Source organism: Nelumbo nucifera, chromosome 1 (assembly GCF_055504915.1).
Source record: "Nelumbo nucifera cultivar China Antique chromosome 1, China Antique-T2T, whole genome shotgun sequence".
NCBI lineage: Eukaryota > Viridiplantae > Streptophyta > Magnoliopsida > Proteales > Nelumbonaceae > Nelumbo > Nelumbo nucifera.
Window position 1 is genome coordinate 73,093,446 of NC_142649.1, and position 72,089 is coordinate 73,165,534.

General features: G+C 37.2%; 3 protein-coding genes, 2 long non-coding RNA genes and 1 pseudogene across 7 annotated transcripts in view; 2 read left to right on the forward strand and 4 right to left on the reverse strand.

Annotated features, from left to right (window-relative positions):
- LOC148803422 (uncharacterized) overlaps positions 1 to 2,668 on the forward strand; it is a 3,378-nt gene extending 710 nt beyond the window's left edge. The window contains exon 2 of the long non-coding RNA XR_016081448.1: positions 2,494 to 2,668. This is a non-coding gene — a long non-coding RNA (uncharacterized LOC148803422). The remainder of the gene's footprint in view (positions 1 to 2,493) is intronic.
- Positions 2,669 to 6,767: 4,099 nt separating this feature from the next.
- Positions 6,768 to 10,429, reverse strand: LOC104604872 (CRIB domain-containing protein RIC10-like). Its single transcript, XM_010269442.3, has 5 exons — positions 9,990 to 10,429; positions 9,555 to 9,628; positions 9,353 to 9,459; positions 9,109 to 9,217; positions 6,768 to 7,386 (listed from the first exon to the last, which is right to left on the reverse strand). The coding sequence occupies exons 2-5, from the start codon at positions 9,598 to 9,600 to the stop codon at positions 7,166 to 7,168; spliced, it is 483 nt and encodes a 160-aa protein (XP_010267744.1). The 5' UTR covers positions 9,601 to 9,628; positions 9,990 to 10,429; the 3' UTR covers positions 6,768 to 7,165.
- Positions 10,430 to 24,079: 13,650 nt separating this feature from the next.
- Positions 24,080 to 26,106, reverse strand: LOC104604874 (pectinesterase-like; annotated as a pseudogene). The gene is made up of 2 exons (XR_016081169.1): positions 25,135 to 26,106; positions 24,080 to 24,912 (listed from the first exon to the last, which is right to left on the reverse strand). The product of XR_016081169.1 is annotated as a pectinesterase-like (transcript).
- A 5,921-nt stretch (positions 26,107 to 32,027) lies between these two features.
- On the forward strand, positions 32,028 to 37,733 carry LOC104604876 (uncharacterized). Of its 2 annotated transcripts, XR_016076210.1 has the most exons (4): positions 32,030 to 32,647; positions 32,748 to 33,281; positions 35,426 to 35,495; positions 36,596 to 37,733. It is a non-coding gene; the product is annotated as an uncharacterized LOC104604876 (long non-coding RNA). The 2 variants fall into 2 exon arrangements; XR_016076208.1 differs by having other exon boundaries at positions 32,028 to 33,281.
- Positions 37,734 to 40,881: 3,148 nt separating this feature from the next.
- PMEPCRA (methylesterase PCR A) lies at positions 40,882 to 43,254 on the reverse strand. Its single transcript, XM_010269443.3, has 2 exons — positions 41,937 to 43,254; positions 40,882 to 41,794 (listed from the first exon to the last, which is right to left on the reverse strand). Exons 1-2 carry the CDS (start codon positions 42,904 to 42,906, stop codon positions 41,103 to 41,105), a joined length of 1,662 nt encoding a protein of 553 aa, XP_010267745.1. The 5' UTR covers positions 42,907 to 43,254; the 3' UTR covers positions 40,882 to 41,102.
- A 12,002-nt stretch (positions 43,255 to 55,256) lies between these two features.
- Positions 55,257 to 55,975, reverse strand: LOC104604878 (nuclear transport factor 2B-like). The gene is made up of 2 exons (XM_010269444.3): positions 55,572 to 55,975; positions 55,257 to 55,476 (listed from the first exon to the last, which is right to left on the reverse strand). Exons 1-2 carry the CDS (start codon positions 55,881 to 55,883, stop codon positions 55,402 to 55,404), a joined length of 387 nt encoding a protein of 128 aa, XP_010267746.1. The 5' UTR covers positions 55,884 to 55,975; the 3' UTR covers positions 55,257 to 55,401.
- Between the last annotated feature and the right edge of the window lie 16,114 nt (positions 55,976 to 72,089).

Sequence of the window (72,089 nt, forward strand, 5' to 3'; positions counted from 1 at the left end):
CAAGACATACTATGTTTTCTTAGTTGATGTCTAGCATAAGAATTATGTTGTATTGTTGCTTTATCCCTGTTGAATGGATGTAGTAAGATTGATTTGTTTGACTGATTTAGCTTTACAATTTAATTTGGATGATTCTCAGTTCAAAGTAAAAAAAAAAAGAGAAGGAAAGTAGAGAATGATGGTTGGAAATAGGTAGCGAAATAGTGGTGATTTTTCCGTTTGCATAATTAGAGTGAAAAGAGGTGATAAGCCATGGAGGATGAATTAATTCAAACATAAGAAAAAAAGATAAGAGTAAAAAGATAAAAGAAATAATAATAAGATAGAATAATAAATAAATTTGGCAAGAGGAGGTGAAATGGAAAGGCTGATTCTACATATTGTGTTATGTTTAGGTGATAAGTGATTATAATAAGTCATTAAATGAAACAACAATAAAAATATTAATTAAAATAAAAAAATTAAATTAGAAAGAAAATAAAACAAATAAATGGCCAATCCAATAAATCAAATAAAATTAAATAGGATCCCATAAAAAATAACAAAAAAATATCGGATAAAATGAACACATGAGGCGTCTAGAAGCACCTCCCATTTTTTAATCAACATAGTACGTCTTTGTCAAGCACTTATCTCCAACCACCACCACCCAAGTAGAAAACTTCACTTTAGAGGGGGGTCGAACCACCCCGAACTAGAAAACTGAGAAAATAATTCAGATTTGGACCAATGCCAACATTGGTGATCTGTGGCAAAGGGATTTAACCTTTTTCCAGCATCCCTACCACCTGCTGGACCTCCCAATCATTAAAGTCCCTCCGGAAGGAGGGAGTCCAGATAAGAGAGTCACCTGACACACTCAACTACCTTGACATCCTTATCATTTGCCAAGAGAGAAATAAATCTGGATACAAATCATTCAAAGGATACTCTGAGCACCAGTTGTCATGCCAAAAATTCAGCCTTGGGAGCACCATTCCCAACCTTACACTTAATTCCTTTCATAAAAAGAGGATAAGCCTTATAGATCCCCTTCCACACCCACACCTAGGGTAGATTCAGCTGCATCCCACCCATTTGGGTGAATACCATATTTCTGTGCCATAACTTGCCACCAAAGCTCGTTGGGCTCCTTTAAGAACCTCTATAACCATTTACCGAGAAGGGCTAGATTGAAGGGTTTTAGTTTTCTGATTCCTAAATCATTGTCTTTGATAGGCTTGCAAATCTCGTCCCAATTGACTATGTGGATCTTTTTAGAGTCTTTCCAACCCACTCAAAGGAAATCTCTCATAATTCTCTCCAACCTTTGAGCTATCTTTGAGGGGATTGGAAACAAAGACATAATAAACAGGGATACTGGCCAACACACTTCTTAGAAGAGTTAGCTTACCCCATTTAGACAAAGCTAGCTTTTCTGTACATCCATATCATTTGATATTCAAAATCTTGCTACAAGTTCGGTTCATTTATATTAATAAAATCCCTTTTCTGTGCATTTGATTTCATTTATATTAATAAAAATTGTTGTTTTTAACAAAAGGAATAACTGCAAATCCAATGACTCCATTTCAATGGAGGGTGCAACTTATTGGAATTGATCGAATAGGGAACTCATCAAATGTGTCTCATAACCAAATTCTGGTATCAACTTAATCTAGTTTTGGCATGTCAGAATGCAAATTCAACAGAAAAGTAGATAAACCGATCAAATCATCACTCCCAGACATTCAAACTTATTCTGAGAATAGGAACCAGATCACTCCATTGGGGCCTATCCTTGATTAGTATTAGTGATTAGTGCGTAAAGGTTTGGAAAAGGTCCTTGAGTTATTTTCTAGGCACAATCGTAGTAAAAGGGTGGCACAATCGGAACCCCATGTCCATTCCTACTGGAATGACATTCCCCCATTTGAGGGTCGGGAATGACCATTTCCTGCCCCTCCCTTGTCCCTTGGGAACTAAATTCCATTCCTGCTAATTCTAATTCCCATTCCTGTCTGAGTCATGGGAATAGACCATTCTGATTCCAATTCCGATTATGGCTGTGACAAACCAAACAAACCCATATGTACAACTAAATTTAATTTTCATTTTGCTTAAATTAATAATGTGGAATATATCTGCTTATATATTAATAATCTTGCCTCTTATTGTCATTTTCACTCTCTTCATAGCCCAGGAGGGCTAGGGAAAGATAAAAGCATGGCATGTGTATCCAGTGTCGTTGTGGAAAGCATTAATGTGCAAAATGCTTTATATGGAGTTAGGATACTCAAATTTTGAAAACTACACATTTGTATTTGTACTGTTTCCATGTGTACTGTACAAATTTATATAAATATAAGATTTTGCATTCTACATATCTATATTTGTACTCTTAAAATGAGCCTTGAGTACAAAACCTGGATGCCACTCTAATTTGATTAAGAATTGTATTTGATATCTCATTTACTTTACATTATCTAACAATTTATATGTTATGATTTGCAGGTTAAACCATTATGTTAAGTGGATTTGCATTGGAAAGATGTGTTACATTATTCAGGAAGATTTTTTTAAATGCCTTATACTTTTTTCTATGTTAATTGGATATTGTATTTAAGCAATTTGTTTCGGAAATTATAATAATTAATAATTAATTTAATTAAAAGTTTTTTATTTTTAAGTTGCATTTTTTATTTAAATTGATTTTTATGTATTATATGCCATGAGATCTGTATTAAACAGGTACCAAAAAAATGTTGAAATCGAATTGATATAAATAATAAAAAATAAAAAAACAAAGTCAGCGGTCATACAACCGTTGCCTTAGACATAAAAAAGACCTAAGACGGCGGTCCAGACTACCACCTAAAAATGGAAGCAACATTTTGATGGACCTAAGGCAGCGGTCCAAAGAGATCTAAGCTAGCGGTCTGGACCACCACCTAAAAACGGAAGCAACATTTTGACTGACCTAAGGTGGCGGTCTAAAGAGATCTAAGCTGGCGGTCTAGACTGCCACCTAAAAATGGAAACAACATTTTGATGGACCAAAGGCGGTGGTCCAAAAAGACCACCACCTTGATTAACTCCGAGCTGATGATTTTGTCTAAGCTGACGGTCTTGACCTAAGCTGGCAATGGTTTAAGGGGCGGACTCATGACCACCGCCTTACCTCTGAGGTAGTGGTCTAAAGGGCTAAGCCGGCAGTCCTACGACCGCCGACTTTGATCGCTTTTCTTGTAGTGTAGTATGATATATATTATGGTGTTCAAATGTATCAATTTAACAAATAAGTAGATTTATTGTCAAATTACAGTTTAAATATATACTTGTCAATTAAAATCGGATTTTTTCGAATCGAACCCCATAGTCTCAATTACAGGCCTTATAAGGTATGATCCGGAGCTGATTGAACAGCTACTTACATGCAGCACAATTTGAAACTACTGAATAGCTTTAATTCCACCTTCTTTGTTATAGGGACCAAAACTTGTCTGCTCATATTTTTTATTATATTGCATGTATCCTACTCCCACCTCAGTGGAGGTCATGCCCTATTCTCTATTATAAATGAATAAAGCTGCTTCTTTTTAGAAAAAAGAAGGGTGTGGTTTGGAACTGGTTGTGCCGGTTGACTTATTGTTTAGGTGTATTTTAGCAATATTAATAGATCTCTTAACATGACTGCTCAAAATCTTGTACAGCTTGTTAAAATTGAGTCTTCGTCTTTTTGGTTTGATATCATATGAGTCCGGATTTCCTACCTACTACAAGTCTGCTCACACTTTAACCACATAACATCGTAATCACACATGGGGAAGGTTGCATATGTATTTTGATAATCTGAAGTGATGTTTCTAATTTACACATATAAAAAAATTAGGATAGTTAATTAAATCATGAAAAAAACTCTGCTGCCAGAAAGACATGATATGGAAGGGATTTGACTAATCAACCCCTTCCCCCTTGAATAGTGATAAAGGACCCATGTGATGTAGATGCTTTGTTGTAAGATATTGAGTTAGGAGTCTTATGCCATTCCGTATTAACTCAAATTAAATCCATCGTAATCATTATTTTTGTGATATTTATTGTTTGATAAAGTTGTATTTAATTTCATTAAATTTTTATTTTTAATAATATTTTGTTGAGGTTGATTATACCGATCTTTTAAAAATCAACCCAAAACCGGAAACCGTTTTGGTCGCCGGTTCTCATGTTAGTGGTTTAACCGTTCAATTTGAATAGACAATTCATTGCAATTTAAAAAATAAAAATAAAATAAAAATGGCCAAAAACCATTTTTTGGGTCGAATAGATTGATGGTTCAATTGTCTAAATCAGTGGGTCATTGACCAAGTCAGCATTTTTGGCAAAGGTGAAATGGAATTGGTTGTTTGGATGATTTTTGGGCTAAACGGTTTGACCGTCCAAGTCAATGATGGTTCAAAAACCATGGATTATACAATATTATGTATTGTATAAAATCTATTTATACAGTACATAATATAAAATATTATATTTAATATATATATTATAGGTGCCATATTATAATATTTATATATATATCCAATATAAAATATTATATCATAAACATTATCTATTGGGAGGTTAGTGTTAGGCTCGGGGAAGGCTAGACAAATCATGGTTTCTGAACCGTCGTTGACCCAATTGGTCGAACCATTCGGCTTAGAAACAATCCAGGCAACCAGTTCCGTTTCACCCTTGAACCATTCCTTTGTCAAAAATCGTTGACTTGGTTAGCAATCATTGACTTGGAAATCAAACCGTCAACCCATTCAACCCGGACAATGGATTTTAGCTGTTTTTTTTATTTTGATTTTTCAAATTGCAATTAGTCATTGTTTTATATCAAATGGTTGAACAACTGACCTAGAAACTGACGACCATAATGGTTTTGGTCTAGGTCGGTTTTTAAAATATTGGGATAAATACCACCCCACCCTATTCTTGGTTACCAAAGTTGGGCTTCCCTGAAACCCACCCTAAACCCGATCGACGGTTAAAAACAACTACTCTAATCGGGGCAGGGCAAGTTGGATCTCTAGTAGGGGTGGGTTAGATTACCATCTTTACTTGGGTTTTCAAATGCACTATAGAAAAATACAATTGAAAATCTGAAGGTATGGTTGGTATGGAATTGAAGGGTTGGGTCAGGTTTGAAAACTATATGTCATTATGTTGGGTTTGAGTAAAAGCATTAGAGGGTCGGGTTGGGGTGAAGGCAAACTCATACTGAACCCGGCTTGTTGTGTTTATTTTTTATTATTTTAAAGTTGAATTTAAATCAATTTTAATGTATTTAGTAAATTGTTATTAATGTGTAATTTAAGTTATGATATCATGCTAAGTTTATTACTGTTTAAAATTTTTAATAATGTTAAAATTTGTTATTATAAATTATATAATATTATTATAATTAATTTTACAATTATTACTATTAAAATTGAAAATTAGTAATTTATTTTGATTTTTCTGTTATGTTAATCATCTTTAAATGGAAATTAAATGAATAATTTTATGAATTACTAAACATTAGTTAACTAATTAATTAATTTTGCAAACTATTATTATTAATTGAGTTTAACATACAACTATACATGTAATGTCAACAAATGAGGCCCATATTGTATGTTATAACCATAAATAATTCAAGTTCTCTCCATCTTTTCCCTAAGATTCTCTTTTATTGATTCAAATGAATAGAAAGTAATTAAGAGAATTTTAGGAGAAAACGTGGGGTCAATTAGAGAGAGAGAAAGAGAAATTTTAGGAAGATTTAAAAGAGGCTTTAGATGAGAGAGATATTTAAAGAAGATTTATAGGTTATTGGAAAGTGGGGACTAATACGATCAAAAAGAGCCTTGCTGATGTATTTCAATGAAAGGGTAGGGAGGGGGTAATGGTTACAAGTTCTTCATTTGTAGGTATTTGAAAAGTGGGTCTAATAGGAGCAAGAAGAGCCTTGCTGAATACTGATTTGTTTCAATTAAGGAGAGAGTAGGAATGGGGCTTGGAAATAGGAGAGGCTATATGACGTGGACCACCTTTCTTTATACATATAGTATAGATACCATTTGATTGGTTACTATCATTGATTTAAACATGTCAATCTCCATTACAAGCAATGATCCAGAATCTCATTCTTGCAAATTTGTCTTATATATAAACAAGGCAGCTTTGCAGTTTTGTCCGCGAGTACAAAGAAAGGTTTGTAAAAAAATAGAGGGGTATCGAGTGACTATCTCAAGTCTCAACCACTGAACAACTACCATTGTCAAAATTGAACTGGATCGGATGGTCGGACTGGAAAAACCTGAAACAGGTCACTTGATTGATTTTGTTTTACTCCAAACTTGTTATTTGGTCAAAAATTGTTGATTTGGTCAATGAACCAATAGCCTAGGCAGATGAACCGTTCAACCCAAGAACAGTTTTGACTGTTTTTTGTTTTTTTTTTTTAATTTTTTTTATTAGAGCAAACCATTCATTCAAACCGGATGGTCAGACTATTTGACCTAAAAACCAGTCTCAAAACGATTCCCTATCTGATCCGATTTTAAAAACCTTGACTTGTAACTTTTGAAAAAACAAAACTCATTACTTACTTAAACTAATGACATCAGTTTATTTTATTGTTCCATCCTTGTTTTTTCATATCTATTTATTTATTTATTTATTTCTGGAAGTTTGTCTCAAAAAGGATACAAAGTCAACATAATTTGTTAATGCTAGCCATTCTATAAAATAAATCCGAATTCCAAACATAAACAAGTCATTTGAGTTCAACTATATTCCAATTTAGGAAGTACAGGCCGATATAAGATTTGGAGAACAGCTAAACATCAATGCTGAATGCAGAATGCTGAATGCTGAATACTTGTCCTTCTTCCCGATACCCCCCATGTTCACCAATAATAAATTATTATTTTCATTGTATTAAAGCTAACCTTACGAGGAAAAGAAGCAAAAAGCACTTCCTCTTTGCTTTGCACAGGAAACATTATCCAACCCACCTGTCTTTCTTTGTGGCCTTGAGAGTGAAAATCCCAAGCACAAAAAAAAAAAAGGGGGAACCCATCACCCTCTTAAGCTTCTTTGCACATAGAAAGGCCTCCAATACACACATACACCTAAAGCATAACGAGATGGATGTTCATGATGATTTTGATGGCGCAGGAGAAGGTGCTGTCTCCACTTCCGGTAATGAAGATTTTGATGATTTTGCTCTGGAGGACTTCCCCGACTTGGGAGAAGTTGCCGACGATGACTTCACCTTTTTCTTTTTAGGTTTCTTGGGAGCTTTTGGGATGTCTGAAGGTGCGGTGTCGTTCAACGCCTCTGAGGCTGCTTGGGATTGCATCGTTTGCTCAAAATCTGTCATTTCATTGTAACAAACAAATCATTAAATCGACTTAAACGCTACCTATAAATGAGATCGGCTTCCATACCCACACCGTTCCAACCGCCTTTTACGACCTTATATAAATAAAGCATATGAGCAAGAAGATATTCTCAATACAACGTTATAAAAGCTGTTTGAATGGACTTTGCCCTGACCAAAGCCAAATTCCCTATTATACATGTGCCCGTTTGGAGAGACTTTTACACAGGCTTCTGGCATTGTATGAATAGGAGTGCAAATTGGGCAGGCTGGGCCAGATTTATTATCAATTCATGCCCAATCCTAAGATTTAGGCGTAAGACTCTAACCCAGATCAAGCCTGAGGTCAATAATTTGATGCATTTGAGTTGGGCTCAGGTTCAGGCCAGGCTTAGGTTGGTCAATAAATTTACTCTAAAATTATATATGTATCTATGTGTATAATTGGGCCAAGTTAAGATTGGGTTTGGGTTACCTAAAAGATAGGCCTGAGCCCAACCCAAAAAATAAAAAAGCCCAAACCCGAACCCAGCCCAAGGATAAAAAATCTAAACCTAACCTGTGTAAAATTTCAGTTGGATTGGTGGAGGGTCCGCCCAAATTATACCCCTATGTATGAACCAGACAATAGAAGAAGTCATAAAACCCTGTTTGATGAAAATCAAAAACTAAAAATAGGCTTATACAAATCCAAAAATCAACTTTCCACGCAGCTCAATCACCGTAAAAGCCCTCTCAAACAGAATCTATACTCGTTTAGAACCCTGCGGATCTGTTTTTCAATTATAGAGGCCCAATTAGGCCTGTATTAACAAATGGGCCTAATATCATCAAGTGGGTAAGGCGTAGGTCCAATGGGGCTGGGCCAATACTAATTTGGATAAGGAAGATGAGTGGTTATGCCTCAAGAGTCAAGACTGTTGAGGTCTGGTATGATAGAGAAAACACAGACATACAAAACATGTAAATAGACAGGCAGCGAAGGAGATTCCAAACACGAAATATCATCATCACCATATGAAGCTTATCATTGAACTGGACCACCAAATTATTAATGGAATGACCGAACGACCACAGGAAGGGAATGATGGGATCAACTTTAGATTCATCAGCACTGCGGAATATGGATCCCAATGGTGTTTTTATTGTCCAGAAGTCACCGTGTGATTCTGAATCGACGGTCACTGGATCTCCCTATCTTCGGATGGACCAATAGTGGGCCCGCCCGACCCGGTAAGGGAACTATCGTCCAGGTCCAGGAAGCCCGTGATCAAACAGAATCATTCCCTTCTAGAAGGGTGAATTAATTCTGCTCTGCAGCTCCATTCTCCTTTATTAAGAAGGATAGGGTGTCAATTTGCCAATCCAAAGATTCCCCTATTTTTGTAAGTCTCAAACAAACTCAATAGGTGGTGGGTAGCAAAAAAGCGTGTCCCGTGAGACAACAACCCAAACGGTCCCTACCTCTTCACAGTTCACACTGTGGAAGGCTGGAAGTAAAGCATCTTGTGCATTTTCTAATTGACTAAACTAACCCTCAAAAGGAGGAGACCGGATATGCTCCTCACACCTGGCGCTTCACAGGCACCCTACACGCACATCCTATAATTGTACTTATTAGTTATTATTCACGGGAGATATTCCCAATGCACGATGGATGTGTAGAATAAGGTGACATCTGGCCTGATGAGAGGGAAACATGAAATGAAACCTACCTTGAGAAGACCAAGGTGAAACAGCACTAGGATTGGAATCCCTTTGTTCATGAGCAATGTTGTTTACGGACGCTGATGAGTAATCCTGTGAAGTCTTGAATTCGTTCATCTACAATGCCAGAAACAGAGAAGAAATGTCAAATAAAATTGAGAGAGAGAGAGTGGATCCATCATCTATCATCTACCAAGCTTTGTGTGTGTGTGATATGTAAGAAAGAAGCAAGAAATTAAAGATGTTACGTACCCAACTGGGTGCAGCAGAATTCTGGTCATCCCACCCAATGTGAGCCACATGCTTAACATCTGTTGGGTGCCCAATCTCCATCTCGCGTTCCTTCACTTCCTTGACACCTGCAGAGACAAACCAGCCCATTTCTCATCTTTTGCTCATAGTAGATGAAAATGTATGAAAAGAGAAGAGAAATGGATCAACAGAGAGGAATTACCAAAGATTTGGGAAATGAACTTGAACCCTTTATAGATCCCCTTCATCTTTGTTATAGACCAAATCCCACAGACCCTTCAAGATTTGAATCAACGAAGAAAAGAGGAAAAAAAAAAAAAAACACAAACAATACAGAGACAGACCTGGTTATATGGATTTGAATTCGTGAAAAATTTCCATATAGCTCAAGAAAATTAAGCAAAGGTGTTGAGCATTAACTAGAGTGCAGCAGGAGAAGCCAGGCGATTGGTATGTATTAAATCCATGATCTCGGAAAACATAAACAGGTTAATAATAATAATAATAATAGGGTGCATTGCCGTTGATGAAAAAAAAAAAAAAACAAATAAACAAATTACGTGTCGATGACACTCTTGGGTTTAGGATCTCCGTGGCATTTAATACGATTCAGAAGAAGAAAGAACATTAATGTTACCTTTCGACGAAGAAAAGTTGATTAGTTTGTTTGGTATCGTAAGGTTTGAGATTCAGATGTTAGCTCCTCTGCCTCTTCCTCCTCCTCTCGTCAACAAACTCCATTGTCATTCATCTTTGATACTTTGTGGTTGAAGCCCGAAGGAGACAATTAACATGTGAAATTAAACCTGGGTCGTCTGTTTGGCGGGTCTAGATTTAGAGCATTAGAGAGCAGAGACCCAGGCCAAACACACACAGGCAGAGAGGGAAAATAGAGTTTGGGGCCTGGTATAGATCAGAAATTAAAGCTAAAACTAAAAGGCTTCATGCATTAATGGGGGCGTAAGGAGGTTGGGAAGAGAAGCAGAAGGAAGAGGTCTGGGAGGATATCGTGAAACCTCCCAAACAGAGGATAAGAGAAGTCAAGGATTTTAAAGGAGATAGAGAGAGAGAGAGAGAAGGGGTACAACAAGAAGACGGGCCAATTAAAAAATGTCATCTCCCTGTTTCGTTGGGGATACGTTTGTGGTGTTGCCGTTAAACCGAGTAAATCGCGCTACCTCTCTCTCTCGTTGCACACACACACTGATACAGACAATAATATTATAAATATATATAGATATAAATAGAGAAAGTTGTTTGAATGCGAGGCCTTGCCCTGTTCTGACTGAAGGGCAATTTGGTTAGAAAAAATATAACTGGGTTTGTTTGTCATTGACACTAAATGACAGATATATCCTCTCAATGTCCAAGCCAAGGAGGTATCTCCGTCTCTCCTTTGAAAAGGAAAAATAGAAACCTCGTAAATTGAAGAAACTTGGCAGACAAATGTGGAATCATGATTTTGTTGGTATGATGATGTTAACCGTGGACATGAAATCCTCTCGTCTCCTGAGGACTCGCGAACCCAAATATGGAATCATGATGATGAGATGTCGATGTGTTTGCTCGGCTCGGCTCGGTTTGCACCAAGAGCTAACCCGAGTCCCAATTCATAAAACTGGTTCGAGGTCGGGTTTATTGATTTTTCACCCAACCTGAGTCGTGACTCGTGACTCGTGACTCGTGACTCATCTCTCTGCAGGGTGAATGGGTGATGGCACGAGAGAAGTGGGTCGGCCGGTCGGGGACTGGAGCAGATGAGAAATTCCAAAGACAGTGAGAATCTCGAGAAACGAGGGATTTTGATTTTTGAGAGGAATTGAATTCCAAAGCCATCAGGCGTCAGCGCTTTGAACTTGAGATGTTTGATTACAGTTCAGGGCTGGTCTGGGTAGATCATGTAATGTAATGAATAGACATTCATAGTTATTGATTGCTTACAAGTTACGAGCGTTCCCTTTGATTCGTATTTTTATAATGTTCTTCAGGTTCACTGTGCATCAGAAAATTATATACCGGGCCATCTTCTCCCAATTAAAGCCGTTAGATTGGTGGATTTAGACTATCATTTGATGCTTTTTTTTTTTTAAAGCAAAATAATAATAATTAAACAGAGCGGACATGAGACCTATTACGTTCTAGAGGATGGATGATCTATGAACATTTTAAGTTTTCAATCGACAAAACAACAGAGATTCAGGATTCCTTTAAATCACTAATCATTCATTCTACCCAGATGCTTAAATAATTTTAAATCTTAGACATAGGTTTATTCCTCTGTGTGCCTCTGGTTTTCCATTTATGAATGATGAATCCACCTCATGTTCTCTGTTTTAGCTTCAAGCAATATATAATATAATTCTACAAAATACAAATGCTGGTGTTATCTTGTATTTATATTATTATATATGATGAATGGCGTTGTTTCTTCCTTGGCAAATCGATCCCACCAACTTCCAACAAAGTTTCTAGCAGCTTATGCAACTTGTTCTTCGGAAACATTAAATTATGTGAAGCCGTGGTTGATGGTTGGTGGGCAGTGGCAGATGAGAGATGACTTGACGGTGGTTGTTGCCTAGCTTAAGCCTAACACAATCCCCTTTTTTACTTCGCTACTGATGTGAACCTCAACATATCTTAGTGTCACCGTTTCCTGATCCGGAAATTTGAAAAACCAAAAAAAAAAAAGAAAAAATAGATTGACTGGTTACGTTGGACAGGGTGTGCATTATTCTGCATTCTATAGGGATCTCCCTGTGTGACATTAATCCATACAAATTCCATGCAAACGGAGAGAGGCTGTCGGACACAGCACAGCTTCACCAAGACGCAACCCTTTGAGTTTCCGGGCTTACTATGGGAAAAATATCGAAATTTAGGTGATTTGTTGCATAGTTGGAAGACAGGTTTTGGATCGTGCAAGCTGTTTGATTAAGCACAACAGTTATATATATATATATATTTATATATATAATAAAAATGGATTTTAAATAATGAAGATGACCCTACGTGGGTTGACACCATTATCATATACAATGCCTGCAATAATAAAGAAATTGGAGCTAGTTAAGGCGTGATATTGAAACTGACAGAGTAGTAGAGATATAAATATAGAAACTGCCACGGAGAGGGGGGAGATCAAGTCAATCATGTGATTCTATACCAATTATTATCTTGAATAAGCTTTTGGATGCAATAGCTGTGATGCAAGTTTTCAGGTTTTGTGTTTTTGGGCTTAAAAGAGTTTTTGTCTTTAGATTATTACTTTTTTTAAAAAAAAAAATTCTTATCAAAGTATTGGTATCAAGTATCATATTGGATAAGTCAAATATGAATGCAAATACGTTTTGGAAATGCATTGGTATGAATGAAAGATATAGAAACACTTGGAGACGTTAGGGAAATGCATATAAATCATATAAGGTAGATAAAATAAATTATTTATAATTTTTAAGTTTTTATTAATTTTTTTTTTTGGAAATTAAATCTTAAATTATTCATTTAAGGTTTTTATAATTATAACTTTCTATATTCCATTAATTTTGTTGGGAAAATTTATTTATTTAGTACTTTTTGTATAATAGCTCTATTTTTTCAAACGATAATTATGTTTTCATTATTAACATATAATTATGTGTAAAATAAAATATATAAATCATTTAAGATAGATGAAATATATTATTTTTATAAATTTTAGTTTTTATTATTTTTTTTGGAAAATTAAATCAAAAGTTATTTATTTAGTTTTTATAATTATATATTTTAATTTTTTATTAAAGATGATAAACAATCCAAAAGCAGTAAATATATAGTTTTGTCAAACTAGGCATAGATAGCTTTCATATTTGTGTGTATCAGATCATATCCACCGATACAATGTGATATGGCCCGATACAGAGGCATATCATGCCAATATACACGAATTGTGGGATACGTACCCAGTCATAGCGTAATATATCCCGTATCCATAACCATGAATACAGATACGATATGCCCCGTATCAGAGTATCACATCAATACCTTAAACCTTATCAAAGGCTAAAAAGAATTTTGGTTCATTTTTTGTATCCAGCAGCCTAAATCATAAAAGAGAAAACTTATCCAAACAAAGCCTTAATTTTCTCCCATGAAGGCAAGAAGTGTACCCACAATTACTCTTATATTGGTTTCTTGGTACATCTTGTAATTTAATTTTAGTAGTTTCATTTTGTAAAATCATAATATATCTACACACATCGCAAAGAAAGCTTTTCCTATAAACTGTTGGCCTGTTGATGATTTTAATTCTAAGATTTCATGTATGGGCATGATAAAATAGATACTTTAGACTGAACGTTTTGTTTATTTTGGATGTAGAATATATAAACTAACATTTATAATTAAGAAGAATGATATCAATATGTGGTATTTCATTTTATTCGATCTGTTCCTAAAAAGCTTAGGCACTTAGGATTTTATATGCCCTGCTATAAAAAACAAAAACATCAATATGTGATGTGTGTGTTTTGTTTCCAAAACTGAAATACAAAAATGTGTTATTGAATTTTTGGCTTAAAGAACATATTTTCATTTGATTGTTTAATATAATGTTCCATAAATTATATATATATATATATATATATATATATATATATATATAATTTTCACAGAAAATTTGTTTTTGTTTTAAAAATCACTATTTTGATGGTTTCAAAAATATGTATGGTTTTTTTAAAACAAAACCAACTTATTTTTGACTTTTGAAAAAATGCATAGTGTTCATGAAAGTGTTTTTGTTTTCTTTATTATGTGGCAATTTAAAAAAAAAAAACAAAAACATTCATGATTTGTAGAACATCCCCTGATATGGCCTGTGCAATATTTTCCTAACCAATAACTAGTAAGTAGCAACAAAGGTGAAAGCTAAAGTTGTCATTAGAATAAATAAGAAAAATTTATTGTTTAGATAAATAAGGAAGGTAAAGAGGACAAAATTGTAATTTTCTAGATATTATTATTTAATGGGAAATTGTCAAAAACTCACCATGAGTTTTCAACATTTCTCTTAAATTCACCACAACTTTTTAAAACATCTAAAACTCACCATGTCACTAACTTGGCGTTAAAGAGACTAACGGCTGTTAATATATTACCATTTTAACCATCATAGAAAAATATAAAATATATACATGTATAAAATACATACATATATTTTAATATTTAGAGATGAAAAAAGGAAAAGTTCAAAAAATATTTTTAAATATATAAACACAGAAATTACAAAAAATATAAAAAATTAGAGAAATTGCACACAAAAAAATTATTTTCAAATTATAGAAACTATAGAAATTGAAAAACAAAATCAGAAAATGAAAATTGTAGAAAAAACACAAAAAATTATAGAAAAAACACATAAATTGCAAATAAAAAACAAAAAATAAAGGAAATTTTATACATGGTAGAAAATAGAAAAATGTAAAAAACAGAAATTATAACAAAACAATAAAAATATAAAAAAAAAAGAAAATTGAAAAACGAAAAAGACCCTTTTCCTCTAACTCATCATTCAAGGGTGATTTGGTCATAAAAATTATTATTTATGCTGACATGGACACCTCTGTTAAGAAACATTAACAGTGCACACTAACGGAAGGTGAGTTTTAAAAAATAAAAACTTATTGACATGGTGAGTTTTAGACGTTTTGAAAAGTTGTGGTGAGTTTAAGAGAAATGCTGAAAACTCATGGTGAGTTCTAGACAATTTCCATTATTTAATAATGTCGCAACCACCACCATCATCGTCATCATGAATTTTATGGGATTGTGGTATATATACAAGTCCTAACCCATAAACCCTATTATGAGTTAAACCTTCTACGTCGATTATCCCAACCCAAACCCATCATCTATTCCCATCCACGAGGAGTTCAAATTTCCGCCCCACAAGGGGCCACCCCACAACGTCCCACAGCACATTTCCACCATATATTGGGAACATTTCCCGATGATAGTACCATTCCCGATGATATCACCATCGGGAGATGTTCCCATTGTGGGGCAGCCCCTTGTTGGGCGGAGATGTGAACTCATCCACGAGCTGATTCTGATCACAATCATGCATTATGCCTCAACCAGAAAATGTGACGAGAAAACAGAAAAAGGGAGTGAGAGAGGTAGTAGAATATTTTGTTATTAGACTTGACCCTCAGTAAAAGGAATACCAGTGTACAGTGTACTTCAAACCAAAATCCTTGTATCAAAATCAGCACAGTTGGTGAGTTTCTCGGCTTCGGCTGCAGGGTCATCGATGAATCTGGATCTCCTGTCCAAAAGAACTCTATCGACATCTACTCACATAACATCTAGTTCACACATGGAGAACATCTCATCTTCATAAATAGTATTATACATTGGGAGATATTTCCAATACATAGGGGTAATGTATCCTAGGTAGACGTGGGTAGAGTCCTTGTGAACAGGAGATCCGGAGTCGTCAGTGATGACTGATGACATGATAACCGGCCATGCATATCGCGCTTGGTTGTATCAGTTCCGAGTCCGGCCGGGGCCACGCTTCAAGTACTATCCCCATGTTATAATGCCTTTTAGTTGAAACCCTTTTGGTTTACAAGAGAGAACCAGGCTGCCACCTGCCGGCCGGACCACTGCGCTTCTCAAGGTTGGACTAGATGACAACAGCTCTACAGTAGTAGTTGTATTATGGATGGGTAACATGGTATGTTGAGAACCTGAGAGGTCGGAATTTGCTTGGAGTACTACTCCAGAGAATGGCATGGTCATCTGACTTTGTACATTAATGGGTTTTCTGGCCATCATCAGTTGAAATGAAAGATGCTTGTGATGATGAAGCTGAGCAGTCTTTACTCTCTAGCGGTATAGCAGTGGGAAGTTCTGTGTACAGATGGTGTTTTGGCTCGTATATATTAATTAATGCGGCCATGGTGAACGGTGGTTTTTGACGACTTCTGAAGATCTGACTGAACTGAATGATTCTGACTGGCAAAGCCACTACTCAACGCTCTTGTGGTCCCTTTCTCTCTCTCGATCCGTTCAGAGAGCTTTAGAAAATAGAAATAGAAGGTAGTACACTTTGAAAAGTTCGAGGTTGCATGAAACGCTCAACTTTACATTCTGGGTCCCTACGATTGTTGGTTTTGAAGCAACTAACGCAACAGTTACACCTAATCAGGCAATTAAAACATTGGATTATTTCTTGACTATGTTATGCGTGAAAGTGAATGATATTGTGAATGTGAATGTGCAGAGGATATAAAGGTTAACGGAGTTCGAAGACTTATCGACTGAGGTGTATCTGTAACACTGTCCTTAACCAGAATTTTGCCTCCTTTGGATAATGTCGATTGTACTATAGAAATTTTGCATTCTACTCTAAGATTCAACAACCTTACTAACTATGCACTCGTAATATTGAGTATTAACACGAAATATTGTAGCAATTTCTTAACTCGGAAAATGAATATAGTATACAGAGAATGAGTGAAAATGCTAAGAGCAAAACGTCCAGGGTATAAATAGATTTTCTAATGCAAGAGAAAGAAGTGACACTTTTTTGAGAGACGCCATTAAAGATTGCAACGAAGAGATGCTAAGTCAAGACCAGAAGATTTGATTAGAAAGAAGAAAATGAACAATCACTTGTTCGAATTCGAAATTAAAACAAGTTTAAAATGAAGGCGCAACTATTCGAATAAAAAAAAAACCAGTCACCTCGGCATAAAGGCACCTCGACACCTAAGCCAGTTCGGGGCCTAGGAACTGAAGTTACACATAATCAACTCCAAAAGCTTCCCAGCGGACTCCGAAACTCATGAGATCACGCCGCGTAACGGCATGCCTTATCCTCTCTCCGCTCGGATCGGGCGGTAACGATAGACTTCATTGACTGATACGTTACTCCCGGACTAAAGCATAAATGAATCTCATCTACTCAGGCCAAAGATCCCGGAACCGTTTCATGAGACCCACGACAACTCAGCTATATAAGAGCAACAACCCCTCCAGGGCCCAGGTATGCACGATTACTTACATTCAAGCTCTCTAGCACTCAAATTTTAGCTCACAACCACAACTAGAATACTGACTTAAGCATTGGAGCGACCTCACTGGGTCACCCACCCCGGTCTCTCTGATCCCTGTTTTACAGTTTGATCTAGTTTGCCACATGAGAACGTCCAAGCAACCTTCCAGCTAGGAGCTTCCAGATCGCGCATCATCAATTAGTGCCGTCTATGGGAAACAATTGAAAGGTCATCCCAGTCCTAGTTACCATTTCACTCTCAATCTCAGCCTCAATGGAATCATCCAGCCACAACGGAAAGAGCGACATGAACATCGCTGGGGGTAAGAGCGGCAAACAGTCACTCCCCAGGGTCCCTCGATGACAATCGACTAGTTCACCATTTTCTTGATTGTCTCCGGGGTCCCATCATGTCGCAAACTACCCAATAGGTGAGTGTCTTGCTCCCCCAAGTGAGCGCCACATTCTCGGAGCCCTTCGTGATTCCCCCTGGGGTCGGGCACTCTCGGTTCAACGACCTCGTCCAGAGCGTTTGAACGATGCAAATTCAAATGTACCAGATCCATCAGTTCCAGCAATACTACTTCTATCAACAATATCAGCAACAGTTTCCACCACTGCAACCAAACCAGTTGGCAAATCATCATCAAGGGCAGACCTAGAACCAAAATTAGCACCAGGCTCACCAAAATGTTTGCCAGTCTTCCCCGCGGTGAAAGAACCTCGCAGGTATCGATCCCTCCCACGGGGTGGACCCTGCCACAGGGTACAATAGGCGACCGGCGTACTCCCCCTGCTTCCCAAAGAAAGAGCTCGAGGGATAGGCCCAAACCCATCCAGCCCGAGAGGCGCAGTCAGCAAGTCCCACATCCAGGTAATGTAGATCGTTAGCTCGGGGTCCAAGGTGTGGGCATGAGAGGAGACCCCTCAGTTCCCCGCGATATCCAGCACTGAACAGGCGGCGAGGAGAACCCCTGAACCACCTTGCCCTACCATTCGGAGTAAGATCGAAGTGCCCTACAATACTGAAGCTGGCAGCCCAAATGCTGCACCACCAAAGAAATAGCAGCGGCAACATCGCAAGACTCGCCATTCATCAGCAAGGAACAGTCCACCCACGAAGCCCAACCATCTAGCAGATCGGTCGAGAAAGAGAGGAGGTGTTCTCGGTGGCCACAAGAACAATGCCCGCTCTGTTGCACCGGCGATCCCCCCTATCTCCTGAGCTCCTGGCGGCCCCGATGCTGAAAGTTTTCAAGGTACCACTACTAGACAAGTATGGATGGGTCCTTTGATCCTAACGATCATGTAGACACATTCCAGTCCCAGATGCATCTCGCTAGGCCGATGAGGCTTGTATGTGCGTGGCTTTCTCCACCACATTCAAAGGAGTAGTTCGGACTGGTATAGAAACCTTGCACCAGGCTCGATCAGAAGTTGGGCGTAGTTCGCAAATATGTTTACAGCCCACTTCATCACTAGTAAGAAGTGCCCGAAGTCATAGGAGAGCCTTCTGAATGTGGTGCAGAGGGAAAGAGAGTCAATTCGAAGCTACATCAAACGCTTCAACAAGACATGCCTGCAGATACCAGACCATGACCCAGCAGTACGTATCACCGTAGTGTGAAAAGGAATCACTCATAAAGAGTTTAAGTGGCACATCATGGCCAACGAACCGAAGAACATCACCGAGTTCCTCAAGTTGGCCGATCAATTTATTAGTACAAAAGAAGAGATAAACTAGAAAACCGACAACCGAGGAGAGAAGAGGAAGAGAGAAGAAGAAGGAACGAGCAACAAGAAAAGGAAAAAGAGCAAGTCCCCTAAGTGAAGAAGTAAGTCCCCGAGCTCGAGGAGCAAGTCCCCCTTGCGAAGTTACAGGTCGAGTCGGTGTTCCAAGACCCCGCCAATGGAGAGAACCAACTATACTCCCCTTAACGCAAAGCGAGGAGAGATCCTAATGGCCATCAAAGACTCCTCTATCGTCAGATGGCCACCTAGGGCCCCAGGCTATGGGGAGACCCAACGACCAGGAACCTGAACATCTATTGTCACTTTCATCGGGACCATGGTCATAGCACAAAAAATTGTAGAAAGCTCCATGATGAGATCGAAGAGCTAATCCATCATGGATACTTGAAGAAGTACATCTTGCATGAGGTAAAAGGACAAGGGGACCGAGAGGGAGATCAAAAGAAAGATGCCCCTGAAAGCAGCAGACAACGAGCAGCCACCTCGCCTGCTACTAGAAGAAAGACTGATCCGTGAGGTGATTAATATGATCACTAGAGGATCTATTGTAGGAGGGTGCACAGTAGTAGCTGGAAAAATGTCAGTCCGAGAATTGGAGCATGAAACAGAGAACCCACCCAAGTGACCTCAGATCGAAGAGCCCATCTATTTTTCCAAGGATGATGCTCATGGGATTCAGTATCCTCATGATGACGCCCTGGTCGTAAAGATGATCATCAATGACTTCGAAGTGAAGCGGATCTTGGTGGATTCAGGCAGTTCGGCCGATATCCTCTTCAAAGGAACCTTTGATAAGTTGCAACTATAGCAGAGCGATCTAAAACTAGCAGATGCCCCACTAGTAAGGTTCAATGGAGAGGAAGTCAGGCCTATAGGTCATGTCACAGTACCAGTGGAGGCGTGCGCGTGGCCGGATATTGTCCGGTTCGAGCACACATTCTTGGTGGTCACGACTCCATCCCCTACAACACAACCATAGGTCACCCTATTACGCATGTTTTATGTGCGATAGTGTCAACTTACTATCTAGCAATGAAGTTCCCAACAGATTACAGAGTAGGGGTGATATGAGGCGATCAGCTCGAATCCTGGAAGTGCTATGTAGCTGCCCTCAAGGGAAAGGCCATACTAGCAGAAGATGTCAAACTAGAGCGACCAACAGACTACATTGAGGAGCGAGCTGCCCCGTTGGAAGAGACAGTCCACATACCGGTGTCTGAGACCGAATCGACCAAGACTCTCCAGATCAGTGCATTGATAAACGAATCACTCCAAACATAGCTAGTATGTTTTTTACTTAACAATTTAAATGTTTTCGCGATCCGCGGAAGAAATGCCCGGAATTGACCCTAGTATAATAAATCATAAACTTAATGTGGACCCTCTATTCAGACCAGTTAGACAAAGAAAACCCAACCTTGCCCCGGAGCGGTGGAGGGTAGTCGATGAAGAGGTCGGGAAGCTCTTCACCGCAGAGTTCATCAAGGAGGTCCATTACCCGAGCGGTGGGGTACATTCGGCAAACATCAAACAGTTGGTTTGTCATAGCATTCAGAAGTGCATGCCAACAAATCATATCAGTGAGGTCCAGGTTTGAGTTAATGTGGATTTTGCAGGTTCATATAGGTCCTCTGGTGGAGAGTCATCAAGTACGTAGGCAACACCATGGATGTCTAATAGAGAGTAAACTTTGTGTTGCCAATGTACAAAATGAGTTCCATCAAAAGGTACAATTTTTGAGACATTAGGAATTACAACTCTAATAGCATCCATTGTAAAATTAGAGCAAACACAGACAGGAAAGGAAGAACTAATTCTACTTAAGATGTTGTGGGTGAAAGTGGATGCTACTGTGAATGTGCAAAAGATATAAAGGTAAATGGGGTTTGAAGAGTTATCGGCTAAAGTGTGTCTATAACACTGCCCTTAAGTAGAATTTTGCCTCTGGATAATGTCCAATGCAGTATAAGAAACTCAACGTTCTGCTCCAGGATTCAATAGCCATCAAGGCACTCAGTAACCGTGCACTCAGAATACTGAGTAACTCGAACTACAACAATCTCTCAACTCGGAAAATGAATGCAGTATGCAAAGAATGAGTGAAAATGCTAAAAGTAAAACGTGTAGGGTATAAATAGATTTTCTAATGTAAGAGAAAGAAGTGGCGACTCTTTTGAGAGATGACAATAAAAGTTGTGACAAAGATATGCTAAGTCAAGACCGACAGTTTTTATTAGAAAGAAGAAAATGAATAGTCACTTGTTCGATTTCAAAATTAAAACAAGTTTAAAACGAAGCCAGAACTGTTCAAATTAAAAGAAAACCAATAAAAAAAGTAGGCAAGTAATCCACACCCACGACCCAACCCGGCTTGGCGCATGTGTGAAATAGAATCCCCAACCATTCCAAGCCATGAGACCATATCAATAGTACCCCATTTGGGTCCCCATAAGGGAAAGGCCATCTCGTAGTAATAAGCTTAACACTTGAAATTTTCCAATGTGGGATTCAAACAAACTAGGGTTGTGTTTGGTTCTGTGGGCATTTATTGAAAAAACGCCACCACATCAGCGCCACACAGGCGTTGGCGTTTATTGCAGATGAAGCAAAATGAAACAATTGTTTGGTTTCACCGTTTATCAAATAAATGGTAGAAAACTGAAACACTTTGATTTTTGTACATGAGACATTTGAGGAAACATCAAATTCTTGTTTCCCCCAACACCCCAGCGTTTTTTGAAACCAAATGCTAATGTGGCGCACTTTAATGGGTATTAATTTGATTTGAAGAGTAAAAACGTTTAAAGTGAAGCCCGACCAAACAATAAAAATATGAAACGTTTAAAGTAAAAAGCATTTAAAGTGAAAAGGTATAAATAAACATTTAAAGTGAAAAAATACAAATAAATGACCTATCCATAAACGTCTACGCAACCAAACACATATTAGGAGATCAAAAAATTAGGCTCAACAGTGGAGGGAAAACAAAATTTTGAAATTTTTGACAAATGTCAAAACTTATGTGAACAGGGTACGTGCAAATAAAGACAAAGGACAACAGATTAAAATTACAAAACTAACCCTACTAATCTTTTGAATGACACTTAAAAATCATATTACAACAGACTACTGTTGCTGGATGGTTGAATTAATATTGGGGTCCGTCCGGATCTCCTGTACTCGCATTTCAATCCTCTTCGACCAGAAGTACATTGCCTGAGGCGGCCCTGACGAGAGCTCAAGTCAAGTGCCCAGTTTCATGAGCTTCAGTTGAGCCATATAAAGCAATGGCGGAGTCTATCTATAAATACAGTATATCTCAGCTCTAAAAGAGGTCACCAAGGGACCATGCACCGCATATATGTTAACAGTTCATCCATTTCCAACTTGGCGATTTCCTCCTGCTGGAAATGAGAGGATTTTCTACAGAAGTCAACATTTCTGCTTCAGAAGGATCCCTTGCACCAGCTATATATATATATATATATATATATATATATATAAATTGAGTTCTACAAACTTCCTTGTTTCTTAAGAAGAAAGAAAACCTACATTTAATTGTCTTAAAAACAGTGGTTACTGGTTAGGTTCCGCTGTCTTGTTCATAGAGCTGGTGAAACGTAACGTTAGTTTGATGGTTAGAGGATGATAGTGGGACTTACCCATATCTTGTTATATATCTTTCCATCTTTCTGTTGTTTAGTGAGGCTATGTTTGGTTTGAAGGAAAAGGTAAGATAATCTTTACAAGCCTTGTATAAGTTTTCCTATCTTTACCTTTCTTTCTCTACTTTTTTTCTTCAAACCAAACATAGCCTTATAAGACTGTAGTCTGTAATTAACAATTATAATTTCTAACATTGCTAGAAACCATGCCATGCCAGCTGAAGCCAGATGCCACACCGACATGGGGGGTAATGGTTATTCCTTGTGGTGGTTGTAATTAGGTCAAATCATTGTTGGCTTGAAATAATTAACTGGACCCCTCATAACAAGGTGGGGCACATAAGCCCAACAATGGGCCTTGTTGAATGACCTTATGTTGGGCTGCCACTTGGGCCGAGTTAGCCCAAACCCGACCTGAAAAAGTAGGGTTAGGTAAGGGTTGAGGGGTTAAGCTTTAGGGTTGGGTCAGGTTGAAGTTCAGGTTAGGGTTAGGAGTACGAACATAATTCACCAGGTTTAGGGCCCATACTTCAGAACCAGGAGCTAAGTATTTTCCCAATACTCCAGGGTTGTGGATGCTCTGTCCAGATAAGATAAACCGATATGAGTCCACTCATTGTGCAATTATGGGCCAACAATAGCGGGCTTACAGCTGAAAACTGATGGAGCTGTCTAAATTTGGATAGCGTACTACACATTGTTGAAAACTTGAAATGGTAAGTTTACAAACACATTCTCTTACCTTGTAAATTCGTTCTTCGCCGGTTGGCATAATACAAAGAAAGCAGAGACGCACACACATACACAAGGCTGAGGAGATAATCTTAAGATACCATCTGATCCATTGACAACTTTTGGGTGGCTGTTGTCTTCTGACTAGTAAGATCTTGGACTATATCCAATTATCCAATCAAAAAAGTGACCAATGGTAGACTGGGTAAGGCCACTTATGATTCATGCTTTTCGATTTCCATTACTAATGGGCTTGAGATATAAAACACATGAAGATAAATATAAGCCCATGAACATAAATAAATGATGGGCTCCCTTAGAAGGGAAAATAAAAGTAAATCTCCAAATCAATTCCAGATTAAGGAATGTGGCTGATCTAAAAGCATCTTTCAGCTCCATTCCTAGGCCTCTAAATGTAATTGCTTGTGGGGATGCGCTACCTCCGTTCTGTGTAGCCCCTTTTGGGTTCTTAAAAAAAAAAAAAGAAAAAATTGAGGGAGAATTGGTTTAATTAAAATAAAAGGTGAAAATAATGTTTCAAACCATTGATTAAGTTAAAAATGAGGGATTTTTAACCTGGGCCATAAACCATTTATTAATAAATCTTATTACAGAACCAGGCCCTAATGTTCATAAAACAGTAAAAACATGACGACCATTCTTATGTTTCTTGTTTAGACTTTAGAGCCCCTCGTTGTAAGCCACACCCGTGGACTTCAACCACGCCCCTCCCTGAATCAACTCTGTGACAGTGAACTTTTTGGCTTGAGCCGAGTCCGTAATGACATGATAACCCGGCCATGTCACTCGCCGGCTTGTATCAGCGCCCGGCCCCCGATTTGAGTACTCCCCATAATACAACGTCTTTAACGCAAAATCGCCATTCCATTCCGACCAGCCCTTCGGATCTATGTGGTCTCCGATGTTAGACTGCATGACAACAGTACTGGAGTATTCCTTCCATGGACGACCCAGATACGACGGAAACGAGCTCTTAACGGGTGCAAGGTCAGAGCTTGCTGTAATGTCGCAATTCTGGATGGAAGTTCCTGTATTTTGGTTGGGGTCGATCCGATCCTGTGCTGTCACCATGTTCTTTTGGGCAGTCATGGGTTTTCGAGCAATCAGTTTGCACTTCTGGAACACCACGGCTGCATTACCAAAGATGAAATCAACAGTGCCGGTGATGTAACAGTCTCTGTAGAATTGGCGGAGGGAATGCGCATAGAGGGTGTTCTGGTATGCGTCGATGCGGCAACGGTTTATGACGGACTGATCTGCTCCAACTCTCAGCGCCACCGCCTGATGCTTCTGCGGACCTGCTGTATTTTGGAAACAGATGTCTTGAGCTATGAATCCATCGCCCACGGCAGCTGCAATTGGAAGATATAGATCACATTACATGTTCATTATATGAATCTTCAGTAATGATGTACATGTACCAATGGACTGTGCAAACAAATCTGCCGACGCTCAAGTGAATCCCTGCTGCCATCACTTATGCTCGTGAGTGGCAGAGGCAGTCTGCTATACAGTGTTCCTGTAATTTGTACAGTAATAACATAATTTATGTATAGAAAGTGAAGTGCTATTACCAACAGTTGCAGAATTGAACGTGGTCAACCCATCGTCAACGTTGAGGCTGCCTGTAATGATGGTTGAATTCATGCCATCACCAGCAAGCATCACGTTCTTCTTCCTTTTCCCTATCTCCACATTTTCCTTGTACGTTCCTTTCTTCACATAAATAACATACCGGCTCTTTCCGTCGTCCGGCGCCGATGCCACAGCCTCCTGCACCGTCCTGAAGTTCCCACTACCGTCTTTCGCAACTACTACATCGGGTTGGATCTCTGTGGAAGAAGAAGCCTTGAGTAGCTTTCTGTCCTTCTTCTTCACCCAAGATGGAAACGTCCCGTTCAAGAGTCGGAGCGCATCGACCTTGGACGGGGAAATTGCCATCAACAGGGCCAATGACGTCCTTGCCCTGGCTATCAGATCTTTGAGAATGCCGTCCATGGCTGATAGGGCCGACCCGTTGAGTCCGTCGTGGCAGGTCACATGGTTGGTGAGCGCACTACTGAGCCATGCATTAGCATTGGCCATGGAAGGGTTGGTGCGAGTAAGTACAGTCGGAGTGGAGTCCATTAAACGATCGATGGATAGGTCCATCAGCGCCCATCAGCGCTACGCAATCGGCCAATGCCGCTTGCTGTGGTGGGTCGTTGGTCCGAGCGTAGACGCTACGGGCCACCTCAATGGCATGGCTTGTGACCGACGCAAATTCTTTCAGGAACATCTGGAGAATATCCACATCACTGGGCCTTTTAGCTCCATCGTCCACTGCTTCGTCGGAGACCAAGGAGAGGCGTGAGTGTGTGTGGACAGGGAAAGAGTAATGAGAGGGGCGGTAGAGAGATGCTAGAACGGTAGAGGAGACGAGTATGGTAACTAGACAAACAACAATGGAGAGGCTCTTACAAGAGGTTTTCCTCTTGGGACTGGGAGTATGGAGGATAGGTTGGTGGTCCTTTGCCATCAGACAAGTAGTGAAGTATAGTTAGGCGTTCTTGGTCTGGTTCATCAGCTCCTCTTCTTTCTTAATTAAATAGGGAGGAGAGGACGCAGGCCCCAGCATTCTTCAACTATGGATGGGCCCAAAATACCATTTGTCCAAATTATGTAGAACATAGTTGCATAGACCCATCACGGGATGGTTGGTAAGTCATAAGTTGAATGGTCCAAACGTCAGACCCACTTTTATATCCAATTCAAACAAAAAGAATTAATATGAAAAAAAAATTGTTTTTTCGAATACTCATAACATTATAACAATCTTTGAAAGTTGATGGATGGATTTGCCTTATGGCTTAATAGCAAATCGGGATAGCCCACGCAACCCCGTAACTCATATTTAGGGCTCCTTTTATGTCTATATGAATATTTATCAATTCCTTAAAATATATGCTGACCTGGAACAAGGTCATAACAGGCTTATAACCATGGTTTTTAAAACCAACCCGGAGACGGAACCGGTCAGGGATCCGGTTATCAGATCGAACGGTTCTATCGTTTGAATTGAATGCTCGGCCTGTTTTGATAAAAAAATAAAAAATGGTTAAAATCGTTCGAACGGTTAATCGTCCGATTCAGTGGTTTGCGGACCAAAATCAATGGTTTTGGGGGGAAATCCGGTTTTTGGGAAAAATGGAAACGGTCACCTAACCAGTTCCCAGTTTTTCCAGTCCGACCATCTGGTCCGGTCTAGTTTTAAAAACCATGATTATAACTAAGCTATTAAACAAACATCCATGCTTCTCTTAAGGCTGTATTTGGTTTGAAGGAGAAAGTAGTGAAAGGAAGAAAAAGATAAGACACCTTTATAAATCTTGTATGAATTCCTTGCCTTTCCCTTCCTTTTCCTAATTTTTTCCTTCAAATCAAACATAACCTAAGCCCACGTTTGATTTGAAGGAAAATGTAGGAAAAGGAAAAGAAATATAGAAAAACCAATACAAGATTTATAAAGGTTTCCCTACCTTTTCTTTCCTTTCCCTACGTTATCCTTCAAACCAAATATAGCCTAAGGGAAAAAGAAAAGAATATTCTGGCTTGTAGTTATATTGAAATTGTAGTGAAACGAAATGATTCTCTCAAACGATGGAAGAAAAAAATGAAGAAAATTGATATACCCAAGCTAGAGAAATAGTGACAGATTCTTAAGAGAAAAGGCATAAAATAATATATATTTTCTGTGCTACCCGTGCTTTAGGTCTTAGTACAGTACAGGGTATGGCTGTATGGTCAGCGAGTAGTTTGAAGCATTCAAGTTGCAATAAGGTTGCAAACAGACCTGGCGGGGTCGGGCTCCTGTCGGGTTTTGCCTTTTACCAACAGAAAATGTGCAGGCCTGAGTTTGAGTTCGAAGTCGGATTTGTACATAAAATATTTTATTTTCAGTATATTTTTATAAATTAATATTATATTAATTTAATAATTTAACAAATAAATATAATATATATATATTATATTTATTTTATATAACACAAGTTGATGTAACCGTTTTTGGTCACGTACCATTTTTTGTGATGTATAAATTTTTTGGCTAAGTACTTCGTTGTTTGACCCGGTGGTGACGTGCCTTGGTGATGAGCTACTTGGTGGCGAACTCCCTGGGGGAGAACTACTTGGTGACGAACTGCCTGGTGGCGAACTGCTTGGTGGCGAACTGCCTGATGGCGAACTACCCGGTGGCGAGCTGCCTAGTGGCGAACTGCCTAGTGGTGAACTCCCTGGTGGCGAACTGCCTGATGGCAAACTGCCTGGTGGCGAACTACCTGATGGCGAACTGCTTGGTAGTGCTCCCTGGTGGCGAACTGCTTGGTGGCGAACTGCCTGGTGGCGAATTGCCTGGGGGCAAACTGCCTGGTGGCGAACTGCCTGATGGCGAACTGCCTGGTAGTGCTCCCTGGTGGCGAACTGCCTGGTAGTGCTCCCTGGTGGCGAACTGCCTGGTGGCGAGCTACCTGGTGGAGAACTGCCTGGGGGCGAACTGCCTAGGGGCGAACTGCCTGGTGGCGAACTACCTGGTGGCGAACTGCCTGGTGGCGAGCTACCTGGTGGCGAACTGCTTGGGGGCAAACTGCCTGGTGGCGAACTGCCTGATGGCGAACTGCCTGGTGGTGAACTCCCTAGTGGCGAACTGCCTGATGGCGAACTCGTCACTTGACTTGCTCCTAGGCGGTCTGCAACTCAGAGGATGGTGGAGCTCCCTGGTGCAGCGCAACCCGACTACCCTCCGCGTGAGGTGATTTTCTCTCCTTTGTAGACGGCGGGAGCTGAGGGACCTACGAGAACTGAATCAGAGGACCCGGGGGTATTTTCCCGGCGGGGACTCTCCGATGCCTAAGTTAGCATTTTGATTACAGAGGGTTTGGAGAGAAATGAGAGAGCTAGAGAGCGGGGGTTACCATCATTTTTTCTCCCCTCTGGCTTTGGGGGTCGGAGTCCTTATATAGTGGTGCCCTCGCGGGTTAGGTGGGTGAAAAGCCTTCAAATGGTAAGACGTCATATCCCGTCAGAACCAGGGTACAGTGATGAACTCCTCGAGGTTGTCAGGCTGGCGCTTGTGCCAGGCGGCCAGGTCGGCGCCTGGGCCAGGTTGTCAGGTCGGCGCCTATGTCAGTCGGCGGGTCGGTGTCCGGGCCAGGTTGCCAGGCCGGCGCCTGTGTCCGGGCCAGGTTGTCAGGTCGGCGCCTGTGTCAGTCGGCGGGTCGGTGTCCGGGCCAGGTTGCCAGGCCGGCGCCTGTGTCCGGGTCAGGTTGTCAAGTCGGCGCCTGTGTCCGGGTTAGGTTGTCAGGTCGGCGCCTGTGTCCGGGCCAGATTGCCAGGTCGGCGCCTGTGTCCGGGCTAGGTTGCCAGGTCGGCGCCTGTGTCCGAGTCAGGTTGTCAGGTCGGCGCCTGTGTCCGGGCCAGATTGCCAGGTCGGCGCCTGTGTCCGGGCCAGGTTGCCAAGTCGGCGCCTATGGCAGGCTGATCCGGCCAGGTCGCGCGCAGGTCGCGCCAGGCCGCGCGGAAGCCGCGCGCAGGTCACGCCAGGCCGCGCGGAAGCCGCGCGCAGGTCACGCCAGGCCAGCCAGAACGGTGCTCGGGGGGGATACCAACTTGGTAAGTTGTTGCCTGGGTGCTTGCCTAGTTGTTACGAGGTACCACGTGTCGCAATTTCACTGGAGGGCCAAATCTGCCCTCATCACAAGTATTTCTTTATTATATATAATAGAATCGGGTCGGGCTTATTTGAGAAAGCCAAACCAAAGCCCACAGGCCCGAAATCTCGTCCAAATCCGAAAAATAACAGACAGAGCCGGGCTGGGTCAAGCTGTCAGTCTACCCGGCCCATGAATATGTCTAATTGCAAACAGTATTCACTTTGAACCCAAATATGATCTGGTTAAGGTTGATCCAAATCCTATTATGGATCCACCCCTATCCATTCTGATGTCAACCGATACAATAATATTCAAATTTATCTGATTACATTTACATAAAATTAAATATTATTTTTTATTAATGTATTTAAAATTTAAATTCAATTAAAATCTGAATATTAATAAATTAAATTTGGATGTAAATATTCAATTCCATGCAAACATTACAATAGGGGTTGAAACTTAGGTGGGCTCTCGTTGATCTTTTGTCAAAATTTGAATGGACCTGAGCCCAAAGAAGTATAAAATGCTAATTTCGTTACCAATCTCTTGTCCTAGTGTGCCTGTCCTAGTATTTGTTGATGCTGTTGGCAGGGCCCTTCCTAATCTTCGATAAAAAAACAAAAATAAATAAATTTGTTGTTATGGCACCACTTTGAATTAGATGAAATAACTTCTTGATGGGGCCACACAGTAGTACATCTAAGGTCATGATTTTCTGTTTTAACACTGCTAGGAATAATATCATAGCAAAAGTAAACTCATAGTACACCAATAGATCATTGCAAACTTGGGGGGTCCATGCTGCAGCAAGGCAGTGGTAGTAAAGTAGTAACTAAATGCAGATGGTGAGTTGAGGCTGTTTTACAAATATGGTCAAGACTATGGGATTTGGGGACACTAGACTCGTGAACAAGATTGGAACCTCTGTAACTTGCACTGATTTTATTGCATTTAATTGGCCAATGAACAAAGTTTTTCTTTGCAGTTGGAAAATCTACATCAAAATCTATAAAAGTTCTGCAATAAATTCACCTTGAGAGATCATATTACTTGCTTAGTGAGTGGTTTGATTGCCACTTGTTAGTAAATGTCACTAGTCTGGTTCGGACCCTAGTGGCTAAGGATGAGGTCTCGATTAGGGTTCAAAAATATGAACCCAACTTGGTGCCCATTTGGGAGGGCTTTCTGAAGGTTGGCCTCATATGAAAAGCCAGGAAGTTGTGTGTGAGAGAATTGAGATGGATTTATATATCGTTATGGCTGTGTTTGGAAACGATGCAAATAAGTGTGAATGTAAATATGTAGAGTGTAAAATGGTGCATATAAATTGTAAAATTGAGTTAGTTTTATACCAATAAATTTATCTTCTTACCAAACAGATTTTTAGCTGTAATGGATGTAAACAAAAATTTCAATAAAGCATATACTTTTTTTTTTATCAAAAGCCCATTTGAATGTAAATTTACTTCTTTTTTATTGATGTACTTTTACATCTTATTATCAATGTAAATATGTATTAGTCTATCATTTATCAATACATAAATATAATGTTACCCAACATAGACAAAAGTGAACCAGAGTACAAATTTACTCTGAACCAAGATTTACACTCAATTCGTATCGTTTCCAAACACATATTATAAACCGTAGTTCATAGCCTGATTGTGGTTACTCACCGCAAAATGCAAATAAGAAACCATTTACTGACCATGGCACGCTTTCGAGGGCCATGGTGCACCACATGTATGCTCTTACATAAAGCTTGCACAATATTCCAAATGGGCTCTTAACTTTGGTTGGACTTGACCACTAGGGTTGAGGCTTTGATCAATCCAACCCCACACTAATCCAATATATCTTCATATTTGTATGGATTATTTATTAAAACACCCCCTTTCATGGATTTAGTGAAATGGTAAATTCCTGATTAGTATCCTTGGTAGTATCGGAATTCCCAAAACTGTCAATTTAGTCGTTACAGTTATTTATATAAGCACATGATTATGCATTCAGGAGCTACACATCTCTATTATGAATTGAGAGATGTGTGGCTGTAATTCACCGGGTAGAGAGTGGGTAGGAAATAGGGGTGTTTACGGTTCGGTTAACTGAATCATGGCATTCTTTTGTAAATCAAATTGGTGGTATCGGTTTTTCCAATTCTCCAAACTGAAATTGAATCGGTACCATCGGTTCACCAGTTTTGGTTTTTGACCAGTTCGGTTCTTCGGTTTTTCAGCTTTTTATATTTATAATATACATTATACAAATATATGTATAATATTATATAATAAATAATAAATGATATATAAAATATTTTAAAAATTTTAAAATTATATAATATATATAATATATTTATAAATAGATAGAAAATATGTAACATATATTAAAAATATATAAAATATATATATCGGTTGGTTCAGTTAACCATCGGTTTTTTGGATGTTAATCGAAAATCGAACCGATCCTTTGGTTTTTCAAAAATCCCAAACCGAAAGCAAACCGCCACATTTTGTGGTTCAATTTTTTCGATTCGGTTTTTTGGTTTTTTTATGGACACCCCTAGAAGGAAAAGTGAGTAGAAAATCTGGGGTGGATGATGATGTCACATGCCATTTATAATATTTCAAAATTCCAAAATTACCCATTTAATAACACATTTCAAATTTCAAAATTCCAAATTCCAAAAAATCCCAACAGTAATCAACAGTCCCAAATCAATAGCCAGAAAACCCTTGCTTTGCAAGCTCATGAAGGGCAGAGGGGGCGGACAATGGACAATGGACAATGAACAAAAAACAGGGCAAGAGACTGGACCTCAAAGCTATAAAAAGAAGAAAACAGGGCAAAAGACAATGCAAGCAAGAATCGGGCAGTACAGGATAGAGACCACTTAAGTACTAAACGTTAACGGTGGACGGTACAGGATACACATCTACCCTCTGTGAGGTGTGAGCGTGGACTCTCTAACTAAACACCAAAGTCCGCGCTTCCTAGAAGCTGCTTTCGGATCAAGCAATTTCGGCACCTCCGGTGCTTTTCAATTCCAATCAGATTTGGGTCTCTCCCTTCCACTCTCTCTCCATTCGAACCAGAACACTAGCGGTTTACGCGCGGAATCTTTTAGCGGTGGGAAATCGCCAGTTGCAGAGCTCGACTAAAGAGAAAGAAATCCATGGCTGCTTCACCTGCAAACAAAGGCAATGGATGTTAAAACCTTAATCTCCGCCTATTCGAGTGAAGCCTGGACAAGACTTCTCAGTTTCCTTCCTTCTTTCAATTCGAATTCACTCGCAAATGTTTTAAATTTCTACACACGAACATCCCGTTCAAGATATCGGAGATGGAGATCGGGCTTTCCTCTTCCATTGCCATCAAAGTGACTAAAATTGTCTCTGTAAGTTCTTGATCTTCTTACCTGTGGTGCATTCTCTTTTCTTTCTCGTCATTTGGTACTTCTTATTACCTGTTTTTCTGTCTTTACTTTTTTGGTCAAGAATGTGGAAGAGAACAACCTCTCCAGTCAATTGAATTGTCATAACGGAAGAGAAGAGAACAAGCCTATCAAAAAAAAAGACGAGAACAAGGTCTTTTGAGGTCATTTGTTGTATTGCTCAATTGCCATCTTTATGAAATCATGTTAGAAGAGTCGGTAGATCAGTTCTTAGATGAATGTCGGAAAGGCATTTCTAATGTTTATGGTTTCTGGTTTTGGTTCGCTTTTCTTTCGACTACTACAAGCTAGGGTTGATCCTCCTATCAAAGTTATCTGGTTCTACTCCGTGGTTAGCTTTCGCGGTGGTAATCTAGACGGACTAGACCCTCTAAGTCGGGTTTTAATGGCGAAGGACCTGTTTTTGCTGCTTACCACTTGTTCGGCTTCGTGTAATGGTTTGAACTTTGAACAGTGTTGCCGTACTCGCTCCAGTACTGTTTGAGCTGCACCAAATAAATCAATATTGGTCCAGTAAATAGTTCTGCAAGTGGGTTAACATGAACTTCAATTAGGATTTCACATGAACTTCAACAAGGTATTGTAAAGAAAATTAGATGACGTTCTGCAAGTGGGTTCACATGAACTTCAATTAGGATTTCACATGAACTTCAAGAAGGTTTTGTAAAGAAAATTAGATGACGTCTAAAAGGCATTTATGTCATTTCACATGCCATTAATTTCGTTGTGACAACCCCTGAACTGTAGGGTATTAATGAGGAATTTTCCTTTACTAAGAAAATTCCACTTTAGTACTTTGAGCTTTTAGGGGTAGTGTTAAGTTAGTACTTAGTATCCAAATTTTCAAACATGTTAATGCAATACTTAAACTTTCAAAAAGTGTTAAGTTGGTCCTTGCCTTAAAGGACCTTCAGTCATTTGTTGAATATGTCAAGAAGGCATTGTTCATTGTCTTCTATCTTGAGACTGAACCCATTGAGGTGTTTGAGATTCTAAACTAATGACGTCATTGTCTTCTACCTTTAGATTTGAAACACATTCTCGTCTAGTTATTTCTTTGCTTTTAGTTATTGTTTCCTTCTATCATATTTCATGTTTTTTCTCTCTTTTTCTTTGAAGATAACTGATTCAATCTCAATGTAGAAGATAATGAATAATGTCTTCCTTTGAAGGATAGTTTTGACATTTTTAACAGATAACTAACGGTCAATTAATGACAAGAACCAACTTGACACTTTTTGAAAATTTAGGTAATGTAGTGACACATTTGAAAGTTTAAGTACTGATTTGACACTACTCCCAAAGTTCAGGGTACTAAAATTGAATTAGCCAATTTGCTTTGCCCAGTTCAAATCAATCAGCTTGGTCTGAGTCCATGCAACTAGAATTGACCCTTACCTGAATTTGGATAGGCCTGGCATGCTTGCCTTGACCTGGTTCGGATTGATCGGCTTGGTCCCAAACCTGTGCACAGTCCGATATGGACCAGTTTGAGTCAATCCAAACTGATCCAAATCCAAATAGTTCAACTACTCTTGATGTGATTAGCTTGAAGACAAATCCAATTAGATAGTTCAAAGTTGGTTTGACCGATTTGGTTTGGTCAAACCCAAACATAGTCAAATGGCTTCAAGTGATTAATTGTTTTTTATTCTCTTGTAAAAATAATATGTATGTAATGTGATTATTTGAACCTTCGCCACTTGTGTAAATAACAACCACTGTTAGTCTATTATCACCAAGCTATGACTAACTTGTTTGTCAAAATGAAGTTAGTTTTTAGTTTTAAGTACATAAATATAAAATTAATGGGTTAGGTGGGTTGGATTGGGTCAAGGCGGGTTTGGGTTGAACCCAATCTATTTAATTTTATATAATTGGGTCATTAATAGGTTGGCAGATTAGATGGATTGGGTTGAAGCCCAACCCCAACCCAATCCACCTAATTGCCACTACTAACTAAAACCTATCCTATAATTTGCATTTTACTAAAATACCCCTATAATTTGCAATTGATTTACTTAATTGACCTTCCATTAAGTGACAATGGAATATGACAGTTTTGACCCTAATGTTTATTTGAATAAATTCAATAAAAAAAAATGAAAATATCATTTTTGTTCTTAATAAGACACGGACAACCACTCTATCTAGTTTTATTTGGTCAATTTTGGTTTTTGTAAGGAGAATTATTAGGGGTAATTTTGAAATAAAGAATTATGGGCCAATGTCCTTAAACATTTTCCACTCAGTTTAGGTGATTATGTTAGTATTTTCAAATGTCAAAACAAGCACTTCTTAGTAAAAGGTCCATTTAGTTAAAAGGTTGCAAACAACAGGGGTGTTTTAATAAAATAAAAACTACATAGTAAATTTAAATAAATCCATGAAAGTATAAAGGTATTTTAGTAAATGGTCCTATTTGAATAAGACAAGACCCGTGTGATGGACAGGCTATAAGTTTAAGGTATTGTTCGATTTCACTTAAAAGAATTATTTATACAAATAAGTGGTGGACCACAAGATAAGTGGAAAATAATCACTCATTCATGTTTGACTAATATGTTAGGTATAAGTGCTTATTCCAAAAATAAACAACATTTGGGCTACTTATTTAAGTGCTTATTTCTACTTTTTGGGACTAGTATGTCCCTAAAAATTTGAAATTCTCTTATTGCCCCTACAAAAGAGAAAACCCTCTTGTCTTCTCCATTCATGTAGGGATGAAATTGCAGTAGTGGGTTCAACATTGGAGGCGGCTGGCGACTACGAAAACAGCAAAGAACGATCAGTATGTGAATTGTTTTCATTTTTTTTTTTTGTTTCTCTTGCATCTACATTCTGATTTTGGACTGTATTTTGGTGCTTTTTAATGTATGAACTAGATCTAGGCATTTTTTGCGCAAATCTGGTTTTTTAACGGCAAATTGGTCGAAAACTCACCAGCAACGAGGGGTATGATGTTCCTAATTGAAATACTTGGGTCTTTTTAGCATTATTATTATTATTATTATTATTATTATTATTATTATTATTATTATTATTATTATTATTATTATTATTATTATTATTATAAAAAGTATAGATACATCCGATGCAGAATTCTGAATTTCAGCCCCCCCCCTACTATTAGCCCTCTCCCACCTATAAACCACATCCTGCCCATGAATTTGGTATCAATTCATGGTCAGGATGCATTCCCCCTGTACTATAAGGCTATAAAATTCTGATATGGGCTGATTGGTCATTCTCCCTTATTATTATTGCATAGTCTAGTGAAAAAAACCATAATGCGATTTTTTTTTGGATTTTTTAGGGATGTTATTCCAATAATAATGCATTATTAGATGTTTGTTTGGGTGTTGTTGCACAATATAACGATCTATATGCATAATATGAATTTTTTGTTGGATTATCTGGAATATTACTCCAATAATATGCAATTACTTATTTTCCTTTGTTATTTTTTTGCATATTCCAAATTTTATTTTGATTTTTTGGAATATTAATTTGAATTATTTGTGATACGTTAGTTTTTTTTTTTCTTGCATAATGTATTAAGTAGTATGCATTAGCCGAATACTCGTGATATTCTTCCATTTTTTTATTGCATAATGCATTGACTATCATATTTTTTATTTTTGAAATAATATGCAATTTCTGATTTTTTTATTTCTACTTATCGCATAAAATAATTAATAAAGTGTCTGTATTAACAATCATGACTATTATGATTATTATATTATCATCATTATTATTGTTATTATTATTATTATTATCATTGTTATTTATTAATATTGTTATTGTTCTTGCTATTATTATTATTAACATTGTTAGTAGTATCATTATTATTGTGTTTATGATTGAGATATGCAAATTTAAAATTTGTAGGTTATGGTTAGTAGTCAAGGAAAAATGGAGGAAGCTCCCAAGGTACGTGGACTCCTGAACTACACAAAGTTTGGGTCGATTTGTCTTTACAACAAGTCATGGCCGGTCATAGGACCAATACTACCATGGATAGACAAGGATGGTCAATCGTGATTTAGGAGTTCACCAAGATAACAGGGAAAAAATACTATTCCCAAAAACGATGAATCATTGAGATGTGGTAAAGAATGAATGGAAAATATTCCATAAATTGTTTGCCCATACCGGTTCGGGTTGGGACCCAATACACGAAACGTTCACTGTTGGGATCTTGGGGATGATTTCTAAGAAGATTATCTAAAGGCATGTTGTATTTTGGCACTTTTATGAAATAAAAAAGTAGGTAAATTATTTTTAGGTAGAACCTTACATAATTATGTCCTTGTGTCATAGACATATCTTGATGCAATACAATTTAGGCACAAGGGTCTTCCCATGAGGTAGACTTGGACATCATATTTGATGGCACGATTGCCCATGGTGACAATAGTTGGGCACCAAATGATGATGTACTACCGGAGGTAATGCTTTTGAATGATGAATTTCTTGATGAGTGACACACACACACACCAATATGGATACCTACAAAACAATGCAAGATGTCTAGAACCAGAGCCAATTAGTACTCACCCAAGTACGAACATTCCTTAGGACATGAGCGAGAGTAGCATCTCTTCTAGGAAAAAGAAGACCACGGGGGCTGCATAGATTTGTAAGAGCTTAAAGAGAATTGATGTTGCATTTGAGATAACTACTGTTCAAGGCTGCCAGAGATATGAGAAAAATCCGGGGCTAGTCTCTATGGAACAGTGCATGAAGTTGCTTAATGAAATCCTCGGAATGAATGAGGGGAATCCATTGCACTTGTTTGCCACTCTCCAATTCCTGAAGGGTGATTTCAATGATTTATTTATTGCAGTTTGGACCCCGATCATGCATTTGAAGATTATTAGAAAGTTGTACAAGCGTTCTGAGAGAGAGTGATAGTTTCACCCATTATTTTGCTTGATTGAGATAGAATGTTGAACTTTTGTTGCTTTATTTATTATTATGCTTTGTGAACCAGATTTTTTTCTTATATAAAACATATCTTGAAGCAGATTATCAATTCTGATGATTATGTCTTCAAATAATCTGTCGTTTGGTGGGAGTGATGTATCCAAATTAACCAATGTATACTGGGCATCCACATATATATGAGATGCAATTTCATATATATTTTGCTAGTTAGTGGATGCTTTATGTTGGACATAAAGCTTCAATTATTTTCTTCATATTTTATTAACTATGTGGTGATTATAATGAAAAACAAAGATTTGGAAGTACTTTTATAATAGTGCTTTATAAGAGTAGTTTTGTGAAAGTTGTTTTTTTTTTTAAGTAGTTCAGCTTAGGATGTATTGGTTTATGAAATTTCTTATTGGAGTTGCTTTAAAATACTAAAAATCAATTGTTTCAATTATATCCTTGTATAAAGTACTTTTTGAAAGCTATTTCGTAGAAGTTCTTTTTAAAAAGGTACTTCTATGAACTTGCCTTTTTGGGAAAGTATCTTATGAAATTGCTTTTTTTGGAAGTACTTTTTAAAAGTACTTTTGGAAAATTACTTTTTGGACATATTATATATTATTTTGTAATAGTATTTCTTATTTATTTATGTTTTTTTCATTATTTATTATTATATAATTATTTTAATACTAATATATATATTTTTTAATTTATCATCATCATCATTATTATTGTTATGATTGTAATTGTGCTAGGTAGGCCAACTTGGCATTCCACGTGCATTACATGTGGACCCATGTGTGTCTCAAAGTAGTAATGTGGTAAATTCCTTGGAAATAAATAATATATTATTCAAAAACAATATTGATATGGACTTGTGAAGTAGAAGCTGAAAATGTCATTTCTACAAAATTAAGTACGTAACGGAGAAATAGCTCGCCAAACATCCTCAGGCCAATAAGTATTAGTGGTTTGGGAAAAGGGTTACCAAACAACAATAAGTACTTATTTCTCAAACCATTTACTCACCAACATAGCCCAAACAACCTCACGTTTGATTTTTTTTTTAATTTAAAAACATAAATTTCTAAATTGAAAAGCAATATGAAGAGGAGAAAGAATAAATTGACTTGGATTATTGCATTTAAAGTTTATTGAATAGATGTATCATAATTTCTTTCTCTCTCCTTTGTGGGCCTACACAATAAGGGTAGCCCTTCCCCATACCTATATGCCCACCAATCCTAGAGGTGAGAGTGCAAATACAAATATGTACGGTGTACAATGGAATGTGCACTTTTGCCCAAACTAAGGCTAAGTTTAGAAGGATTACAAATACAAAAATTAGAGTGCAAAGCGTTGTACTTTGTATTATTTTTGTATATACAATACAAATATATACAAATTGGAAGGAGTACAAATGCAAATTGTACAGTACAAATACATACAAAATAGAAGGCTTTGCACTCTACATATTTGTATTTGTACTCCTTCCAATAAGGTCCCGTTTGGTAAGTCTTTTTGAGAAGATCTTCTCGTAGGTCTAACAGTCAATAGACGCATTGAGCTTTTGACCTAAGATCTGGGCAGCCCGAAAACCGTTTGGTAGACATGCATCTTTCCATGCATCGTTTCGAGTCTTTCCGCATGAGATTAAAACCCGGAAGACGCGGAAAGCTTCATTTGGAGCTTCTCGAAATCAGCCCAAAATGGGCTTTCCGCGTCTTTTCGATGCCCCATCTTTTGGTGGCGAGCTCTTCCGCGTGCCAAATGGGAATAGGCCGATTTTTTGTCTTCTCGACTTGTAAGCAGCCGAAAGACCCCACAAAAAGACGTGCCAAACGGGGAGTTAGCCTAAGGATCATTTTAGGAGTACAAACTCAAATATGGGGTTTTGCACCGAAACATATTTGTATTTGGGCCTAAAAGATTAAAGCATCATAACTCTGCCCCTATAGTTAAAATAATGTTATAAGTTAATTAACCTTGATCCACCAATCTCAAGTCTAAGAAAAAAAATCCTTCAGCAACAAGCAACTTAGAGTTGGGCCAACTCAAACCAATGTTTTAAAAACTGACCCAGAGCCCAACCCACTTTTGCCTCCGGGTTGGGTCATTGGTTCGATTGTCTGGGTCGAATGGTTTAGATCGTGTTGTGTTAGCATTCTATATATTTAAATGTATATATAGAATGTGTGTGTTGGTGTGGGTGTGTGCGTATAAATGCATATTTTATCAATAAATACTGTATAATTATGTTTTACATATAATATATGTATCATTTTATATTTAATTTATGTTTTTAATTCAATTTTTAATATTTTATTTATAAAAAAATATTAAAAATTGCGATTTGAGGTCAAAAAGGGGTTTTCGCAAAAATAGTGGACTGACGATTAAATCGCCCGAGTTAAACGGTTTTTGACTAAACAACAAGTTTCAAGAGAACCAAACATGGAATCATGGCTAAGTAATTGTTCGAATGGTTCAATGAGTTGGGTCAACAACGGGTTGAAAACATTGACCCAAATCCAACCCAAGCCTAAGCTGAAGTCATCACACTTAGGGGAGCTCAAGGTTCAGTTAATCGTGAAATATATATGAAAAATATATAGATAATATAAAATATATATGAAATATATATTATTATATATAAATATATGTATACCGGCCGATTTGGTTAACCACCAACTTTTTATATTGGTTAATCGAAACTGAATTGATACCTTCAATTTTTTGAAAATACCAAACATTTTTGTTCCATTAATCAGAACTTTTGATTTGGTATCATCGATTCAGTTTTTTTTTTCAGTTTTTCAGTGTTTAGGGGTATGACCAAGGTTTTTAAAACCAAACCGATCAGGGGTCCGGTTCTTGGGTTAAATGGTCCAACCATTCAAACCGAATGGATAGCCTGTTTTGACAAAAAAAAAATATTAAAAATGGCCAAACCTTTGAACATTTTAAACTGTTCAACCTAGTTTGCTGACCAAATCAACGATTCTTAGCAAAATAATGGTTATGGGATAAGATGAAACTGATCACCTGACTGGTTCCCGATTTTTCTGATCCGACCATCCGGCCGATCCGGTTTTGAAAACCATGGGTATGACAACTCAGGTCGTACCCAAATCGGCGGAGGCTATCCCAACTTGCTCCCCTACGGAGGCCATCCAATCCTGTCTTACATCACCAAATTTAATCCCAACAAATATGATGTTTATTCACACATTATAGACTTTTGAATTATTTATATATTTTTTTCAAATTTAAAATATACATTACCCACATAACATACACCAACATCCTAACTACAGAGAGAGAGAGAGAGAGAGAGGGGGGGGGAGCATAGACTAATGGGAATTATCATACTATCAGCCAATTATCAATTTATTAAGCCGAAAAGAACAAGGGCAAGTACATATGTGGGCCGTTCATATTAGCATTATCTCAAAAGGACTCAGAGCCCCTCGGTGTAATCCACGCCGGTAGACTTGAGCCAAGCCCCTCCTTGTATCAGCTCTGCCACAGTGAACTTTAGGGCTTCTGCAGAGTTAGTGATAACATGGTAACCGGGCCATGTCACTCGCTTGCTTATGCCCGCACCCGGCCCACTATTTAAGTACTCCCCGTAGTACAATGTCTTCAATGCGAACTCACCGCTCCATATGGACCACCCTGCGGGTGCAATGTGATCTCCGATGTAAGATTGCATTACCACTGTTCTAGAGTACTCCTTCCATGGACGGCCGAGGTACGACGGGAACGAGTTTTTCACCGGTGCCAGGTCTGAACTTGCTATTATGTCACACTTCTGGATCGATATCCCCGTGTTCTGGTTCGGGTCGACTCGCCCTTGGGCTGTTACCATGTTCTTTTGGCTGGCCATGGGTTTTCTCGCCACCAGTTTGCAGTTCTGAAACACCACAGCCGCATCACCAAAGATAAAATCCACGGTTCCTGTGATGTAGCTATCTCGGTAGAACTGCCGGAGGGAGTGTACGTAAAGGGTGTCTTGGTATGCGTCTATACGGCATCGGTTTATCACCGACTGATCTGCCCCCACTCGTAGCGCAACCGCTTGATGCTTCTCTGGACCCGCCGTGTTCTGAAACCACATGTCCTGTGCAATGAATCCATCTCCCACAGCAGCTGCGTAGCAAGATCTTGAGTTAAAAACTTGTGAAATTTGTGTTTTATGTTTTAACAGCGAGTACCCAAGGTTGGGCCTGTGCCCTTTCTCCATTTGGATCGATTAAGGACCAGTTGTGCTGTGAAGTATTTAGATGCTTACCAACAGTGGCAGATTTGAAGGTGGTTGATCCATCTACGACGTTGAGGCTGCCGGTAATGATGGTCGAATCCATGCCATCGCCGACGAGCATCACGTTCATCTTCTTCTTCCCCACCTCCACATTCTCTTTGTACGTTCCTTTCTTCACGTAGATCACGTACCGGCTCTTCCCTTTATCCGGCGCCGAATTGACCGCCTCCTGCACCGTCTGGTAATTCCCACTACCGTCTTTGGCGACGACAACATTGGCTTTAATGTTCCTAGGCAAAGATTGTAAAAGCTTTCTGTCATTCTTCGTGACCCAAGACGGAAATTTCCCGTCTAGTGGCCTGAGAGCATCTTCCTTGGACGAGGAAATTGCCGTCAGCATGGCCAAGGAAGTTTTAGCCCTGGCTATCAAACCTTGGAGCTTGTCTTCCATCGCTGCTCTGGCCGATCCATTGAGCCCGTCCAGGCATGTCACATGGTTAGTGAGTATGCTACTGAGCCATGAATGAGCGTCGGCCGGTGATCGGGAAGTCCGAGTTCCTAGAACCGCCACGGTATCCGTTAAACGATCGATTGACAGGTCCATCAGCTCCACACAATCAACTAACGCCGCTTGTTCTGTTCGGTCGTTAATCCGAGAGTTCACACTGTGGGCAACCTTCAGGGCCTCCTTTACGAGCAATGCAGATTTTTCCAGGAAGCTCCGGAGGAGATCAACGTCGTTCAATTGCTTCGCTCCTTTGGCGGCAACGGCTTCGTAGACCATGGATAGGCATGATTCCCGGTCGTGAGCGGGATGGCATAAACGAGCCTGGACGGAGTCAGAGAGATTAGATGGGCCGGTAGTGTTGATCAGATGGGGAGCTACTATAACAGTGAGGGAGACGATGGCAGCCAAAGAAAGAAAAATGTAAAGGATTTTGCAAGAGGAGGAAGTCCTCTTGGGAGCGCCTAGCAGTGGTTGATGACCGGCTTCCATCATACTGAGTATATGTCTCTGCACTTGTGAGTTCAATAAGTTTCCTCTCTTCTTAAATAGGTAGAAGGGTAGCAAGGATTAGAAGTTTCAATCAGGCATAAGTGCAACCATGTGGAGGATGATACTCAGCCTAAGTGAAAACAAGGCAAGAATTAAAAAAAATCAGAGAAAAAGGGAAAGAGGGATAGATTTCAAAGTAGCAGAAAGTGAGCCATGTGGCCCATGTCAAGCTGGAAGAGGAAAATGGGCTCGCTCTCCAACGTGGTGTTTCTTGACCCTATGGGACACTGGTGTTACGTACTCTTCCATCTGGAATTTGGGTTCATGAAAATAATAGTGTTCGACTGCTGAGGTTGTGGGGCCAAGTGTCTTTTCCAAAGTCGAAGTTATTCTGAACTCTTGATTTGGTAAAGTAAAATGGATAGGAATTGAGTTGCACCCTTTTGAAAATGGAAGATATCTACACAGTTTTGATGGTCAATCAGTGAATAATTGAATGATAAATAAAGGAGACAATAAGATAGACTAGGCCATTATTAGCCTCTATAAGATTTACTGTGTGATGAATTATAAAATGCTCCATAAATAGGGTGTAAATCAAATTTGGATTTAGACTCAAAGATCGAAAATGTAAATCAAACTAGGCTGGATCAATTTACGCTCGGATTAGACCCGCCTGTTGTAGTGTTGTACCCCAAATTCCACATCCATAAATTTTACATTATCCAGACTCACTCCAATAAACGTAAAGGATAGTCAGTGGGTAGTCGTTCCAAAACCACGTGCCCCACAGCATGTAGTGTGAGTGTGGCTCAAATTAAAATATCTAGGCTGCCGGACTATTTAGTCATTTTGTCAGTGGAGAAAGAAGAAAAAGATAAATTCAAATTGCTTAGTGGGTCAGAAGATGTCGTGTCCTTTGTTCTGAATTCTTGCAAGGAGAAAGGGTAGGGGGCAACTCACCTTTTTAAATGTTATAGATTTGCAGTTCTGCAGTGGGTCTATCCCTATTTCTCTCAAGTTTTTAAATCAACTTTTCAATAATAACTTACTACATGACAGATGACATTATGAATAAATGGCCAAGAAGATGCTATTTTGAAAAGTTGAATTCCATTTTGGCTAAATTTATTAAATTATTCTTATAGTTTATTTAATTGATTAATTTTATAGAAAGATGAAAAAGATTATTTTACTTCTTTTTTTTTCAAATTTTTAAAATTAAATAGAAGAAAAGAAAGAGGGAGTATGTATCCATGATGCAACCATCGCTAGTGGATGGTGGAACAGGGGAGGGCCGAGGTAGGGAGACAGGAACGCGATTCTGATCTATGTTGAAACATGGCCTCTTCTTATACATGGTTTGACCGTTCGACTCGAACTGTCGGTCCGTTCTAGCAAAAAAAATTTAAATAATTGTAAATCGGTCAAAATGGTTCGAACGGTTCAAACAGTTAATCGGCCGGTTCAGCGATTTGCTTACCAAAATCAACGGTTTTGAGGGAAAAAGCGGTTTTGGAGGAAAACAGAATCGACCAAGTGATCGGTTCCCGGTTTTAGGCTTGCAGTGCTTCAGGTTTATAGGTATTGTGTAGACTAGCAGAGAATCTTTATGCTTCATGCCATCGTCATGCGCCTAGGAAAAAAAGAGTTTGCATCTCCGCCACACCGCCTGTCGCCCCACAAATGCCCCACACAACGTGTGACTGCCACATGTTCACTTGTGCTCGGTGGGGTGTTCTCATGTGCAGGGTTAATGGAACGACCGTTAGCTTGTTCCGTTAGTCCCAAAATGAGCCTAAACTTCTTTCCTCCTATACAACATTTTAAAAAATGATTCGGAAATTGAACTGTTTTGACCACTGGTTTCTGTGTTAATGGTTTGACTATCCGGTTCGAACGAATGGCCCGTTCTGACAAATAAGTTAAAAAAAATAAAATCTAATTAAAAATAAAAAATGGTCAGAAATCATTGAACGGGTCGACAATTCGACCAAAGGGGAGTGAAACAAGGGTTAAACAATTTGAGGCAAGGTTTTCGAATCACCGTTGACCCAAACGGTCAAACCGTTCAGCCTGAGAACCGTTCAGGCAACCAGTTCCATTAACCTGGGCCGTCGAACCATCAACCTGGAAAATGGTGGCCAAAATGGTTCCATTTCCAAGTCATTTTTTTAAACGTTGGTTTGAGGTTGAGGGGGCGGGAAAATGGGAGAAAGGAGGTTTGGGCTCGTTTTGGGGCTAACAGGACAAATGGATGAGTCGTTTTGACAAATAAATTAAAAAAATAAAAAATGGTCAAAACCATTGAACAAGTTGATAGTTCGATGACCCGGGTCAACAGGACCAGTTGCCTGGACGGTTCCTAGGCCGAATGGTCTGACCGTTCGGGTCAACAGCGGTTCGAAAACCTTGCCTCAAATTGTGTTTAACCCCTGTTCTACTCTCTTCCGCTCAAGCTCAGATCCAACTCCATTTTCGGCAACGGCGATCGCTCCGGCCAGTTCACCGTTACCAGGTGCGCCCGGGTCAACAGTTCCGTTTTACCCCAAATCCGGTATTTGGCCAAAAATCGTTGAAAAAGTCAACAATCTGTTGACCCAAGCGGTCAAACCGTCGACCCGTTCAACAATTTTTGACCTTTTTATTTTTAATTATTTTTTATTTTTTTTAATTTCTTTGTCAGAATGGGCCATCCATTTGAATTAAATGGTTGAACCGTTGACCAAAAACCGATGGCCAAAACGGTTTCATTTCCAAGTTGTTTTCTTAAAACATTATATGGGAAAAAGGAAGTTTGAACTCGTTTTGGGACTGGTGGGACGAGCTAACGGCCGTCCCATTAGCCCTGCACATGGGAACTCTCCACCACGTGCGACTAGACATGTGGCAGGCGCACGTTGTATGGGGACTGGGGCGTTTGTAGGGCAACAGGAGGTGGGGCAAAGACTTGAACTCGGAAAAAAGCACCCCAAGGACTGATTTAACGTGCACCGGTAAGAAACATTGCGGCATGGTTCAAAGTATCAATACGATACACCTCGTATCGGGCGTATCGTATCGTATCATTTGAAAATGATACGATCCAAAACTTCTGTTCCCAAGGGTTTCGGACCCCAAATTTTTTTTAATAATAAAAAACAGGTTATAAGCTTTTCAAAAAACAAAACTTTGAAAAAAAAACAAAAAAAATAAAGTTTCGGCCGTTTCTAAGTGCCGATACAATACGGCCAAAACTCGTATCATATCGATACTTTGAACCTGGCTGCGGTGCTTCATATTGGAAACACTTGAAGGTTTAGAAGTTTAGATGATGAGGTTTGACACCATTTGGGTCCCTGTGCCGAAATGTTTAGATGGAGAGTTATCAACCTTTTAAAGTCGACAACTGGCAAGTGCTCTGAGATATGTTAAGAGACATACTTGTATATATAGAGGGAAAAAAGCAAGTTATTTTCAGGGTTCAACTATGATATGGAAAAGATATGATATCTGAAAAACTTTTGCCCAATGAACCGGAATCATAAACATGGTAGCCAATCAGGTGTTATTTATCAAAATTTATGCGGGTTTTGATTGGTCAAAACTCTTTTCCATACCATATCTTTTCTGCATCATAGATTTTCCCTTTTTTCAGAGGAAAACCGACGCCTAGGTATACAAAATCAGATGCCAAGTACCAAAACAAGAAGGAAATGAAAAATCAGATCTAAAAAGAATGAAATCCTCTCTTACATCAAACATAGCCTCTCTGCTATAGTTTAAAACTATGCCCCTCTCTCTGCTTCTACTTTCCGGTTTGGGGTGACGTTTCCTACTTTCAATCTCTACGTTGGTGAGACTCTCTACAATAGTCTAAAACCATGCCCCATTTTCTCTCTACTTCGACTTTTCAGTTTGGGGTTACTGTTCGGGTGATAGTGTTGATCGAACTGTAGGCTAATTTTTGAAATCGAACCAGAGTTATTGGTTTTTGGAAAATCAGAAACTAAATCGAATCCGATCGGTTAATTGGTTGACAGTTGGTTTGATTTGTCAGTTTTTATTATTTATAAAATTTATTATAGGAAAATATATAAATATATATAGAAGTATATATAATATTATATTTTAAATAATAAATAATATATTATATATTATTAATATATATATAATGTATATTTATTAATTGGTAATGTATAGAAAATATAAAATATAAAATATATATAAATATACATAAAATATAATATATATATCGGTTGATTCGATTAACTGCTAATTTTCTATTTTCGTTAACTGAAACCGAACTGGTACCTTCGGGTTTTTAACATATTGAACCAAAATCGAACCGACCGGTTTGATTAACCAAATTTTTTGTTTGGTTTCGATCGATTTTTTCAATCGATTCGGTTTTTCGGTTTTTTTGCTCACCCCTACGGGTGATGGTTGAGCTGGCCAAGGATGCCACATGGCAACCTCCGCGGCTGCCCCTCCTCACAGGCCATGTTGACGCCACGCATAACGGAAGATCATAACTAAGAAGGAGTGTCCTGCACGGACAATGAAGCAAAATCCATCAGGGAAAAGGAAACCTCCTGAAAACCTCGATAGACGCCCTCATCTCGACAACCCTAGAAGCCCTATCCATTTGGGACATGGACACCCAACTATAAATAGGTATCCCCGCTCGAGGTAAAAGACTTTTGGGAACTACACTCTTTTGAATACCTCTTTTCACTATCTCTTCAGCCTGGACCAACACTATTTCAACCTTCTCACTCGACCATATCTTTCTCTACCTTATTGACTTGAGCGTCGGAGTACCTACTCGGGGAACAACTCCTTGGGCCGTTGACTTTTCCCCTGGTTGCAGATCTTGGTGCTTGGCTTCGTCCTTCCACTTCGACTTCGTTTAGTTGGTAGGACTATCTGATTGTGTCCTCGATTTGGAACAACTCAGATTGGACAGCATCATGTTAAGTCTCCTATTTTCGATCACTGCATGACGTCGATTAGGCTCTCTATTATATTTTAAAACCATGTCCCACTCTCTCTTTACTTCGACTTTTCAATTTGGGGTCACATTTCATATTTTTTATCTCTACTGGACATCAGTGAGGCTCTCTGCTATAGTCTAAAACCATGACCCTCTCTCTCTCTGCTTCAACTTTTTGGTTTGGGGTTATGTTTCCCTTATCTCGCTAAAGACAATGAAGAAACCAAAGGGATTTGGATCGATAGAGTTATGGTTTCGCGAGAAGTCAAGGGAATTGAAGGTTTCATTGAGGACCACCTGAGTTATGGTTTTGTGTTGTAACCCCATCGCCAACCACTTGTGTGAGGTTCTTCAAGAACTAGGGGTGCAAGTTGGGCGGGTTGGGCCGGGTTTATGGTCAACCCAGGCCCGACCCTAAAATTTGGGCTTAAGGCCAGAGCCCTAGGTCAAGCCCAACTTTCCCAACCCGAGCCTAGCCCGCCCTATAATTTGATGCACTTGGGTCGGGCTCGGGATGGTCAATGAATCCACTCTAAAATTATACATATATAAATGTATTTATGTAAATATATATATACATATATTTATGTATATATGTAAATATATATGAAAAATATCCATACAAATATGTATGTATATATATATATGTATGCAACGTTTACATATATACACATATGTATAAATGTATATAATTGGGTTGGGCTCGAGTTAGGTTCAGGCCACCTAAGGGCTAGGCCCGAGCCCGACCTAAAAAATAGAAAAGCCCAATTTCTTGGGCTCGAGCCTAGTCCGAGGACCGAAAATCCAAGCTGAGCCCATGTAAAATTCTGGGTTGGGTCGGTTCGGGCTCAGGCTGGGCCCACCCACTATAAAGAACAAGGTGGATTATTGTCAAATCCACGACTACGATATCTTTTACAACAATTTGTTGCTCCACCCCAACCCCAAGATGTTGTCGTTCTAGGATCTTTGCTCGTGAGGGAGACAGATGGAGATGGAGTGGAGTTAGATGAGAGGGTATTTTAGGAATATTTTGAAAAAATATCAATCACATGATGTCTCATGTGACAAAAAATTAATGGTAAGGGATATTTTAGACAACTATCAAAAAATTTAAGGTACTCTAAGACAACATGTACACAATAAGAGTAGAATTAGTCAATTAACTAAACCATAAGGGTAGTTTAAGAAATTTGCCCTTCCATTTATTGGCAAAATAATATGCACCCTTCATATACTTCAACAAAATTCAGTGTTTTTAAAATCACCCACAACCAAAACCTATTTGACCACCAAATTTTGGGTACAATGGTTTAACCATCCAATCCAAATAGATTGGCCCCTTGCAATTAAAAAAAAAATTAAATAAAAATGGCTTAAAAATGAAACTATTGTTTGGATCAAATTGGTCAATGATTTGATTACTTGGGTCAAGGGATTGTTGATCAAGGTGGTGTTTGGTATGGCTTCTATTTATTTGATAAATGGTGTCATGTCATTGTCAAATCAGAATTTATCCCATCATGTTGATTCATATGCATAGATATTGATAAATTTTAGTCTTGATTTTCGTGTGTACCAACCTTTGGGGGAAGTTTTGTTTTAACGCTTCCCGGTTAAACATATATTTATTGTTCCACTGATGTAACGTCTAATTGTCAGTAAATCACAAAAAAACATCTAATAAATGGAAGTTATACCAAACACATAACAAATCAATAATTTTTGGCAAAAGAATGATTTAAAGGAATGAAATGAAATCGATTGCCTAGCTGATTTTCGAGTCCAATGGTCTGACTATTTGAGTCAATGACTGTTCGAAAATCATGTACAAATAAACAAATAATATACATTTCAACTAGAGACGAATATGTATTTAATATATTTTCTTCCAAAAATACTAGAAAAATTGATCTTTTAATATAGCTAATACATGTAGAATCTATTAATAAATGCATACGTGATATAGTAAAAATAGATATGCTACTCTGTTCTGCATTGGAGTTAAAAGTTGGCGTACGTGAACTATGCTTTTTCCCTTCATGGTATTGAATTTTCTGTGGTTGAATTGAACAACTTTTTCAATATTTTGATTAAATTTTAACGGAAAATAAAAGCTTTAAATAATTTGAACTATGATATGAAAAAGATATGATATCTGAAAAACTTCTGCCCGGTCAACTGGAATCACAAACGTGGTAGCCAATCAGGTGTTATTTATCAAAATTTATGGATGGGTTTTGATTGGTCAAAACTCTTCCCATACTATATCTTTTCTGCATCATAGATTTTCCCTAATAAAAATGTAATTTTGAAACACAATGAATGAATTCCTTTTTCTATTTTTTAGGATAAAAGACTTAAACCTCCAATGATAAATACCAAAACTTCTTTTCACTTTTTGAATTGGACTAAGGCCTCTTCTCATATGCCCTTGCTATATTTTTAAATTTTTAAAATAGTGGAATCCAAACAGTAGTGATTGTTGACTCATTTGTGAAAATAAAAAATGAAGTGGTTGACTGTACTCATTTCCATGAAGAAGCTGTCCCAAAAATATAACGGAAAAGTATGATAGGCATATTGCAGATTTCTGAATTACACTGCAGATCTATAAACATTCAAAATGTCAAATACCCCCACCTCTATACACCAATGCTCGTCCATGAATTGGCATGAATTCCGAGCTGGCACCTACCCCAAATGTACTTTGGGCCTTAAAATTCGGATGGCTGAATCGTAATTCCAAAATATAACCCTCTACCTATAGACACACCACGTTTTATCACTAAGGGTGCGTTCCTTTTTCAGAAAGTTGAGAGGGGGGAAAGTTGGTCAATGGGAATTACAATCCCATTGACCAAGAATCCTATGTTCTTTTTTCAGATTTATGTAGGGATTAGGGAAAATTTATTTTCCTGGGTACCACTTACCTGGGTAAGTGATACCCATCTCCTAAGTGGGTAAATAACTTTTCCACCTAAGGGGAAAGTTGTCAACACTTGTATGGGACAAAAATGCCCCTTTTAATAATGGATTTTTTTTTACTAAAATGGTCATTGCCTTATTTATACAAGAAATAAAAAAACATGGGTAAATGCACTTCTCCGAAGTGTTTCCCAGGAAAAACTTACCCAGATAACTGCATTTATCCGGATAAATAACTTACCAAAAAACAAACATTGCCTAATGAGAAATAAAAAAAAATAGAGCAACCCAAAAATAAAAATGAGTACAAAGAATTATTACATTCTGTGTGGCGTTCAAAATTATTATCCCCATCATTTGGAAGTGTTTATCGGATACTTTCAAATCCTCCACCCAACACATGATCTGGCTTGAAAGTGAGCATAAAGGAGAAAAAAAAAATAGAACCTTTTTGTTAAGTTGGCATCGGAACATCGCAAAAAACAAAAAAAAAAATATTAAAAAAAAAACTTAATCTGATTCTACGAAAAAAACTAAGAGCAAAAGACGGAGAGAAGAACAACAAAAACCAAGTATCGAACAGTTGTGAATTCACTTCAATCTAGTGACAAAACAAAACATTAAACCATATTAAAATTTCTTCTAAAAATTAGACAAATCATATTAAAATTTTTCAGTTAGTTTCTGAGTCATAATAAAGGAAAATAAAGGGGCAAATTTGGATATGTAAAAAATAATTAACAATATGTGAGATATCACATGCTAATGGATCTGAACCTGAAAAGAGGGGGAGTCTTTGTCTGATGACATCATCCCATAGGGGATGTTTTAGTCCAATTTAAAAAATGAAAGGAGGTTTCAATATTTATGAGAAAATTCAATGGGGGTTTAAGTCTTTTATCTTTCTTTTTACTTTTTTTTTTTATTCTTTTACAATTGGGCACATGCTTAAAAGTTATAAATAATTGGAAACCGACACCTAGGGTTATATTTGTCTTTCAAAATATTAAGGCAAAGTAGGCTTACCTCGATGGATATGTATTCTAAATTATATATTTATATTTATACTCGTCTATTTCGGTGATTTTGGGCAGCAAATTTTCTATCAGTTAAACTTTGAAGGAAGAAAGGTAAATCTCAAAAAAGACAGAAATTTAATAGAATTATTTTGATTTTTCTTAGCTTTTGACTTTTGTTTCTCTATTATTGTTCTTAGACAATAGTTATAGTATAATTTCACAAGGATAAACCTGTCCTTAATAGCAGAGTACTCTGTTCAAAGTTATCCATAACAATGACAGTAGTTAGTGCATATCACCGCAAATAAAAAAAATAAAATAAAGAATTAATACTTTCTTTTTCATTTCTTATATTTCAAGAGCGGGCCCAACATGGAAATTGGTGATGCTACTGCCAAATGCCAATGTCTGCCCCATTTGACCAAGCAGAAGGGTGTCGTCACATTCATGAACCTAAGATTTTTTTTTTTGGGCTCCATCTACTTTCATAACTCTGTAGAAAGAAGTAACACACGTGGATCCATAGCTAATTCCGGATGCACGCTTTTATCTTCTTCAATCAGGTACAACTATACACTCATATTCTCTCGGCATATCCAGGACGATGATATGATATGATGTGCATCGGATTGGTTGGTTGTTGAATCCTCCAGAAATTTTTTAGGTTCTGTTTGGTTTGTGGGATGGGATGAGAAAAAAGAAATATTTTAAAAATATTTTTTTTAAATTTGTTTTGAGAGAAAGCGGGAGATGGGATGAGAAAAAGGTGGGATGTGAAATTTTAAAACTATGGATTTGGGATCACATCAAAATAGTGCGACCCCGATAAGAAAGAGTTTTCATCTCCCTCCTCCCTCCCTCCTGTAAACGACTATGCAGAAGGTCTCATGCACATTAACAGAAAAGTTTCTGCTAATCAGAGAAATTGTATTCTCTTTCTCTTTTTGACTGCCTCAGACGCGGCGGACCTCAACGGAGTTGCAATCAACAGTTCTACTATTCTCTTTCTCTTTCTGACTTCCTCACACACAGCAAAGTTTCTGCAATTCGATGGCCATGTCAAGGCGGCGGACATGGGAGCGTTGTTTATAAGTGCGAACAGGGCTGCCAACCGGGCTTCAAGTACTGGGGCGATGCGCATCGTGTCAAGTACTAGGGCGGTGCACAATCAAGAATAAACAGAAAGGTTGAAACGAGAAGAAGAAGAAGAAGAAGAAGAAGAGAGGAAGAAGAGAGGTGAATAGTGCCATTTCAATCCCCTTTTACACTTTTCCGTCCTATCTTTCTCCATCCAACCCAAATCTTTCCACAAACCAAATGGAGCCTTAGGGAGCAATAAGCAATTAAGAAAAAATCTTACAACTGTTAAAAGTTGTCTTTAATCTTTTTCAAGGATAGGGTGAGACATTTTAAGAGAAGCGCTCATTGAATGTGCTTATAATGCTGTGCTTGCTTGATCCAGACTAGCTTCTTTTTTCCTTAGGTTGCGTTTGGAATAAGTGTGAATCAAGATCGATGTAAAAGTTTACACCGTTTCGACATAAAACTCCACTCCGATTCAGTTTTGCATACGTTTGGATAGAATGGAGTTTTATGTTGATAATTGATGTAAAACCTATCAAACGTAAAGTTTTACATCGATTGTCGATGTAAATACTACATCGATTTTATCGATGTAAAACTTTACACTCTTTACCCATTGCGTTTATCAAAAGGAAATAGTCATTTTCACGGTTCCATGTAAAACTTCACCAATATACTTTTACACCTATGACGTTTTGCATCGATTCCAAACGCAGCCTTGGAAAACCATAAACCCATAACATGACTATTGACTAACATGACTATTGACTATTGACTAGCAAGCAGAAGTCAGGTTGGTTAGTTTCGGGGAAACACTAGTAATTAATGGGTTTCATATTTTTTGTAATAGAAGGAGAGAAATTAATACCACCTCCGTTAGATAAAAAAAAAAGGAGAACTTGCCTTAACTATAGGGCTCCCCATAAACAATATTTTCCTTCTGGTCTTATAAAAAAAAAATAATATACATGTTATAGTAGTCTTGTCATAAATTGAGATCTATGACAAGACTACTATAATAATATACATCTTGACTTGAGATCTATCTTTCTTTAGGCAAAGTAGTGGTACCAGTAAAACACATCCTCTAAGCATCTTGACTTGAGATCTATCTAGCACCCAACTCATTCAAACATATTCTTCTTTTTCTTAATAGACTCTTAGCTTGAACTTAAAGGAGGATGTTCCCTTCCTCCCCAAGAATAAATTCATGCCAAGCCTTGTAGCCTTTATTCAATGATTCACTTTAGTATTGTTGGGCTATTGTTAGAACAACCCTGGGCCCATTCATAGGTAGAGATGAGATGTGTGAACAATTTGTGAGTAGCAAATCCGAACCTGTGATCACTTCGGATCTGTTACTCACGAATTGTGCCCACTTCTTTATCCACAGAACACCACTGCAATGTATTGAGAATATCTCGTCATGAATGGCAAAAGAGATATTCCCAATAAGTAGCTGTAATGTCCATGCTTAGGGATGTGAGAACACTTAGTAGGCAGTAGATCCCAGGTTGAGCAGGTTAATTAATGGGAGAATGACTGATCAACCCAGCATATAAATCTTTAGCTTAACCGTACAGGGATAATGAATCCTGATCACGGATTGATGCCAAATTCATGGATAGGATGTGATTTATAGGGGGACTACTAATACACTATGGGAGGCTGTAATTTTAGAGTTATGCCTTAGGCTGATGCAGTGTACTCCTCCCTTAATTAATTCTTTTACCCGCCCGAATTTGACAGAGGCAACGAGTTACAGGGTCAGAGTATGCCCCACAAATGTCCCATACGTGTATTGGGAACATCCCTCGTACTTGTCAATGGAAGATATTCCCAACACAGGGTTAGGATGTGCCGTGAGGCGTTAGTGGGTGCAGATGTGAATTCAGAGGCAACTGGATTCTGTCTCCTTGGTACAGAAAATTTTCTGCACCCGACCAATAGCAATCTACATCATCATTTAAAAAATCATTCTAATTTTGAAATGGGGAAAATAGGCTGATGTCACATATTGCTATTGGTATCGTACAAAAAAAAAAATTTTCTGTACCAAAGGAAGGAGGATGTGAATTCCCTCCACGTATCACATCTGTGTCACCTAAAAATAAATAAATAAATATATGGTATCATATCCCAATCCCCATACCTGAATATATATATATATATATATATATATATATATATATTTGTTCTGATTTAAGATAAGAACATAGAAGTTCAGAAAGAATGGAGCCTATATGTTACAATATTGTCACTCAGAGAGGAGAAAGGGAGGGACCAGACCAGATTACTGAAACTTTGTGCAAAAAGCCCCTGGCCCTGGGAAGGTTGAGACGTTGAAGTACCACAATCTAATTAAATTTCAAAGATATATCGATCACAATGATGATTTCCATCCCATTTTATTTCCACAACCACACACGAACTCAGGAGCAAATTAGAAACAGAGGAAACACATTACAACAAGGTGATCGAATTAATGATAAATCAACCATAATTCAGGCGAAATATGTCATTCTGCACATAAAAGCTTCCTTGTATCGTGGGAATCAAGTGAAACATCTGCATCAGGCATGCCAACAGCCACCAAGAACCTATCAGTTTCTCAGAACATAGAATATTTCTAGTTGGAGACAGAGAGAGAGAGAGAGAGGAACCTGGCTAAATCTTAGTTGATGCTCTTCACCGGGCAATTGGAGGTTGCCACTAACAAAGACGATGATGCCGCCGGGAAAGGAGGAGGGCTGGGAATCAATGGTGGAAATGACATGCTGACATTGATCGAAAGGCAACTGTGTTAGTTTTCCGGCAATGTCTTGGACCCCTTGTATATTCTGACCCTCAAAAGTGAGCATCGAGGAGGGTTGGTAGAGAGAGGACAGAGATTGGCGATTTGTGTCAAACAGGTGGTAGTAGTGCTCCACAAATGCCTTCCCCACCAATTCAACTTGCTCTTCCATGCCGTCCATCTCTCTCTCTGTTTCTATTCTCCCTTCAAACAGAGAACAGAGAGTAAGAGGAGAAACCCCTCCCCTCTACACAGGTCTAATATAGAATATAGATAGAGAGAGAATATGTATTGCAGCATGCAACGTCCCATAAATATAATAAATATGTTCACTTTTATCTAATCAATTAATCAATGATGAGTCAGTGACAACAATGTAAGCCCATTCCACTTTATTAGTTGAGTTGAGTTGAGTTGATTTTGGGTTAAAGTGGTTTACCTGTAACTTCAGATGAAGCAAAGATTGGAATGGAATTGTTAGAACCATTATTATGGTATAATTTTTGTAAAAATATAAAATAATTAAATACTCTCTTCTTTGGCAATGTAATTAAATATTTCGAATGAGGGTGATGTGGTAATTACAAGTGTTAACAAAAGGGCAAAGGAATCCATCGACCATCGTTCCGCGGCGCCTGTACGCAATGGATCTGAAACAGTGACTAGTAGAACAGAGTAATCATGTTTGATACGGATGGACCCTACCTAGCATTATCGTCGGCAGCAGCTTTTCACGTGACGGATATGCTCCTTACCAATGGGCGTCTCACGGGCACATCACCATGGAAACATCTTCTGTAAATATTCATTAATAAATACGGGAGACGTTCCCAATGCATCGTAGGTTGTGCGTGTGAGGCGCACGATGTGAGGAGCAGATCCGGTCTCGCTTTTCACCGTCCATCTTCACGTGGCAGAAATTGGACCCACCTGGACACGGTTGATGAGGCGTGAAAAGGATCCACGTAGGTCGCATGTAGAGCCCATGGTATGCTGATGGCGTGATGGGAACGCTGACAGTGGGATCAGATTATAACAAAGATAGGTTGTGCATTTCATCGTTCGCGGCCGAAAGCATGGAATCTTTCCTTTTCTGGTCCTACGTTCCCTTTTTTTTTCCTTGTGCCGGAGAGATTTCTTTTTCGAAATTTCGATAAGATGGAGAGAGAGAGAGACAGCGACACCTTATTGCCTTATTAGCTTATTGATTCGGCGATCGAGTCGAATCCGGCCACCGCGATACTGCAGCCGCACATTCCACGAAAATACAAGATAAAAGAATGAGAGAGGTTGTTAAAATGTGTGACAGTAGGATCTTGTGGCCAGCATTTTCTTGTGGTTAATAGATCAGACTCTCAGCAGCTGAGATCGTTTGGATCCTGGATCTGTTGTTGGCAAGAGATTATTTAACAGGCTTTTAGTGTGGCAATCCAGTCCCACAATGGGAGCATCTTCTTCGATGTGTAGCAGAATAGAATTGGCATGTTAAAGGCGAAATCGCATGGGTTCCCTCAGAGTGCGCCTCATGCACATTCACGTGCATTCGGAACATCTCCATTACAACTATACTTGGCAAAAAGTTGACCCAACCCGTGAATTTGGCCCAACCCAACCCAAAAAAATAGGGTTAGGATTTCATATTTAGTTACCACCTGAATGTGAGAATGACACGACCTGGCCCAAATGGAAAAAGCTGGGTTGGGTTGGGTTGGGTCATGGGTCAACCTATTGACCCGATTGTCAAGTCTAATTGGGACTATTTATGTATTATTAGAAGTTTCCACTCTTTAATTGCTTTTATTTAGTCTTTACTCTTTATTGTTTACTCTTTAAATTGTTAAATGTTCAAGTTTTTTTATTTTATATTTGGAATTTTAAGGTTAATTCCTTTAATTTTGACATTTTTCATGTAGTTTTTATTTATTTTTTTAAATTTCAATTATTTTTTGGGGTGACCCGAATTGACCCATGGGTCAACCCTAACCCAAACATTTAGGGTTAGGGTCTAGCATTTGATAACCCAACCCAAAATTCAACCCAACCCAAAATCAACCCGAAGTATCTTGACCCAACCCGAACCCGACCCACCCAACCCAATTGCCAAGGGAGATTTTTCATGCGTAGGGGTGAGCATTTGGTTTATTTGATTGGACATCTCTGAGTTGTAAGCATTGTTTTTCAGAAAATGGTGCTTGGAAGCTGTGTTGCCACATAGGCTATTTTCTGGGAAAATAGCACTAGTTTTGTTTGGTACCAATGGTACCACACTGTCAGGCAGTAACGAGTTATTTTCTCAGAATACATTAAATTTGGTGCTTCTTCAGACCACACTTTCCCGATTTTTTGATTTCCAAATAAGAGGTTGTTTTTCTAAGCACTGCTTTTTCCAATGTGGCACCTATGTTGTGCTGTTTTTTCAGAAAACAACATTGCTGCCAAACATCGCCTTAGTTACAAAATGAATTGAATAAATCAGAATAAAAAAATGAAAACAAAATCGAAACTGAATTCCAAGAAAAGTGAAATAATCGAAAATTTGGGTTGATTTTTGGTTATTATATATATAATGAAACTGAATTTCATTATCATATATTAAATATAACATATTAATATATAAATATAATATTATATAATATATACTATATTATATGTTATATAATGGAACTTAGCTAATTTGATTTTTTTGGTTAACCAAAATTTTAATTCTAAAAACCAAAACTGGAATTTTTAACATTGAATTAACCGAATAGAATTAACCAAAAACTGAAAAAAATCAAAACTGGAATTTTTAGTTTAGTTTTTCGGTTTTAACCAAATAATGCTCACCCATTTAAAACTCATGTGCATGTGGGAGACTTGTGGGGAGCCCATTTAAACTCACTAAATGCATATCAACACACTTTATACTTATGCTAGCAACAAATTCATACTTAACCATTTGCTCACCTATTATGTCCCCACTAGACCTATTCATGGGTCGGGCTCGGGCTTGGCTTTTGCCAAATTTTGAATGGGGCTCGGCCCAAAGTCCGAGCCTGACAGTGTAAGTCAAGCCCGAAGCTTGGCCCATTAACAAATCTAGTCCCCACTTGGTGTCATTCAAATCTTGTACCTGCACTTACTAGAGGACACCAAAGACATATATGGGGAACATCTTCCAACTTCAATGACCAATTTAGAAGACACCTAGTAGATAGGATTAGCTAACACTTTAGCTGTTTAGCAGGCTGTGGAACCAATGATAAGACCCCGCACTAGTCTTAAAATACATGGGCCAACAATCATTCAACCTCTTGGTGTGGGCCCCATGTAATTTATTACTAGTTATTATTGGTTTCACAACTGGTGAACATCTAAAGCATTCAACTAATCCGAGTGCTCATTTGAGTTCGGATATGGTTCCCATAAGCATCATAATAACCCTAGATCAGAGCTTTGTTTAGGCACCTAAAGCTCATCTTTAATGATAGATTCAACGGAGATTTAAATGTCCCTTTAGCTTTAGGTTTATTATAACTACCAAAACCTCCCCCCTCTTTTGAAAATAGAATATGACCTCCTAGCAGCCATTGTTTCTAATAGAGTAGCTTAATAGCATAATATACCCTTATTGGACCAGTGGAGGTTAATACTCACTTTTGAACCTAAGAAGCAAGGATTAAAATATCGACACGATAGGCCTGGGGCGTATCATATTAGTATTAGTGGTACAATACACACCAAGTCGTGTGTATCGACAAGATACAGATCAATATTAGAATGTATCATACCGTATTGGTCGATATACGTTCCGATACATGTTGATACATGTGCATCTCTTGTTTTGTTTAAAAAGCACTCTTACGAAGATTCGAATTCAAATCTCGGCACCTATGCCACTTTGTCATGGGGCTAGTCGATGAGGCCCCATGCGGTGCTCGATGGGGTTGAGTAAACCTACGAATGCAACTAACAACACACAAAAGGCAACAAGAAGGCACACAGATTAATCAAAAAGTTATTTGTATTGAATTAATTGATGACAAGCATAAGTACACAATTCAGTGTCGAGGGGATCTCGTGCTTAACCTTTACACACTATTGATTCACTCAACTACCTACCTCCCCTCAAAGAGTATGTTAAGCTTTTGGGGGACTGACATAAAGAAACATCAAAATAGTGAAAAATCATATTACAGAATTACAATATTGCCATTGGCATTCCCCCGTACAAAATACATGCAATACCCCACCCAAGATATACACTTGAACACTCGGATGGCATGCTATGGGCATGATGATGGCACTTGATGGCGTAGCAAAGTGAACACTTGTGACAACTATGTGCTACCATTCTAAGCCACTATAACATGAACCTAGACAACTGTGTGCTACTATTCTAAACAATTGTGTACTACCATTCAACTTGTGATATTAAGTGAAATAAAATACACTTTATTAACTTTATCATTAACATGAACCTAGACAAATACTATATGTTTATGTTCAATAATTCTAACATAAAATAAAAAATAATATTACAAATTACTATTTTATAAATATTAATGGAGTAAACAATCTATCGAATTTACATTTATATCAAAAATTATTTTTTACTCTCAATAAATTTATACAAATAAAAATATTAATAATATATAATCATTTTAGTACTTAAATTTCATAAATTTGTACATTATATGTATCTTCAAATTTTAATATTTGTTTATAAATTATTCATTGATATTTTAATTTAGATTAAAAAATAACATATTTATTATATGCAAAAATAAAAAACTTTGTTTATAAAATATTCAAGAATATAATATTAAATTGAACTTATCAAATCCACTTATTTAAATTTATATAAAAATGATTTGTTATTTTAGAAAAAAACTATAGAAAAATTTTTAATAATGGAATCATTACTTTAATAATTAAATATTATGAATTTCATATGATATGTATCTTAGAAATTTTAATTATTTTGATATACTTTTAGTTAAGATGAAAAGTAAAAATGTGATAATAATATATCTTAGAAAATTATAAATTTCATATGATAGTAACATTGATATTATCAAACATTTCAGAATGTAGTATTTAATTGATTTTTTTTTGTTAATGTTGAAAAGTAAAAATTGAAAATAATTGCTATAGTAATTAAAATATAATAATTATATATATATATATATATATATATATATATGTTTTGTGTCTTAGACTTATAGAATTTAACATAATAATGGTTTCATGCATGTTTTACTTCGTAAAAACTATATAATATGAGTCTTTGACTCTTGATTATTGGATTATCAACAAAATTGTATGATATCTATGTATCTTGTTATGTTAGTAATATATTTCTTTATGTATTTATGCTTTATTTGAAGCTACTTTGATTTTTAAAATTAGTGTAATTGATGTATTTATGAAATTTGTATCATTTTCCTAGTGTATCCATGTGTTTTCATATATTTCGTCCGTATCCATGCGTTTCCAAAGCGTATCCGTATCCGCATCTGTATCCAAACTGTTTGATCTTACACTGATACTGATAATTTGCACCGAAGGGTGGCTTAATTGGTACATTAGTTGGATTGTTCCAGCATAAATGTGGATTTGAATCCTCCTACCACCGACTTTGGAGAAAAAAAGTTAGTAGTGTGTTGTTGTGCTATTCCAAAAAAGAAAAAAAATACGACTCATGTGGGGATTTAGGCATATGACTAAATACAAAAAAGAAAAAGAAAAAACCCACCTTTGCAATAGTTTTCCATGAGGACATTGATCCCGTCTTCTTCATTTCTTGGGGATGAGGTCTCATCACCCACCATGTGGCATACCAACAGAGAGTCTTTCAAGATTCGAAAGGCAGATTTCATGTAGTTTCCGACAAGGAGTTTAGTCTACATCATTAGAAACGACAACCTTCTTTATGCAAAGATTCTTCTAACCATCATCTCCACTCTAAGCTAATTCAAAGTATTATTTGGCTTAAGAGGTGAAAATTTACAGTGCCCTCCCTATCATTTTATATGACTCTTGCTTACAACTTTGGCCTTGTTCATTTTCTAGAAAGTGAGGGCAGATAAATTGGTCGGTTCCATGTAAAAGAAATAAACTTACATTCATATTTCAATATTAGTGGGGCCCGCATAAAAGAATGGTTCTTGAGCGACTCATTAACCTAGGCAAGTAATACCCTCTCGAGATTTGGGTAAATCACTTACCCATATGTGTAGAAAATTGATAGTAGGTTATATGATAATATTGTCTCTTCAATAATGTCACTTTTTTGGATAAAACAGTCATTGTACAACTTTACATGGAGAGTAAAAGAATACTAATAAGTGCACTTATCTAGGTAAGTGTTTCTCAGATAAGTGCATTTACCTAGATAAATGACTTATCAAGACATGAACGAGGCCTTGGTGGTAGAAAATGATTACAGGGAATGGAGATATATAAACTTGGTAGAAGAGATTTTGGAAGCTCAACTTGTATATTAACCAATCATGCTCCATTTGGAAACTCATGCATGATTTTCTAGTAACACATTCCAAGCTTCAGTTGGATATTCAAGATCCACTTCCTCTAACATCTCTTCTAGACTTACCTCCACCCAGTATCGTAATTTAGTATTAGATCAAAATCTTATTTAAATCAATACTTAAGGAGGTAAACTTAATTGGTCTAACAAAAGATCCATTGGACTTATTAGCAGAACATTAGATAGAGTCTTAGCTACTCCCGATTGGATCTTAGGATTTTCGCATGCAAATCTTACTTTATTTGCTTGATGGGGTTTTGATCATCACCCTCTAATTTTAGATATCACTCCTAAAAAGAATCAATATCCAACACCTTTTAGGTTTTATGAAATGTGGTTGTCAGATAGCTCTTGTAGAAAAGTTATTCAAAATGGATGGAATTATCAAATAAATGGATATGTTGTCTATAGACTCTCTCTGAGGATGGATCGTATTAAAGTTGATCATATTAATTGGCAGAAATTGAAATTTGTTGATCCTCAACATAAATTGAGTTAGAGCAACAGTTTTTTCAAGTTGAACAATCTACCCCTTGGGATCAACCAAAAATCATGTCTTTATATAAACATTATGATAATACTCAATCCCAAGTTGAGTGTTTTTGGAGACAAGGATCTAGGCAACTCTAGCTAACTTTGGGAGATAAAAATACAAGTTATTTCCATAAAAATACATTATGCCACCGGAGGAAAAATGAAATTCAAGGAATCAAATATTTTCAAGGGTCTTGGGTGACAAATCATAAAGACATAGCAGGAGTCTTTATTTCTTATTTCTCAGACCTTTTTGCCAATCAACCTCCTAATGATTTGACCTTTATTATAGATATTTTTAACCCTATCATTTTTGATGATGATAATGTCTTTTTAACTGCCATCCCTTCTGATGTAGAAATTAAATCAACTCTCTTTAGTATAGGTGGTCTTAAATCTCTAGGTCCGGATGGGATGCCAGCCTAATTAGTCTACAAAGAGCATTGGAATTTGATGGGCACAAAAATTATAGCCTTTGTCAAGGAATTTTTCTAGAACAAGAAACTGCTAAAATGTCTTAATCATACCTTTATATGCCTTATACCAAAAAAAGCAAACTGTACTAAAGTCTAGGATTATCATCTAATTAGCCTTTATAATGTGCTTTATAAAATCATTTAAAAAAATTATAGCTACTAGATTACGTATTGTTTTGGAAAAATGTATCTCCCTTAATCAATCAGCTTTTATTCCAGAGCGTCAAATGACAAATAATACCATTATTGCTCATGAAGTGTTCCATTTTTTAAAACATGACAAAAAAGGTATTTGCTATGTGGCCATTAAGTTAGACATGGCAAAAGCCTATGACCAACTTGAGTGGTCATTTCTTCTTTCAGTTTTACAAGCATTAGGGTTCTCTCAAGACTTCTGTCGCATTGTGTTAGAATATATTTCTTCTGTCTTCTACTCTATCCTTATCAATGGTACTCCAGAAGGAAAATTCTCACCCACTAGGGGTCTTAGACAAGGTGATCCTTTATCCCCTTACCTTTTTATTCTAGCAATGGAATGCTTGACTCGGATGATTGTTAAAGCTGAAAACGATGGTTAGCTTAAAGGTATTCAAATAGCCACTAGGGCCCCTACTATCTCTCATTTGCTCTTTGCAGATGATATTCTTCTATTTTTGAAAGGTCATCATGATAAATTAGACACACTCAAAATAATTCTTCATCAATTTTAGAATTCTTCAAGACAATTAATTAATTTAGATAAACCAGGTGTTTATTTTAGCATGAATATTCACCATAGACACCAAAGAATGATGCAGAGACAACTTTAGATGAAAGTCCTTCCTAAAAATACTAAATATTTAGGTCTTCCTTTGAGTTGGGGATGAAATAAACATTCTCAGTTATCTTTCATTCTAGATAATCTTAAAGTTAAACTTAATAGGTGGAAAGCTTTTGCTCTAAGTCAAGCTAGGAAAATAATCCTTATTCAATCTGTGCTTCAGGCTATTCCAACTCACACAATGACTATAGCTCAACTTCCCCAAAAAATTATTACTACTAAAGACCTAATTATCAAGAATTTTTGGTGGGCTATATCAGATGCTAATCTTCATCCTTATCTTCTACTTGTAAAATTGATCAACTTCCCTAGATCCAAAGTAATGAGAAATTTCAAATAATAACTCATCCAATTCCACCTAGTATTTCAAACCTTACCTTTACAAATCTCATTATTAATGGAAATTGGAATACATCTATTCTCCGAACTTACTTTGATAACAACCAAATTGCTAAGATTTTACAAACACCTATTTTTCCAGCAAATACTCCTATTTCCTAGATCTGGAGCAAACATTCCTCAGGTAAATTTTTGTCTTCAGTAGCATATTCAGATTTAATTTAGGCTTCTTGGCCATGACTTTTTGACCAATTAAAATCTTGCCTAAAGTGGATATGGAAACTTCCAAGTCGCTAACCATCTAAAAACCCTGAATCATCTAAAACCGTGTCTTTTGTCATAACCATCTTAAAACCCTGAATCATCTTTTTCTAGAATGCTCTTTCACCCAATCCATTTTTTTTGCATCTCCTTTGAATATTAATTTAAATAATATTTTTCACTCTTCTTGGACTCACTGTATTATTGAACTTGTAGATCTTTTTCCTGAGAAATCTGTCTCTAGAAGTTCTTAGTTGGTATGCTATAGCTTTATACTATATCTGGTTTGCATTACAATGTAATGAAATGAAAAGTGTTTTAAAGATTCTGTGGTAACAAATCTCTGTCGTTCAAGTACAATCCTTTGTCCTATAATATATTATAATATATTTTCTCCTTTAATTTTCCGTTTTCTGACTTTTTCTTTTTGGTGATTCAGATTTTTAATTTTCATGATTTATATATTGTATTTATTGTTGCAGACTTGTAAATCTAGAACGACACGTATCCGCCTGTGACACGCATCCCCGTGCAATCTGATAGTCCAGCCGCTTTTATTCTTTTAATAATTTCCTCTCTTTGAACTTAAGTCTTAAACGGCTAAACACCTTTCTCACTTTTATTTCTCACTCTCTCGGTCTCATCTCTCTAGTGTTCTTCCTCAAACCGAACGACGGCTTCCGGGCTTCGACCGACAGACGACGACCTTTGATTTTTTAGTCTCTCAACTCTCAATTCTCTCTCTTAGACTAAATGCCTTTTCATTTCTTTGTTACTCTCAGTTCTTGGTCTCTCATTTTTCTAGTATTCTTCTTTCCCAGACCGACCGGTGGCCTTCGAGTTCTCAGTTTCTCATCTCTCAGTTTTCTCTCTCATCTCTCTTCTTCTTCCCCAATGGGAAAAAAATCCTAGAGGCCATATAGACCGACGACTTTTTTCTCTCTCTCTCTCTCTAAGAGCATAAAAAATCAAAAAACCAAACCGCAAACCGATGAAATCGGTTTGGTTCAAAAAATAACCCCACGGTTCGATTAACCGAATCGTGAACACACTTACTAGTGAATGCTGCTGCTATTTACAAAGGAGCATTTATTTTGGAGTTGTACTATGGGTGGAGGGCTGACCGTGTTCACATTTCTCTCAAGGACTGGTTAGAGGGATTATTAGTAACATGAACAACAAAGATGAGCGGGAGTGGGGATTAGTGTTTTCGAACCATGTTGATCCGAATAGTCTTACTATTCGGCTTAGGACCATCATCCAGGCAAATGGTTCTGTTTTACCCTAAACCCGGTCCTTGACTAAAAATCATTGATTTGATCAATAACCTGTTGATTAAGGCAGCCAAATCATCAACCCGTTTAACGTTTTTTTGCCATTTTTACTTCAATTATGAACAGACCATCCATTTAAAGCGGATGGCGAACTGTCAACCTAAAAACCGGACAGAACTTTCATTATCACTCTCTACTTGTATTTCAACAATTCCACCTTATTTTCCTTTTCCCGTGTGGTTTTAATTGGGATATTAAACACGTGATTGTTTGGATCTGAATTTTTGGGTAGCACTTAAATTGACAAAAACATTTATTTGTTCACTATATATATATATATATATTAATAAGAACTAATTTGAGATGACACGCCCACACCATTGAACATTCTATTGCATCTTTCCTTTCATATTGTCCAAAGAATAATGGCCAATGCTTTGCTAGTCAACTAGTGCACTTAAGAATCATTTTGACTTTGCCTCCATCAACTTCATACCTGATCAACAATACATTGAGACAGGTTTATGGGGATATTGAGGAAATTAGAGAAATATATCAAATTTTTTGAGTTATAACACCAGCTACAAACAAATGATGATGAAAACTCTCTAGCTATTTATAGTCTCCACTGCAACAACATTTCATCAAATGGAAGGGCGCTATAAAGGAACCTCCACATTAACTTTGAAATTCAAGGTTTTTAAAATTGAATTGGACAACGAATTGGTCAGGGTTTGGTTTCCGGGTTAAACAGTCCAATCATTTAAATTGAACGAACAGTCAGTTCTGACAAAAAACATAAAAAAAATAAAAAACAGCTAAATCATTAGACGGTTCAAATGATTCAAATGCTCAGATCAACAATTTTTTGACCAAATCAATGATTTTTGGCAAAATAACAATTGTGGGGTAAAACGGAATTGATCACCTAACTGGTTTCTGGTTTTAAAAACCATGTTGAAACTTTGGTGGGCAGACCACTTTTCCAAATATAATCATTCCAATCACTTAAATGGTTGTGGTCCCTGACTAAATCCCAAGCCCAGGTAAGCAAGAACTTCTCATTCATAGTACAGTTCCAAACTAGGCAATCCAGCTTCTCCATTATCAATATGGCATTTGGCCTCTTGAATCCGATCTACAAAAAATTCTGGAACTTCATTCATCATCTCAAAATTCCAGCTATTGCCAGGATTCAGAACTTGACAAAGCTCAAAATCATGTACTTCCAAATCAGCAATTTCATTTATGAGAGGTCCAGAGCCTAGCCAATTGTCATACCAAAAGGAAATGTCCTTTTCCCACAATCCATACTTGCATCCGAATCCGATACGAGATCTGATTGGATTTAAAGATCACGGATTTAAATTTGAATCCTATACTGATCGGATTTGGACTTAATTTGACTCCGCTTTAATTTTTTAAATACAAAAAATAAAATTTAATTACTTTTTAATTTTTACATATAATAAATTAATGTAAATATGCATACTAAATTTATTTTATATATAAATTCATATATAATATAATATGTAAAAATATACTTTTATAATTTTAAATATATTTATATCAAATTTATATATTAAAATTAATAAATATTATAATATAATCAGATTCAGATTTTAGTCAGTTTGGATGGAATCAAATCTAAATCTTATCTGATTATTAATTGATGCAGATTACAAAATCTGAATCATATCCCATTAAATAAATACATCATCCTAATCTGAGATAATCGGATTGAATGTCAGATTGGGCCTGTGATTTTCAGGTATCATTGATGGGCCTACGTTTATGATTTCATCTCTCATCATTAACTCTCTCTCTCTCTCTCTCTCTCTCTCTCCTCTTTCTCATTAACTACTTTAATTATCTCTCCCTATTAATTTAACTATAATTTTATATGCATTAAACATATACATTAATTATAATTATTAATAAAATTTAATTATAACAAAATGTAGGTTGCCAATTATATTAGGCTAAATAATCTACTTCCATTTAAAAGATAGTTAATCTTTAATTTGTATTTCAAAATAAATATTACTTACTTCACTCAACAAATAAAACCAATGTTTAAAAACTAGCTTGGAGGCTGAATAATTGTTGCCTCTAGGTCATGAGTCAACGGTTCTATTGTCCAAGTTGGATGAATAAAACTGTTTACCTTTTTTTTTTATAAATAAGAGAGATGACAATTGAAATTTGAATCCAAAAGTTGAGTTTTTATTTTTTGTATAGTAGTGTTGCAAAAATCATGAAAAGTTACCCAAAGTAAAATAAAAAATAAAAAATAAAAAAAAGATCACCCTAATTGGACAACTAAGTGCAAATTTAAGTCTCCTAAAAGTTTTCAATACATTGTATATCGTACCCATAACACAATAACTAGGTCAAAATGTTTAATGGTTCAACTGCCCAAGTCAATGGTTTTTTGACAAAATAGCAGGTTTTGGGACACTTGGAATTAGAAATAGACTCATTGACTGATGGTTCAAACAGTTCAATCGTTTGAATGAACAATGGGTTGATTTGTATTCCATTTAAAAATAATAATCCATTTATGTTCCATTTGAAAATAATAAAAATTAAATCATAGAATTAATTTAACAAGTTACTTCAATAAAATAAAATAATAATTATTTGTTATTTTAATAAAAAATATTTTATCAATAAAAAGTAGTAAGATAAATTAAAAACTAATATACATTTAAAATTAATATAAAACTAATACAAAGTTATCTAACAATTGTTAGTTTGGTAATTAATTTCTACTAATTTAAAACAATTTAAATTCCATTGAAAAAATTAAAAATTAATACAGTTAATTAAATTTAATAAGGATTAATGAAAAAAATTAATAAAAAAATTTTAATTTTAAATATAGTTTAATTAATTTAAGATAAATTTAAATTTCATTTAAAAATAGGAAATATTATGAAACCCCCTTATGTTTTTTAATAATCCTATGGACCTCCCTTGTGTTTTGACCTTAACAAAAACCTTTCCTATTGTTTGACAAAAGGTGCAAATACCTTCCTTCTGTTGGTGTTTCAAATAGAAAATGCTAATATATTAATTTTTTGAAAATACTAAACTTAACATTAACCAACTTCATTCAAATGTAAGTTAACTAAAGTACCTTGAAAAAAAAAAAGAAAAAGATTTGCTTCCTTTGACTTCACATCAGCCTTTTTACCTTACTTTGTCTAAGAAGGGTATAAAGAATTACTATAAAATTATCAAGCAAAATAAATTAGTGGAGGGTAAAGTTGAAACTTTAAATTATGTATGATAACACCTTAACAATGATAAAGGTATATATTTTGGTAACTTCAACATCTATGTTACTGAAAAGCTAATGGAAAGGAGGTATTTACACTTATTTTGAAAACTATGGGGGAGAATTTTGTTAAGGTCAAAACACAAATGTCGTTTATAGAATTGTTATAATAGGAGGTTTTTTATATTTTTACCTAAAGTATAATACAAAAATAATAACAAACCAACAGAGTTTAAAAATTACCAAAAAAGTTAGCATTAAAATACAAAAAGATAATACAAATTTATCTAGAGCATAGAAAATTGATTACTCTCACTAAAGCACAACTTGGATTTTGATCCGGTAAGCTAGACATAACCCAAAAAATAATGATTGAATTGGACTAATATGGGTACTACTTAATTGGAAATGTCATTGAGCTCTTTCCTCAATTTTGTTTAATAAAAGTTGTGCATTGGACAAGTCTCAACTAGTAAAGTAATAAATTGGGTAAAACCTTTTTAGGTTACGAGTTTGTTACTTCTTTTTGATATGTTAGCGTTACAAATAAATCGAATTGAATTGGATGTATATCCAAATTTGATTCATTCATATTTGGATTTGAATCGGATAGCATCCATTTGATATCTAGTGGATCTGAATCAAATTTGGATTATAATCAGATACTAATTAGTATAATTAAATTAGAATAAAAATGATCAAAATATTATATATTATAAGTAAAATAAACTAAAAATGACTTTAGTATTATATTTTATGAACAAAATGAATTCAAAATTACTTGGAACTTGAACCTATGACAATTTATTTAAAATACAACATTCAAGCCAACTTTACTAATAGATATAATATGAATTTTAAGTATATATGAGCATATATATTTAAATCTTATTGAATCGGATTATATTGGATCAGGTAGGGGCAGATCCATATTTTATCCAATTATAAACAAATTGAATTCAAATCATCCTTAATAGTATTGAATTCAAACAATTGGATGCCATTTGAAACCCTATGATTTATGAGTGCCCAAGATTGCCATATATTAGTAAATTTCATTTCATTTGCACCCAAGAACACTGTGTAATTGTAAGATCAGAGTTTATAGAATTTAGAAATAAAAAGAAAAAAATAAAAAATCAGAAAAAGAACGATACCTAGATGATCTTGTTTTAATATATAGATATAGATATAGATATGAGATTTGATAGGACGAGGGAAGATATTACAAACATTGACTATTGGAGAGGAGAGGGAATTGTCTTATTGGCGAGAGTAATAATTTATTTTAGGGTAAAAAACTTAAACATATCCTAAGTTTTTCAAATAGACTTAAATATACCTTGTGGGCTGATCCCATTGAACTTAAATATACTCCATCAATGAAATAACTCATTTAAAATTTTTAAAATCCTATTTTGCCCTTATAAACAGGAAAGAGAAGAAGAAGAAGAAGAAGAAGAAGAAGTTAAGTTGGAATTCTTATCTTTGAACCAGAAAGATAAGTTCGTACTTGCATTGAATTGATCATGTCTCAAATCAAAACCAGAGTTTTACTCTTTAACATATCAGATTTTATAGTTGCTAAAGTTTTTGACAAGCTCCTTTTAGTGGGCAAGCTATCAAAAATATATGTCAAAATGAAACAGAAATAAAATGGTGTTCTCATTATCTATTCTTCAACCTATCAAATCATGTACATTACTTAGTGATCAAGATGGAAATTCAAACATTTGTAGAAAATGTACGAAGAAGCAAGTTAAGTGGCTAATGATGTGGTTGGGAAAATTAGAACATTGACTTCTTTCTGTGCAAAACAGGTGTTGCAGCACTACAAAACAAAATGTGAAGGCCCAATGAAGTCAGGGATAAGATAGGGTTTAGTTACCGGGATTGGGTTTGGGTTCTCCTTTTTCTTACGGGGGTAGAGAGAGAGAGCACCAACCACAAGAGTTTGAAAATTCAAGGTAGATTTTGAAACTTTGAAAGAAAATGAAGGATAAAAGAGTCAGAAAATATCTTTAGGCCTTTTTTAAAAACTCATGGTATGTATAAGTCAATTTAAGAAAACGAAAGGTATGTTTTAAGTCTTTTACCCTTTATTTTATTGGAAACAATTAAGACCTAGAAAGGTTTTTATTCGAGTAATAGATGGATTCTATTAGAGACAATTAAGACCAGAGAAGATTTGTGGTGGGAGGACTTCTCACCTCCCCTCTTTCCTTGTTCTAGGGTACTCATAAAATTGCCTCTAGGCTAAACTACAGGCAAGTACACATGGACTAATTATTTGGGCTGAAAGCTGGATATTGGGTTATGGGCTAGGCTTGTGCATGAGAGACCGTATCTATTCCTCACACGTTGCACCTCACACCCACCTCACAGGAACATCTCACCGTGCATTAGAAACATCTTCCATACTTGTGTATTATTATTTAATGGAGATGTTCCCAAATACATGGTGGGATGTGCCTGTGAGGTCGTTGTGAGGCACCCTGTGTGAAGAATAGATTCCATCTAAACCAACACCTATCAATGACCAGCTTTGCCTTCCTATGACTATGAATCACCATTTTGTGTAAAAATAAACAAACAACATTCCATACGTTTGGGGCTAAAGAATTTTGAGCTGGGCTGATGAGTCATGAGTTCACATCTCTGCCCCACAGTACATCCCGGCCGTGTATTGGAAATATGTTCCGATAATGACATCATTGATTCTAGTATTATCATAGGGAGATATTCCCAATACACGGCAGGGATTTGCTGTGGAGCGTTGTGGGGTGGAGATATGATCTCATCAGTCATTCTCCCATTCTTTTTATTGCTCTTACTTTCCATACTTAACATGCAAAAGGTTTGACTTCTAAA

Coding starts and splice junctions, on each gene's coding strand:
- LOC104604878 (XM_010269444.3), bottom strand. CDS start 55,883: ATGGACGGCATGGAAGAGCAAGTTGAATTGGTGGGGAAGGCATTTGTG. Junction 55,477..55,571: donor ATCAACTAAGATTTAGCCAG/GTTCCTCTCTCT, acceptor TGCCTGATGCAG/ATGTTTCACTTGATTCCCAC.
- PMEPCRA (XM_010269443.3), bottom strand. CDS start 42,906: ATGATGGAAGCCGGTCATCAACCACTGCTAGGCGCTCCCAAGAGGACT. Junction 41,795..41,936: donor CTTCAAATCTGCCACTGTTG/GTAAGCATCTAA, acceptor CTTGCTACGCAG/CTGCTGTGGGAGATGGATTC.
- LOC104604872 (XM_010269442.3), bottom strand. CDS start 9,600: ATGAAGGGGATCTATAAAGGGTTCAAGTTCATTTCCCAAATCTTTG. Junction 9,460..9,554: donor GTTCATTTCCCAAATCTTTG/GTAATTCCTCTC, acceptor TTGTCTCTGCAG/GTGTCAAGGAAGTGAAGGAA. Junction 7,387..9,108: donor TTCACCTTGGTCTTCTCAAG/GTAGGTTTCATT, acceptor ATGAAATGACAG/ATTTTGAGCAAACGATGCAA.